Raw genomic sequence first — 72089 nt, forward strand, 5'->3', positions numbered from 1 at the left:
GCAACAAGTAAAAAATATTGTTTTTTTTTCAAAATTGTCGCTCTATTTTTGTTTATAGCGCAAAAAATAAAAACCGCAGAGGTGATCAAATACCACCAAAAGAAAGCTCTATTTGTGGGAAAAAAAGGGCGTCAATTTTGTTTGGGAGCCACGTCGCACGACCGCGCAATTGTCAGTTAAAGTGACGCAGTGCCACAAGCTGAAATTTCACCTGGTCAGGAAGGGGTATATGTGCCCAGTAAGGAAGTGGTTAAGGTATTATTTTCACTCTATATAACCAACCAGAACCCTTCTACCGCTATGCAGTAAGCAAGACATTGGGGCACATCATGGAAGCTTTCAGTCCCGCCCACTGCAGACGTTGCGTAGAACAAGCTCTTGCGGCACCGGCCTCCCCCTCCCCCACTCTGGGAGGGTTACCCATTTAGGGGTGCAAGGATTGGGTATAACCTACCCTATCGCGCTGTTCCAAAGCTCCGGGTGGCCTCTTGGTTTCATCCTTTGCAATACAAAGCTATTACCCTGCATTATAATGTATAAGACAGGGCTCGACAAAATCCGGGCGCCCAGTCGCAATTGCGACAAATTGTGACCTGCCGCCCGCCCGCCGGTAATTGAGGCCGCAGCTTTGCGGCGGCCGCAAAGCCGTGGCCTCATTTACCGGCCATGTGATCGCGGGCCTTCCGCGATCACGCGGCGGGGGGCGCACGGAGGCACAGGATCCTGTGTCTCCATGCACCCCCACCACGCGATCGCGGCGGGCCCGCAATGGCCGGAAACTGAGGCGGCGGCTTTGCGGCCTTGTGAAGGCCCAAGCTTCCTTCTGTGACCGGGCGCCATCTGGTGGTGGCCGTTGGCATTACAAGTAAAACAGCAGTTCTAATGTGTTTTTTCACTGCCATCTCCTTCCCTCTAATTAGAACCCCCAAACATTATATATATTTTTTTATTCTAACGCCCTAGAGAATAAAATGGCGGTCGTTGCAATACTTTGTCACACCGTATTTGCACAGCGGTCTTGCAAGCGCACTTATTTGGGGAAAAAATACACTTTTTTAAATTAAAAAATAAGACAACAGTAAAGTTATCCCAATTTTTTTTTTATAATGTGAAAGATAATGTTACGCCGAGCAAATTGATACCCAACATGTCACGCTTCAAAATTGCGTCCGCTCGTGGAATGGCGACAAACTTTTACCCTTTAAAAAAATTCTACAGGTTGCATGTTTTGAGTTACAGAGGAGGTCTAGGGCTAGAATTATTGCTCTCGCTCTACCAATCGCGGCGATATGTCACACACGTGTGGTTTGAATACCGTTTACATGTGCGGGCGCTACTCACGTATGCGTTCGCAAGCTTGGCGGGACGGGGCACGTTTTTTGGCTCCTAACTTGTTTAGCTGGCTCTTGGATTCCAAGCAAATTGTCAAACCCTGGTGTAAGACATTTTTTATTTTAAAAGAACAAAATAAAAATGTTAAAACATGACAATTGGCAAGTACAGTTCAACAAGATTTCATGGAAACGGCAGTAAAGGAGTAAACTTCCCAACATGTTTCGCCCATGTATCGGGCTTCCTCAGGGGGACGCTGTCCAATGCATGGGTCTTCAAACTACGGCCCTCCAATTCAGGAACTACAATTCCCATCATGCCCTAGTCATGTCTGTGAATGTCAGTGTGTTATGATGCCTCATGGGATCTGTAGTTCTACAACAGCTGGAGGGCCGTAGTTTGAGGATCCCTGAATTAGAGGTACAAGCCTTCTATCGAAGAAAAGAGAGAGAGTATCTCTAATTGGACAGCATCCCCTGAGGAAGCCTGATACATGGGTGAAACTCGTTGGGAAGTTTACTCTTTAGTGCCGTTACCATGAAATCTTGTTGAACTGTACTTGCCAATTGTTATGTTTTAACCATTTTTTATTTTGTTCTTTAACCACTTCCCTACCCATCCATATTCATATGACGTCCACAGATGGCATCAGATGTAGTGTGCTCCCTCTCCCCCCTGTAGTGCTCCCCCTCCTCCCTGTAGTCCTCCCTCTCCTCCATGTAATGCTCCCTCTCCCCCCCGTAGTCCTCCCTCTCCCCCCTCCCCCCCGTAGTCCTCCCTCTCCCCCCTCCTCCCCGTAGTCCTCCCTCTCCCCCCTCCTCCCCGTAGTCCTCCCTCTCCCCCCTCCTCCCCGTAGTCCTCCCTCTCCCCCCTCCTCCCCGTAGTCCTCCCTCTCCCCCCTCCTCCCCGTAGTCCTCCCTCTCCCCCCTCCTCTCCGTAGTCCTCCCTCTCCTCCCCGTAGTCCTCCCTCTCCCCGCTCCCTGTAGTCCTCCCTCCTACAGACCAGAGACCGGGGGATACATGGGGCGGGGGGGTGCACACCCACCATGCACTAATCTCAAGGCTCTGCTGGCTTGTGTGACACAAATTAGTAAATACATAGGAGGAGGACAGTGTCAATGCATGTACCTTGAAACGTCAGTAAACACAGTTGGCGTATTTCGGGTTTTCATTAAAGAAGAAGAGGAAATGACTCAGTCCGGTGGGGTTGAGGAACGACATTTTATTCCGTTTCACATCATTATAGTAAGAAAACATAAGAGAACAGTCTACAGAGACAGGGAACTGGAGGGACATCAGGCTACCGGAAACGTGGGGAGCTCGTTCCCTAGAATAACCTTCCGCTCCACCCCCGACTCCGTGATGGCGGCGAGACGAATAACTCCACCGCTGGACCCGTCCCGTTCCATCGCCAATGCCAAAGCTAAAAAGACAAGAGAGAGAAAGACATTCATGTCAACAGAAGACGGCGACATGTGAGGTTATACATCATAAAGCGTCTGCAGGAGGAGAACAGACACATCTCAGGGTCACATGGATCTCACCGTTGGCTGTGAATTTCAAGCACTCCTCCTTGGTCATTCCCGTCTTGTATGTAGAATCCACAAAGCCATAGATATAGGAACTCCCGGAGCCTCCTATGGAGAACGGCTGGTGGACCATCATACCTCCCATAGGCACAGTATACACCTGTGTGAGGAAAACAGAGTCTGATCACTATGGAGTACAGATCCCAGGGGGTCTATCAATTATCATAGTGTGAGAATTAAATTCCTGTGCATCAAATAAATAAAAAAAAAAAAAAAAAAAAAAAACATAAAACTTCTCCATTCAGTCCTTAGTAACTGATATCAAAGGCCGCAGAGCAATTAGTGACACACAAATCTTCCTCCACCAATAGGTAGCAAACCTCCTCTTAAAGCCTCGTACACGATTGGATTTTCTGCGGACAAAGCTTGGGACTTTTGTCCGAAGGGCGTTGGCCGCGAACTTGTATTGCATACTTAAACGGCAAAGAATTGTCAGCCAACAAACACAAATAACATGATTTTTCAGCTCTTTAGCGCCAGCCTTTGGGCAACTTCTGCTAATGTTATGGTGAGTATTGCTTCTTTTTTTTTTTAAAACCACTTCAGACTTCACCAAAAAGGAAAAACACGAGACTTGCTCACGTTTTGCTTGCTTATAGCGTCTCTACTATGGTTTTGCATCATTTGTGGTTCACTTTTCATTCCCTTTAACTTTCCTTATTTTACTCTTTTCTTTTTTCCCCTTCCATTTCTTTCCTTTTTCCCCCTTCCATTTCTTTCCTTTTTTCCCCCCATTTCCTTTTCTTTTTTTTCCCTTTTGGCTGCATTCACACCTGAGCTAGAGGGGAAAAAATACATTATTCCCTATGGAGATGGTTCACATTTCCACGCCAATACGCCTGAAGCTCAAACAAGTTCCGGACCCTTTTTTGTCGCGTATCGGGCGGTTTGGTCGTTTTTGAGCGTTTCCATTTCCCATAGAAAGTAATGGAAACGCTCGATTCAAGCGACCAGCGCGACAACGAGCGTTTCTACGGGCGTTTCGTCGCTTTAATCAATAGAACTTTTCACCCAGGCAGAAGATAAAAAAAATCTACCAACATAGCAACAAGTGATGAAAAGATGATCATTTATCCTATTGGCTAAAATAAAAAACGTCGAAGTACAAAAACGTCAGACAACGCTGTATGCAAACGCATAAATACGCGCGCCGGAAAAAATGACCGAACGACCGACGCTCAGGTGTGAATGCAGCCTTAAACTTTCTCTTCTTTTTTCTCTCTTATTTTTTATTTTCCTTGCTTCTCTCCTTCCATTCGTAGGATTTCCAATACAAGAGAAAAAAATATATCCATTTACAACCATTTAGGGAAAAAAAAAAAAAAAAAAAAACAACAACAAAAGTCTACTCTCTATTTTATCCCTCCCCCTGCTACCTCACCGTTGCATCACTTACGACCGTATTTTAATACTCCTTCCTACATTGGCCCCTATCAGATCTTCACCCGTAAGTTTTCCGCGTAGCTCCACAATTTTTTTTGTGAGTATTGCTTCTGAGCATGCGTGTTTGTACATAGGAGTTTTGTCCGACGGACACGATCGAAAAATTCGACAACACACATTTGTTCACGGAAAATTTTAAAGGGGTTGTAAAGGTAAAATTTATTTTTTCCCCCTAAATCGCTTCCTTTACCTTAGTGCAGTCCTCCTTCACTTACCTCATCCTTCCATTTTGCTTTTAAATGTCCTTATTTCTTCTGAGAAATCCTCACTTCCTGTTCTTCTGTCTGTAACTCCACACAGTAATGCAAGGCTTTCTCCCTGGTGTGGAGTGTCGTGCTCGCCCCCCTCCCTTGGACTAGAGGAGAGTCAGGACGCCCACTAACACACAGATACTTTCTCTATCTGCAACGTAGAGAGCGTCCTGACTCTCCAGTAGTCCAAGGGAGGGGGGCGAGCACGACACTCCACACCAGGGAGAAAGCCTCGCATTACTGTGTGGAGTTACAGACAGAAGAACAGGAAGTGAGGATTTCTCAGAAGAAATAAGGACATTTAAAAGCAAAATGGAAGGATGAGGTAAGTGGAGGAGGACTGCACTAAGGTAAAGGAAGCTATTTAGGAAAACAAATGTTTTACCTTTACAACCCCTTTAAGGTGAAAAAACACCTGGCACTGTTCGGCCCCCCTAAATCTATAGATCACTTGTGTCCAATAGGAAACTTCCTTCTCCGAGGGGATATTGTGCCGATGAGCAAAATTCACGAATGATTCCAGGGTGGAAGGAGGCGTTTGTGCATTTTGGTCATGAGCACTGTCACAGGGAGCCTGTTCTCCCGATTGCTTCCCTGCTTTCCACAGCACTGACCCCTGCCATATTGTCCCTACTGCCATCCTGTGCCCAGCACGCAAACCAACTAGTCTCTGTGCCAGGCTTCTTCCGGCTGAGCGCCGGGCAGTCTGCCCCCCCCCATTGTGTGGATTCCCCACATGTAGGCTACACGCCTGCCGCCATATGCTCCCCTTCTCCTAGTGGGCACGGCACAACCCGGCTGTTCCCACACAGACAAAGGCCGCGCTCCCTAGGCGGGACCCAGAGCTTATTGCTCGGGTAATCCAATGGCATTCCTTTGGTTACCTGGAGACAGGAACGCACTGGGCTCCAGCAATAAATGCCAGAGCAAGGCACTGCCAAGGGGCTCCTTCATTCTCTCCCCCTCACTGTGCTGCAGGAGGTCTTAAGCTGTGGTTAGACCCCCATGGACCCCGCTGTCTTGGATCCAGTGAAATCCTGGAGAGCCCTGCCTGACCTGCCTCCCTACTGGTCCTGGGGAGTCCTCAACTATTTCTGTGCCAGAGGTCTGCCTCCTCCCTGTGCCCTGCCTGCGAGGATGACTCGAATCCCTGCCGTACAAAGACTGCTCTATGTGCCCCCCCCCCCCATGCCCTGCCTGAGCTGAGGACTCAAATCCCTGCTCTGCCCAGGACTTTAACACTGTCCTGTGTGCCATGACTACCCCAGGGCAATCTTAATAGCATCATGGGCCCCTGGGCAAAGTAATGCTCTGGGGCCCCTACAACGATGACAGTGCAGGTAAACACATCAAGTAGGTAGGAGGCAGACTGCCTCCCCTGTGTATCCATCACTCTCAGTGCCATCATGGGGCCCCCAATTTCGGGGCAGCGTGGGCTCAAGGACCAAGGGGCCCCAGGGCAGTGCCCAGGTGTGCCCTCTCATTAAGACAGCCCTGGACTACCCACCACCCTGCCTGTGCCAAGGACTCAAATCCCTGCTGTGCCAAACCTGCTCTGCCCATATGCCCAGGACTTTAACCCCTGCTGTACAAGACACTGCTCTGCTTGTCGAGGACTATCCCCTGTGCCGAGGACTCAAATCCCTGCTGTGCCAACCCTGTTCTGCCCGTGTGTCCAGGACTTTAACCCCTGCTGCATCACACACTGCTCTGCCGATGTATCCAGGGCTTTAACCCCTGATGCATCAACCACTGCTCTGCCCGTGTGCCCAGGACTTTAACCCCTGATATGCCACACACTGCTATGCCCTGGTGCCAAGGACTTTAACCCCCCGCTATGCGACAAACTGCTCTGCCCGTGTGCCCAGGACTTTAACCCCTGCTGCACCGGAGGAGGTGGTTTCCTAAGTGATCTATAGATTTGGTGTGATGAGCCCATCTTGACCCATTGAGAGGTCTTAGGAGGTGAGCAGGTTTTTCTATTGGTGGAGACAGACATGACACAGGAGGAAGATGTATGTGTCACCAATTAGACTGCGGTGTTATATGTCAGTTACTAAGGACTGAATGGAGAATTGTGTTTTTTTTTATGATAATTGATGCACAGCAATTTAATTCTTACACCACACCGGTGGTTCTCAACCAAGTACCCCCAACAGGTCATGTTTTGGGAATTTCTCTAAAATATCTAAAGCCATTGACCGATTTAAAGTACCTGTGCAAGATAGAGGGGAAAACCTGCAAACATGGCCTGGTTGGGGGTACTTGAGAACCACTGACCTATGAGAGACACAAGATTTTTTTGGAGGCGTTGTGGCGTCACCTGCACAGTGTTTAACCAATTAAGCCCCGGACCATTTTGTAGCTAAAGGACCGGGCCACTTTTTGCGATTCGGCACTGCGTCGCTTTAACTGACAATTGCGCGGTCGTGCGACGTGGCTCCCAAACAAAATTGGCGTCCTTTTTTTCCCACAAATAGAGCTTTCTTTTGGTGGTATTTGATCACCTCGGCGGTTTTTATTTTTTGCGCTATAAACAAAAATAGAGCGACAATTTTGAAAAAACGCAATATTTTTTACTTTTTGCTAGGGTTGTCCCGATACCACTTTTTTAAGACCGAGTACCGATACTTTTTTTCAAGTACTCGCCAATACCGAACACCGATACTTTTTTTTAAATCTCATATAACAGCGGCACATGTGTCAGTAGTTTTTTTTTTAATCTTTAACAATTTGTTTTTAATTTTTAACAATATTTTTTTTTTTACAATTTATTTATTTATATTGATTTCTTTTTTTAAGGGGGGGGGGTGGACCATGTCAGTGTGTTTTTTCTTTTATTTTTTTATTATTTTCTACAATAATTTTTTTTATTATTCTTTATTTTTTTTTCAGCCCTGTTGGGGGGGCTTTGGTGAGATATCAGGGGTCTTAACAGACCTCTGAAATCTCCCCTTTGAGAAAGAGAAAGGGACTAGGGACACATGTTCCCCAGTCCCTTTCTCAGCAGCATCAGCTGCGCTGAAAATTAATGGAGTGAAGACAGCGTCTTCTCTTTATTCATAAACTGAAACATTGTAATCACAGGTTACAATGTTTCAGTTATGTGAATAGACAGAGTCAGTGATTACTGACTCTGTCCATTCGGAGCACTAAGGAGCCGGATTTACCGGCTCCTACCCCGCTCTCCATCCTGACAGTTCAAGGGGGTGGAGGAGGAGCACGGAAGGGGAGAGAAACACGGCGGGAATACACTATATAGCGGTGATTGGTGCCTGTAACTTCCCCATGCACTGATCACCCCTGACAGTACAAGTATCGGGTGAAGCATCGGGAGCATTTGCCCGAGTACAAGTACTCGGGCAAATGCTTGGTATCGGTCCCGATACTAGTATCGGTACAACCCTACTTTTTGCTATAATAAATATCCCCCAAAAATATATATAAAAAAAAAAAAAAAAAAAAAAATCAGTTAAGGCCGATACGTATTCTTCTACCTATTTTTTATTTATTTTTTCCAAAATCGCAATAAGCGTTTATCGGTTGGTTTGCGCAAAATTTATAGCATTTACAAAATAGGGGATAGTTTTATTGCATTTTTTTTTACTACTAATGGCGGCGATTTTTTTTTGTGACTGCGACATTATTGCAGACACATCGGACAATTTTGACACATTTTTGGGACCATTGTCATTTTCACAGCAAAAAAATGCATTAAAAATGGATTGTTTACTGTGAAAATGACAGTTGCAGTTTGGGAGTTAACCACAAGTGGGCGCTGAAGGGGTTAAGTGTGACCTCATCTGTGTTTCTAACTGAAGGGGGGTGTGGCTGTAGGTGTGACGTCATCGATTGTGATTCCCTATATAAGGGAACACACGATCGATCGCGGCGCCACAGTGAAGAATGGGGAAGCAGTGGTTATAGAGGTTGTGCTGATTGCATTTGGGTTTTATTTTTGGTGTCCATGCCGTGTCTTTTCTCACCTGTCCACCTTTCCTGGAATCCCATCCGGCTACGATGATCCCGGCCATCAGATCTTCCCGGTACCGGTAGCACATGTCCTTGAAGAGACTGGCGGCGGTGTGTACGAGGGGGGGGGCACCCAGCTCAATGCTATCAGGAACAGGAAAGGACACTTATCATCATCATCATCCGCACACTTCCAGAACTTTCTTCAAATTTGTCACATAAAACCCAACATGTCCCGTATATATGTTGGGTTTTATGTGAAAAAGTATTCACACCCTTTGACATTTTTTTCACATTTTGTCATATTACAACCAAAAACGTAAATGTATTTTATTGGGATTTTATGTGATAGACCAACACAAATTAGCACATAATTGTGAAGTGGAAGGAAAATGTTTTTTCACATTTTATACAAACAAATATGTGAAAAGTGTGGGGGGTACATTTGTATAGCGCCCCCCGGAGTCAATACTTTGTAGAATCGCCTTTCTCTGAAATTACAGCTGCAAGTCTTTTTGGGGATGTCTCTACCAGCTTTGCACATCTAGAGAGAGACATTTCTGCCCATTCTTCTTTGCAAAATATCTCAAGCTCTGTCAGATTGGATGGAGAGCGTCTGTGATCAGCAATTTTCAAGTCTTGCCACAGATTCTCAATGAGATTTAGGTCTGGACTGTGACTGGGCCATTCTAACACCTGAATATGCTTTGATCTAAACCAGGGATATGCAATTAGCGGACCTCCAGCTGTTGCAGAACTACAAGTCCCATGAGGCATAGCAAGACTGACAGCCACAAGCATGACACCCAGAGACAGAGGCATGCTGGCACTTGTAGTTTTGCAACAGCTGTAGGTCCGCTAATTGCATATCCCTGATCTAAACCATTCCATTGTAAAAAAATAATAATAATCATGCAATGAAAAAAAAAACATGTCACGCTTTAAAATTGCACATTCTTATGAAATGGCGCCATGGTCTAGGGCTAGAATCATTGCTCTCGCTCGAACGTTGACAGCGATACCTCATATGTGTGGTCTAAACGCCGTTTACATATGTGGGTGTGACTTGCATATGCGTTCGCTTCTGTAAGCCAGCACACAGGGACAGCAGCACCCTAAAAAAAAAAAATCCCCTTTTTATTGTTAATTTTACTTTTATTTTTCTAGTTTGACACTCTCTGTTTTTTGTAAAAGGCAGAGTCGGAGCCAGCTGCAACCGCACCCCCCCCAGCTCAACGCTCTAATAAGCTCTGGAGGAGTAAGTAGAAGAGCAGAGTCAGTCACAGTCTTCGCTCCCCACTCAGCAGACCAAGAATTGAGCGATCATTCAGCAGAGAATGTCGGCGTCAGGGGGAGGGCCACGTCGGCGTCAGGGGGGCCACGTCGGCGTCGGGGGGGCAACGTCGGCGGGCCACGTCGGCGTAGGGGGGGGCCACGTCGGCGTAGGGTGGGGGCCGCGTCAGTGGGGGGGGCCACGTCGGCGTCCTATACGGGGGGGGGAACACGTCGGCGTCCTATACGGGGGGGGCCACGTCGGCGTCCTATACGGGGGGGGGGCCACGTCGGCGTCCTATACGGGGGGGGGGGGGGGCCACGTCGGCGTCCTATCCGGGGGGGGGGGGGGGGGCCACGTCGGCGTCCTATACGGGGGGGGGGGGGGCCACGCCGGCGTCCTATACGGGGGGGGGGGGGGGGCCACGTCGGCGTCCTATACGGGGGGGGGGGGCCACGCCGGCGTCCTATACGGGGGGGGGGGGCCACGCCGGCGTCCTATACGGGGGGGGGCCACGCCGGCGTCCTATACGGGGGGGGGCCACGCCGGCGTCCTATACGGGGGGGGGGCCACGCCGGCGTCCTATACGGGGGGGGGGGTCCACGCCGGCGTCCTATACGGGGGGGGGGGGGCCACGCCGGCGTCCTATACGGGGGGGGGGGGGCCACGCCGGCGTCCTATACGGGGGGGGGGGCCACGCCGGCGTCCTATACGGGGGGGGGGCCACGCCGGCGTCCTATACAGGGGGGGGGGCCACGCCGGCGTCCTATACAGGGGGGGGCCACGCCGGCGTCCTATACAGGGGGGGGGCCACGCCGGCGTCCTATACAGGGGGGGCCACGCCGGCGTCCTACACAGGGGGGGGCCACGCCGGCGTCCTACACAGGGGGGGGCCACGTCGGCGTCCTACACAGGGGGGGGCCACGTCGGCGTCCTACACAGGGGGGGGCCACGCCGGCGTCCTACACAGGGGGGGCCACGTCGGCGTCCTACACAGGGGGGGCCACGTCGGCGTCCTACACAGGGGGGGGGCCACGTCGGCGTCCTATACAGGGGGGGGCCACGTCGGCGTCCTATACAGGGTGGGGGCCACGCCGGCGTCCTATACAGGGGGGGCCACGCCGGCGTCCTATACAGGGGGGGGCCACGCCGGCGTCCTACACAGGGGGGGGCCACGTCGGCGTCCTACACAGGGGGGGGCCACGTCGGCGTCCTATACGGGGGGGGGGGCCACGCCGGCGTCCTATAGGGGGGGGGCCACGCCGGCGTCCTATACGGGGGGGGGGGGGCACGCCGGCGTCCTATACGGGGGGGGGGGGCCACGCCGGCGTCCTATACGGGGGGGGGGGCCACGCCGGCGTCCTATACGGGGGGGGGCCACGTCGGCGTCCTACACAGGGGGGGGCCACGCCGGCGTCCTACACAGGGGGGGGCCACGTCGGCGTCCTACACAGGGGGGGGCCACGCCGGCGTCCTACACAGGGGGGGGCCACGCCGGCGTCCTACACAGGGGGGGCCACGTCGGCGTCCTACACAGGGGGGGCCACGTCGGCGTCCTACACAGGGGGGGGGCCACGTCGGCGTCCTATACAGGGGGGGGCCACGTCGGCGTCCTATACAGGGTGGGGGCCACGCCGGCGTCCTATACAGGGGGGGCCACGCCGGCGTCCTATACAGGGGGGGGGCCACGCCGGCGTCCTACACAGGGGGGGGCCACGTCGGCGTCCTACACAGGGGGGGGCCACGTCGGCGTCCTATACGGGGGGGGGGGGCCACGCCGGCGTCCTATAGGGCGGGGGGGGCCACGCCGGCGTCCTATACGGGGGGGGGGGGGCCACGCCGGCGTCCTATACGGGGGGGGGGGGCCACGCCGGCGTCCTATACGGGGGGGGGGGCCACGCCGGCGTCCTATACGGGGGGGGGGCCACGCCGGCGTCCTATACGGGGGGGGGCCACGCCGGCGTCCTATACGGGGGGGGGGGGTCCACGCCGGCGTCCTATACGGGGGGGGGGGCCACGCCGGCGTCCTATACGGGGGGGGGGGGGCACGCCGGCGTCCTATACGGGGGGGGGGGGGCCACGCCGGCGTCCTATACAGGGGGGGGGGGGGCCACGCCGGCGTCCTATACAGGGGGGGGGCCACGCCGGCGTCCTATACAGGGGGGGGGCCACGCCGGCGTCCTATACAGGGGGGGGCCACGCCGGCGTCCTACACAGGGGGGGGCCACGTCGGCGTCCTACACAGGGGGGGGCCACGTCGGCGTCCTACACAGGGGGGGGCCACGTCGGCGTCCTACACAGGGGGGGGCCACGTCGGCGTCCTACACAGGGGGGGGCCACGTCGGCGTCCTACACAGGGGGGGGCCACGTCGGCGTCCTACACAGGGGGGGGCCACGCCGGCGTCCTACACAGGGGGGGCCACGTCGGCGTCCTACACAGGGGGGGGCCACGTCGGCGTCCTATACAGGGTGGGGGCCACGCCGGCGTCCTATACAGGGTGGGGGCCACGCCGGCGTCCTACACAGGGGGGGCCACGCCGGCGTCCTACACAGGGGGGGGCCACGTCGGCGTCCTACACAGGGGGGGGCCACGTCGGCGTCCTACACAGGGGGGGGCCACGTCGGCGTCCTACACAGGGGGGGGCCACGTCGGCGTCCTACACAGGGGGGGGCCACGTCGGCGTCCTACACAGGGGGGGGCCACGTCGGCGTCCTACACAGGGGGGGGCCACGTCGGCGTCCTACACAGGGGGGGGCCACGTCGGCGTCCTACACAGGGGGGGGCCACGTCGGCGTCCTACACAGGGGGGGGCCACGTCGGCGTCCTACACAGGGGGGGGCCACGTCGGCGTCCTACACAGGGGGGGCCACGTCGGCGTCCTACACAGGGGGGGGCCACGTCGGCGTCCTATACAGGGGGGGGCCACGTCGGCGTCCTATACAGGGGGGGGGCCATGTTTTTTTTTAGATACTTGTGTGTGTTTTGGTGCCTAAAAAGTCGATTAGTCTACTTTTCCATTGTCATGTGATCATTCAGTCCTCGGGCTTAGCGCTGATGTGGGACCACAACATCACACCAATGGTGCAGCAGAGAGGCGAGTCACGGATGTTTCTTTCTCTGTGATACAATGCAGTACGTGTTGGGTTCTCACCTGTGGAAACCGAGCTGGTAGGTGACGGCGTCTGCGATGGCTTGTGTGTCGGCAGCGCTGCCCGAGCGACAACAGAAGATGCGATCGTGTACCGGAGTCAGCTTGTCTGTTACTCTGTTAGCGATGTATGAACTGCAAGAGAAGGACAAGGGCTCTGTAAGTGAAACCTCCACGAGATAAACTCCCCTCTCCGCCAAGAACAAAGTATAAACAGAAAAGTCAGTGCTACTACCCATACCACACCTAGCAGGTGCTCAATCCACAGTCACTGGCTGAATATAATCGCATAAAATCTCCAGAGCACATGGGCCCAGAGGAGCCACGTCTTCTCCTTACGCTAGGCAGAAAAAAACTGGGGCTGCATGATGCAGAGAGGGGGATTGTACCCGGGGGACCGCCCCCTAGGAGGTGCTATACTGAGATTAGTGTTTTAACACTTGAAGTACTGTTTTTTTCTAGTCATCTCCTAAAAGGAAGGATAATAACCCTAAGGTCAATTGCTGCTGTGTCCATCCATGAACGGAAGAGAAAAGGTTTTTATTTTGTGAAAAGCCACAGTGATCAAGCGCAGATGAAGTCAGTTGACGTGTTTCAGCCTATAAGGCCTTAGTCATAACTGGGTTTTTTTTTTTTTTTTAAAGTGTATTTTGTGCGTGTACTCGAGAGAGGAGCCGGACTGCAGGAGTTGGGAGTAGGCAGGCCTCCCCCAGAGGCAATCTGCCACCTTTCTCCATGCCCCGGGTGGCAATGGCGGGTGTGCGAGGGGGTCCTCCCACACAGCCCGTCCTACCTGCTCCGCTTTGAAGCCCAACGGGGCAGAGGGACTCCCTATAAGGGAGTGAGGATTTTTGCCCGCTCAACCAGCTCCGTTAGTCCTTCGCCTCTCTTTTTTAGAGACCGCGTGGTCAAAGTGCGTCAATGTTAACCCAATTTCGAGTGCGTGTAAGTGTGGTGGTTTTCGTGGGAGGGGGGTGGGCGTACTAAGCGCAGGCTTACCTCGCATAGCACACCCACCGGGAACCGGGCTGAGACCACCAAACTCAATTCACATGTAGCCGAGACCGGGATCCGAACCCCTAGCTGCAGAGGTGAATGGCTTGTCAGCGCAGTGCCAATCACGTTGAGCCACCTCAGCTCCCTCATAACTGGGGTTTTTGACTAAGACCTTATAGGCTGAAACGCGTCAAAACTGACTTCATCTGGCTTGTTCACTGTGGCTTTTCGATAAAATGAAAACATTTTAAAAGTGGAGTTCCGCCCAAAAATGGAACTTCCGCTTTAAGTGAAGGTGACCCCCTGACATGCCACATTTGGGGGAAGCGGAAAAACCCTCTTTTTAGAGGCATCCAGCTCCCACTTCCTCCCGGGGCACCGTGGCCCCGGAAGGAAGTTCACCTCTCCCTGCTTCCTCACTACACTTTTTGTAGCTGCGGACTTTTACATTGGTGGAACTTCGCTTTAAGAGCAATAACCAGAGTGAGGATCATTTCTTTCTCCACACTACCTGAACATACTAGGTGACAGAATGCAATGTAAAATATGGTGACAGGAAGTAAACCCTGATGGGTGTTACTTCCTCTTTGTTTCCCTGCAAAGGTAAAGCATAATGGGCTACTGTGCATCACATATGAGCCCATTATGTGACACTTACCTGCAGGAGAAGCCAGCGATGTCCCCGACTTTCTTGCGAGTAGCGAGCGGCCATTCTTCACCTTTCTTCCGAGGGCCACGAACTCCGGCTCTGCGAGTGTCCGGAGGCGCATGACATCACTCTTGCACATGCACGCGGGAGCCTCCACTCACGGCATGACCCGAGTTAGAGACGGCACAGCGTGCCCTTTCTAACTCTGGCGCATGCGCAGAACAAATCGCTGTACGGCGATTTGCAAATATCTCCTAGACCGTGCAGGCCTGGGAGATATTTCTTGCACCTACAGGTAAGCCTTAATCTAGGCTTACCTGTAGATTTAAAGTGGTTATAATTATAATTTACATTATTTACGTTTCCCACATATTATCCTAAGCGCGGGTATTCCATTTATTTTCTGTAAAACGGTTTACAACCACTTTAAAGGCTCATGGTTTTTAATGCAGGAAGGTAAAAAACCTTATGTGTGTGCGCAGCAGGCCCCCCCAGCCGCCCCCTCCTCCTAATTCTTACACGAGATGTGCACAAAAGCCTCGACTATCCCAGATCTCTCCCTCCTTATTGGCTGAGACAGCAGCAGGAGCCATTGGCTCCTGCTGCTGTCAATCACAGCCAGTGAGCCAATAAGAAGAGAGTGGGATCAAGCTACGGCTTGTGAATGGACACACACAGCAGCAGCTCGGGTGCCCCCATTGCAAGCAGCTTGCTATGGGAGCACTTGGCAAGGAGAGAGTGACCAGGAGCGCCGGGGGGGGGGGATCAAAAAGAGGAGAACTGGGGGCTGCTTTGTGTAAAGCCACTGCATAAAGCAGGCAAGTACAGCATGTTATATTTAACCACTTCAACGCCGGGCACTTTCCCCCCCTTCCTGCCGAGGACAATTTTCAGCTTTCAGCGCTGTCACACTTTCAATGACAATTGCGTGGTCATGCTACACTGTACCCAAAAGAAATTGTAATAATTTTCTTCCCACAAATAGAGCTTTCTTTTGGTGGTATTTAATCACCTCTGCGATTTTTTTTTTTTTTTTTTTTGCTAAAACTAAAAAAAGACCAAAATTAAAAAATAATTTTTTTTTTTCTTTGTTTCTGTTATAAAATTTTGTTTCCTCCTTCACGAATTGGCACTGATATGTAGAATTGATGGGCACTGATATGCAGCACTGACAGTCATTACTGATGGGCACCGATTGGCATCTGTGAAGGGCACTGACAGTCATTACTGATGAGGAGGCACCAATATGTAGAATTGATAGGCGGCACTGACAGTCATTACTGATGGGCACCGATTGGCATCTGTGAAGGGCACTGACAAGATTACTGATGGGAACCGATAGGCAGCACTGATGACGAGGTACTGACAGGATTACTGATGGGCACTGATGACGAGGTACTGACAGTCATTAACCTCTTCCCCACCGAGCCATAGTAAAATGACGTAGGTGGGGACCTCTCGTCCTTCAGACTGGACGTCATATGACGTCCTGGCTTTTCCGGCCGCTAGGGGGCGGGCGCGCGCCCTCCGCATTCCTCAGGACCCAGTGCGCGTGCCCGGCGGCCGCGATGTCTGCCGGGCACCCGCGATTACCCGCAATCACGGCAGGACCATGGATCTGTGTGTGTAAACACACAGATCCATGTCCTGTCAGCGGTGAGGAGACCGATGTGTGTTCCCAGTACAGAGGAACACACATCCATCTCCTCCCCTTGTGAGTCCCCCTAACAGTTAGAACACACTTTAGGGAACATATTTAACCCCTTCCCTGCCAGTCACATTTACACAGTAATCAGTACATTTTATAGCACTAATCGCTGTGTAAATGTGAATGGCCCCAAAAATGTGTCAAAAGTGTCCGATATGTCCGCCGCAATGTCACGATCGCAATAATAAAAAAAAAAAAAAAAAAAGCAGATCGCCGCCATTACTAGAAAAAAATAAAGAAAAATGCCATAATTCTATTTCCTATTTTGTAGACGCTAGAACTTTTGCGCAAACCGATCAAATACGCTTATTGCGTTTTTTTTTTACCAAAAATATGTAGAATACGGATCGGTCTAAACCGAGGGAAATTTTTTTTTTTTTTAAAAAAATTATATTTATTAAATCAAAAAATAAAAGATAGTGTTTTATTTTTTTTTTCAAAATGGTCGCTCTTCTTTTGTTTGTAGCGCAAAAGAGAAAAACCGCAGATGTGATCAAATACCACCAAAAGAAAGCTCTGTTTGTGGGAAAAAAAAGGGTGTTAATTTTGTTTGGGAGCCACGTTGCACGACCGCGCAATTGTCATTCAAAATGCGACAAAACTGAAAACTAAAAATTGGTCTGGGCAGGAAGGGGGTGAAAATGCCCTGTATGGAAGTGGTTAATGATGGGCACTGATTGGCATCTGTGAAAGGCACTGACAGGATTACTGATGGGAACCGATAGGCAGCACTGATGACGAGGTACTGACAGTCATTACCGATGAGGAGGCACTAATATGTAGAGTTGATAGGCGGCACTGACAGTCATTAATGATGGGCACTGAATGGCAGATGTGGTGGGCACCTCTAATGGGGGGGGGGGCTGAGCTGATAATCAATGTGCTGATCGTCAGTGCAGACCCCTCCTCTGACAGAAGAGCTGCCGATCGGCTCTCCTGTCAGCACGAGCCGAGGAAAGTCGTTTATCGGCACTTACTGGTTACACGCTGTGATTGGTCACAGGCTTTTTACCACAATCGAAGCTGCGGTGTGTCAGTGTGACATAGTACACCACCGATCGCTGAGCTGCAAACGATTGCGGCTTATCCTGCTGGACGTCATATGACATTCAGTCAGGATAACTTAACCACTTTGCGCACGTCATTGTGTTATATGGCAGGCAGGAAGGGGTTAAACAAAAAAAAATCAATCTGCCTTTAAATTGGAAGTCAGGTATAGACATGAACCCTGCCAATGGCTCATGTGTATACTTATGGAAGGACAGAGAAATTAAGGTGGGGGGAGGTGGCCATTGGAAATCACATGAGCCCATTGGGCAGCCAATATAAATAGACCAATCAGGCAGTGTCATTAGTACAGTGACAGTGCATATTTGTAGCACTGATCACTGTATAAGTGTCACTGATTCCTGCGAAATGTCATAAGTGTCAGTTAGGTGTCCGCCACAATATCACAGTATATACCCCATAATTTGTAGATGATATAACTTTTGCGCAAACCAATCAATACACACTTATTGTTTTTTTTACCAAAGACATAGCAGATTACATACTTTTTTTATTGGGTGTGTTTTATAGTAGAAAGTACAAAATAAATAAAAAAAAATATATATATATATATATATATATATATATATATATATATTTTTTTTTTTTTAAATTGTCAGCCTTTTTTTGTTAATAGTGCAAAACAAAAAAATCAAATATCACCAAAAGAAAACTATTTGTAGAAAAAAAAAAGAAGGATTTTATTTGGGTAGTGTCGCACGACCTCACAACTGTCAGTTAAAGTAACGCAGTGGCAGCCCCATCTGTGCCAACCCCATCAATTAAGAAAAATTACCTGCTTTCAAAATTTATAGCAAACTATGAAACAGTTTTTTTTCCCCAACATTTTCGGTCTTTTTAAAAAAAAAAAAAAAAAAAAAAACAGCAGTGACTAAATACCACCAAAAGAAAGCTCTATTTGTGTGAAAAAAATTATAAAAATGTAATTTGGGTACAGTGCTGCATGACCGCGCAATTGTCATTCAAAGTGTAAAAGCGCTGAAAACTGGGCAGGAAGGAGGTATAAGTGCCAAGTAGAGGAGGGGGGTGCCGCAGCGGAGGAGCGACAGGAGGAGGAGGGGGGAGCCGCAGCGGAGGAACGACAGGAGGAGGGGGGGGCCGCAGCGGAGGAGCGACAGGAGGAGGAGGGGGGAGCCGCAGCGGAGGAACGACAGGAGGAGGGGGGGGCCGCAGCGGAGGAACGACAGGAGGAGGGGGGAGCCGCAGCGGAGGAACGACAGGAGGAGGGGGGAGCCGCAGCGGAGGAACGACAGGAGGAGGGGGGAGCCGCAGCGGAGGAACGACAGGAGGAGGGGGGAGCCGCAGCGGAGGAACGACAGGAGGAGGGGGGAGCCGCAGCGGAGGAACGACAGGAGGAGGGGGGAGCCGCAGCGGAGGAGCGACAGGAGGAGGGGGGGAGCCGCAGCGGAGGAGCGACAGGAGGAGGGGGGGAGCCGCAGCGGAGGAACGACAGGAGGAGGGGGGGAGCCGCAGCGGAGGAACGACAGGAGGAGGGGGGGAGCCGCAGCGGAGGAACGACAGGAGGAGGGGGGGAGCCGCAGCGGAGGAACGACAGGAGGAGGGGGGAGCCGCAGCGGAGGAACGACAGGAGGAGGGGGGGAGCCGCAGCGGAGGAACGACAGGAGGAGGGGGGGAGCCGCAGCGGAGGAACGACAGGAGGAGGGGGGGAGCCGCAGCGGAGGAACGACAGGAGGAGGGGGGGAGCCGCAGCGGAGGAACGACAGGAGGAGGGGGGGAGCCGCAGCGGCGGAACGACAGGAGGAGGGGGGGAGCCGCAGCGGAGGAACGACAGGAGGAGGGGGGGAGCCGCAGCGGAGGAACGACAGGAGGAGGGGGGGAGCCGCAGCGGAGGAACGACAGGAGGAGGGGGGGAGCCGCAGCGGAGGAGCGACAGGAGGAGGGGGGAGCCGCAGCGGAGGAGGGGGAGATGCAGCGGAGGAGCGACAGGAGGAGCGGGGAGCCGCAGCGGAGGAGCGACAGAGGAGCTACTGCCAGAGCACCTCCACATCTGAGCCAATAACGATCTGCTGCAGTATATCCACCAACCTACCAATGCCATAACCTACCCGGTTGTAGTCCGTGAATCAGCACCAAGAACCACTCCGCCATCAAACTCTACCGCCATAATTGTGGTCTGTGGAGAGAAAGATAAAAAAAAAGTCACCTTATGACAAACAATGAATATCACGTGCTAGAAAATGATGCCGCTAATTTTAACTGGACCTTCGTTTGAAAAGTTTGGAGACCCCTGCACTATAGGATTGTAACAGACCTTGGGCACAAAATTTTATTTTGTACAAATTTGATTTATAATTATATTTTATAATTCGTTTTATATTACTATATAAAATTAATATTAATACGTTTTTTTTTTTATGCATAGTTTCCTATTAAAAAAAAAAAAAGTTTTTACATATATTATCATATATATTTAATTAAAATAGTATACATTTTGTATATTATCCTATATATAATATATACAATAACTGGGATATGTGCTCCTTCCTCTGGAAGGGTTCTGGCCCCCTCCTGCCGTCCCCTCAGTCAATGCACACAGGTTCCACCACCAGCGGCCTAGCTGTCAGGCTTTCCCCGGTATCGCGTAGCCCCCCCACCAAGCACCCGCCGCGGAACTTCCGGTCGGACTCACCCCGGTGGTGACCTCCCGGTTCATCCAGTCCATTTCAGCGGGCTGCCCTCCGGTCAGACCCGAGAAGCCAGGATTCAACATCTTCATAGCCGCCATGATTCTAGTGTCTGTCTCTGCAGGAGGAGGGGTCTAAGCGGCGAGGAACTCGAGAGGCGCGGGAGGAGCAAGATGGCGGGTGACTGGCGAGCTGAATCACCGTGAGGGTGTACCAAGATGGCGGAACTACTGCATAGTAGATAGTGCATAGTGATTTGAGGGAGTACTAAGATGGAGTAGATCCCAGGCTTTACGTGAGCGGATGCTACTGTAGAGGAGTACCAAGATGGCGGACATCTCTCCATGAGACAGCATTATCGCGTTCTAATTGGGTATAGCAAGATGGCCACCTCAGTAACAGGTATAGAAATATGGCGGACAGGCCTGTCTAAAAATGATATGTACATATAAAATGTATCTACTGCTGAAAACTACACCTACAGATGCCTATATTGAGGAAAATAGACCTAATATTTGTCATGAGGTGTATTGCAAAATCCTATTTATGAGTATTATCACTGGGGTAGATTCAGGTACCTTTTGCGGCGGCGTATCTCCAGATACGCCGCCGTAATTTGAATTCCGCGCCCGCCGATTCACAAAGGCAGTTACGCTGAAAAAATAGGCTTCCTCCACCGACGTAACTTGATTAGAAGTAGAATTGTGTGCAATATAACTTTGGTCGCTAGGGGTACGCTGACACCTTAAAGGGGAGTTCCAGGCTTTTTTTTATGTTTATTAAAAGTCAGCAGCTACAAAAATTGTAGCTGCTGGCTTTTAATAAACATACACTTACCTGTTCGACGTGCCTCTGGGAGCTTCGTTCCGGTCCCCCCTTCACCGCCCGCGCCTCCACTGCAACTGTGGGCACCCGGCCGTGACAGATTTCGGCTTCACGGCCGGGCACCCGCTACGCATGCGCGAACGGCGCTGTTCCATTTGATTGGACAGGCGATCGCCTGAGACCTGTCACGTGTCCCAGGCGATCGCCTACAGGGAGGGGCTGCCAAAAGACCATTAGAGCAGGGCTCGACAAATCCCGGGCGCCAGGTCGCCATGGCGACTAGAAATAGTGTCCTGGCGACTTGGCTTGGAAGGTGAGCTGGCGCCATCTGGTGGTGAGCCGTTGGTATTACAAGTTAAGCATTACAAGTTAAACAGCAATTCTAATGTCATTTTTCACTATTTTCACTGCCATCTTCTTCCCTCTAATTAGAACCCCCAAACATTATATATATTTTTTATCCTAACACCCTAGAGAATAAAATGGCGATCGTTGCAATACTTTCTGTCATGCCGTATTTGCGCAGCGGTCTTGCAAGCGCACTTTTTTGGGGAAAAAATTACACTTTTTTTAATTAAAAAATAAGACAACAGTAAAGTTATCCCCATTTTTTTTAATACTATGAAAGATAATGTTACGCCGAGTAAATTCATACCCAACATGTCACGCTTCAAAATTGCGTCCGCTCGTGGAATGCCGACACACTTTTACCCTTTAAAATCTTCATAGGCGACGTTTAAAAAAATTCTACAGGTTGCAGGTTTTGAGTTACAGAGGAGCTCTAGGGCTAGAATTATTGCTCTCGCTCTACCGATCACAGCGATACCTCACTTGTGTGGTTTGAACACTGTTTACATATGCGGGCGCTGCTCACGTATGTGTTCGCTTCTGCGCGCAAGCTCGTCGGGACGGGGTGCGTTTTCTGGCTCCTAACTTTTTTAGCTGGCTCCTAGATTCCAAGCAAATTTGTCAAACCCTGGCCCATACCATAATTCCTCCTCCACCAAATGATTTGGACCAGCGCACAAAGCAAGGTTTATAAACACTGTCCTGTACAGAGTCCTGACCTCAACCCGATAGAACGCCTTTGGAATGAATTAGAGCGGAGACTGTGAGCCAGGCCTTCTTGTCCAACATCAGTGCCTGACCTCACAAATGAGCTTCTGGAAGAATGGTCAAACATTCCAATAGACACACTCCTAAACCTTGTGGACAGCCTTCCCAGAAGAGGTGAAGCTGTTATAGCTACAAAGGGCGGGGCCAACTCAATATTGAACCCTACGGACTAAGACTGGGGTGCCATTAAAGTTCACGTGTGTGTGAAGACAGGCGTCCCAATACTTTAGGCAATATAGGGGTAGATTCACATACCTTTTGCGATACGCCGCCGTAATTTGAATTCCGCGTAGCGTTACGCCGATTCTCAAAGGCAGTTACGCTGAAAAAATAAGCTTCCTCCACCGACGTAACTTGATTGCGGCGGCGTAGAATTGTGTGCAATATAACTTTGGCCGCTAGGGGCGCTTCCGTTGTTGTCGGCGTAGAATATGCTAATTTCCTAGATACGCCGATTCACAAACGTACATGCGCCCGGCGGTAGTTTTTTACGTCGTTTGCGTAAAGGCTTTTTCTGCGTAAGGTTGCTCCTGCTATTAGGAGGCGCAGCCAATGTTAAGTATGGACGTCGTTCCCGCTTCGAAATTTGAATTATTTACGTCGTTTGCGTAAGTCGTTCGCGATTAGAACAGGACGTAATTTACGTTCACGTCGAAACCAATACGTCGTTACGCCGTACTTGGAAGCAATGCACACTGGGATATGTACACGGACGGCGCCGTTTGTAAATCACGTCAATCACGTCAGGTCATCATATATTACCAAAAAACACGCCCCCTTCCCCATTAGAATTACGCGCGCTTACACCGGCCCCATTTACGCTACGCCGCCGCGACTTACGGAGCAAGTGCTTTGTGAATACTGCACTTGCTCCTGTAAGTTGCGGAGGCGTAGCGTAAATACACTACGCTGCGCCGCCGTAAATGAAAGCGTAGCTACCTGAATCTACCCCACAGTGTATTTCTTTTTCCTATTTTTTGTCCGCTGGGTTGTCCTCAGAAACCATACTTACCCCTAGCGAGTCCAGTGTTGTCTCTGTTGCCACACGCCAGGCCCTGTGCCGCCATCTTTCCTTCTTACGTCATCAGGGGGCCCCCCCCAACGATGCGTTGGGCACATTGACGATGCGGCGGAGATCGCCCGACGGCTTCTGAAATGCGTGACGTAAGTATCCCAGAATGCCCCCCCGACACGCACTCGCACCCACATGGATGTTAAATTGGGAGTGGCTGTGTCCCAACTGACATCAAACTTTACCCATCATAACAACTTGATAAAAAGTAGGGTTGTCCCGATACCGATACTAGTATCGGTACCGATACCAAGCATTTGCCCGAGTACTTGTACTCGGGCAAATGCTCCCGATGCTTCACCCGATACTTGTACTGTCAGGGGTGATCAGTGCATGGGGAAGTTACAGGCACCAATCACCGATATATAGTGTATTCCGGCGTGTATCCCGCCGTGTATTCCCGCCGTGTTTCTCTCCCCTTCCGTGCTCCTCCGCTGTGCCCATTATGAGGGGTTCCCACCTTCCCTGTGCAGAGTTCCTGGGTCTGTACACCTGCTGTGCCCATCATAGGAGGTTCCCACCATCCCTGTGCTGAGATTCCAGGTCTGTACACCTGCTGTGCCCATTATGAAGGGTGCCCACCATACCCTGTGCTGAGATTCCAGGTCTGTGCACCTGCTGTGCCCATTATGAGGGGTGCCCACCATACCCTGTGCTGAGATTCCAGGTCTGTGCACCTGCTGTGCCCATTACGAGGGGTGCCCACCATCCCTGTGCTGAGATTCCAGGTCTGTAGACCTGCTGTGCCCATTATGAGGGGTGCCCACCATCCCTGTGCTGAGATTCCAGGTCTGTAGACCTGCTGTGCCCATTATGAGGGGTGCCCACCATCCCTGTGCTGAGATTCCAGGTCTGTACACCTGCTGTGCCCATTATGAGGGGTTCCCACCATCCCTGTTGGATTTTATATTATAGAGAATATAACAGGATGAGCTGGAAGACCCAAAACTTCCAGATGGACATAAACAGAGGCGGCAGATCTCATAGTTGGAGTATATGTGACATATAGGAAACCAGGCCCCAATTCAGCCCACCCATAACTAAAATATCACTTCGATATGGAATTACTCTAAGAAAGGGATGCATGGTAGGAGTTTCCTTCTATTGAGCGTCCCTCAAACTCCGGAGCCTACAAAGCTTGTTGAACTCAAAGCCTCACCTGATAGGACCTTGTGTTATATGAGCTCTGCACTCAGGGGCGCACTGACCATTCGGGCACTGCCCGAGGGCCCCTTCAGGGTTGCCAGTCTCGGTAAAACCAGGGACAGTATGTAAAAATCTGTGTTTTTTTTTTAAATCCCAAGATTATACTGTAGCTGCCCCGCCTCTCCAGTACCTTTTCAGTGTGTGTATGTGTATTCTGTGTGTGTATACTGTGTGTGTATATTGTGTGTGTATACTGTACGCTATAACTTTTGCGCAAAGCAATCAATAAACGCTTATTGCGATTTTTTTTTTTGTACCAATAATATGTAGAAGAATATATATAATCGGCCTAAAAAATTCGTTTTTTTATATATTTTTTGGGGATATTTATTATGGCAAAAAGTTAAAAATATTGTTTTTTTTCATAATTGTCGCTCTATTTTTGTATATAGCGCAAAAAATAAAAACTGCAGAGGCGATCAAATACCACCAAAAGAAAGCTCTATTTGTAGGGAAAAAAAAGATGCCAATTTTGTTTGGGTGCCACGTCGCACGAGCGCGCAATTGTCAGTTAAAACGAAGCAGTGCCGAATCCCAGAAAATGGCCCGGTCATTGGGCAGCCAAATCCTTCGGGGCTGAAGTGCTTAACCACTTCCCGCCCAGTCAATTGACTATTGACGTCCTGCAGGATTTCATGCCGGCGCGCGGCGATTGGTGTTGCGGGGTGTCAGTCTGACACCCTGCATCTCCGATCTCGGTAAAGAGCCTACGGCGGAGGCTCTTTACCACGTGATTAGCCGTGTCCAATCACGGCTGATCACGATGTAAACATGAAAAGCCGTTGATGGCTCTTCCTCACTCGCGTCTGATAGATACGAGTATAGGAGAGCCGATCGGCGGCTCTCCTGACAGGGGGGGTTCACGCTAATTGTTTATCAGCGCAGCCCCCCCCCCTCGGTTGCCCACACTAGACCACAGGGAAGCCGCCAGGACCACCAGGGATTGGAGGAAACATGTGGATGGCCAGGTACATCCCCCATGGCCATCCACATGTAAAAAATATGCACAATAGATGCCAATCAGTGCCCACAAATGGGCACTGACTGGCAACATGGGCATTGATATGAACATTTTTAAATAAACAAGTGCCACCCCTCAGTGTCCATCAGTGCCACCCCTCAGTGTCCATCAGTGCCACTTCTCAGTGCCCATCCATGCCCAGTGCCCACCTATATGTGCCACCCATCAGTGCCACCCATATGTACCCATCAGTGCCACCCATATGTACCTATCAGTGCCACCCATATGTGCCCATCAGTGCCGCCTATGAGTGCCCATCAGTGCCGCCTATAAGTGCCCATCAGTGCCGCATACCAGCGCCGCCTATCAGTGTCCATCAGTGCCGCCTACCAGTGTCCATCAGTGCCGCCTATCAGTGCCCATCAGTGCCACCTCATCGGTGCCCGTAATTAAAAAATAAAACATACTTATTTACAAAAAAATTAACAGAAAAAAATAAAAACTTTTTTTTTTTTTCCCAAATTTTCGGTCTTTTTTTAGTTGTTGCGCAAAAAATAAAAATCGCAGATGTGATCAAATACCACCAAAAGAAAGCTCTATTTGTGGGAACAAAATTATAAAAATGTTTGGGTACAGTGCAGCATGGCCGCGTAATTGGCATTCAAAGTGCGACAGCGCTGAAAGCTGAAAATTGGCTTGGGCAGGAAGGTGCGTAAGTGCCTGGTATGGAAGTGGTTAACCTTGTAGTGCACGGGTGGGTTGTGCAAGCTGGATTTCAAATAAAAATGTAAATATCACTCTACAGTTCTAACGTTTAATGCTGCTTTTATTCCCGGCAGGTGTCGTGTTAGAGTAAGGTGCTGCATACAAATAAATAAGTGAACATGTACATAATATATATCCTTCGTAGCTCACTGGTGCCACCCGCTGGTCACCGTTAGTACGTCAAATTTTGTACATTTTACGGGTCTTGTTGGAGACTGGTACCGGGATGGGGTTTTGGCACTTCCTTTGTTTCGGTAGCATGTAGTTCACAGTATATAAGTCTCACTAAAGTTTTTTCGATGTGTCCCGATCTCGGGTCTAAGACTAACCAATCCAAAATAAAACAGGGCCCGTACTTACAGGATATTTCACTGTGCCCACCCTTGAGAGTTAAGTTCCCAAAGGCTTTCGGATACGTCCCCCAGTTGAGGTCTCTCTGCACAGATGCTTCACCCATCACGCAGCAGTTTTTTTATGGAGGATACAGAAGGATGTGATGGCTGAAGGTGGACAGGAACACCGAGACAGGTGACGAGAAGAAGAGAAACCATGACAAGGCAATCTCGTTACACAATTTCCCAAAAAGCAGAAAATGATTTAACCATTCACTTTAAGAACAGTGCTGAGGAATCGTCACATTGTGGTGCATTCAAGTACCTGTGATAATCAATTGCTGTGTCCCTGAGGGAGCCCCCCCTGGATCCTTAGCTAAGGCTGTACATGGGACCTTGGTTTCTGCTGCGTCTAATCTCAACTGTTCTTCACACACCAAAACTTCTACTGCCCACAAGGGCAAGGGTCTTCAAAAGCAGATTTACAGGGTGGAAACCTTATGCCGCTTACACACGATCAGTCCATCCGATGAGAACGGACCGATGGACCGCTTTCATCGGTTAACCGATGAAGCTGACTGATGGTCCGTTGCGCCTACACACCATCGGTTAAAAAAACGATCGTGTCAGAACGCGGTGAGGTAAAACACAACGACGTGCTGAAAAAAAACGAAGTTCAATGCTTCCAAGCATGCGTAGACTTGATTCTGAGCATGCGTGGATTTTTAACCGATGGTCGTGCCTACTAACGATCGGTTTTGTGCTATCGGTTAGGAATCCATCGGTTAAATTTAAAACAAGTTGGCTTTTTTTTAACCGATGGTTAAATAACCGATGGCGCTCCCACACACGATCGGATTTTGACCGATGAAAACGGTCCATCAGACCATTCTCATCGGTTTAACCGATCGTGTGTACGCGGCATTAGTATCAGAAAGGGCCTAATCTTGGCATGCAGAGAAATTGAGATTCTGGGCTAGATTCAGCATTGATTTACGCCGGCGTATCTATAGATACGCCGCGTAAATTCAAAGCTGCGCGGTCGTATCTTTTTTCTGTATTCAGAAAGCAAGATACGCCGACATTAGCCTAAGATCCGACTGGCGTAAGTCTCTTACACCGTCGTATCTTAGGGTGCATATTTACGCTGGCCGCTAGGTGGCGCTTTCGTCGTTTTTGGCGTAGAATACGCAAATGACCTAGATACGCCGATTCACAAATTTACGTACACCCGGCGCTATTTTTTTACGTCGTTTACGTTAGGCTTTTTCGGCGTAAGGTTGCTCCTGCTATTATGAGGCGTACGCAATGTTAAGTATGGACGTCGTTCCCACGTCGAATTTTGAATTTTTTTCACGTCGTTTGCGCAAGTCGTTCGCGAATAGGGCTGGACGTAATTGACGAAACCAATGACGTCCTTGCAGCGTACTTTGGAGCAATGCACACTGGGAAATTCCACGGACGGCGCATGCGCCGTTCGGGAAAAACGTCAATCACGTCGGGTCACCACCCATTTACATAAAACACGCCCCCCTCATACTCATTTAAATTAGGCGTGCTTACGCCGGCCCCATTTACGCTACGCCGCCGCAACTTACGGAGCAAGTGCTTTGTGAATACTGCACTTGCCCGTGTAAGTTGCGGCGGCGTAGCGTAAATAACATACGCTATGCCCGCACAAACTTACGGCGGGCTACTTGAATCTAGCCCTCTGTGTTCAGCCTAGGCCTAGGATCCAAGTGGACTCTACATGAATGCAAGGGTCAGTTTCAAAATTAGGTTAATTGTTCAGCCTGGGTCTACAATTCAAGTTGACTCTGCAGGAACACAAGGGTCAATTTCCAGATTGGAGCCCCTGTTCAGCCTGGGTCTAGGATCCAAGTGGACTCTACAGGAACACAAGGGTAAGTTTCCAAATTTGGTTTTGTATTCAGCCTGGACCTAGGATCCAAGTGGATTCTACAGGAACACAATGATTCGTTTTCCGATTAGGTTCCATGTCCAGCTTAGACCTTGGATCCAAGTAGACTGTACAGTAACACAAAGGTCAGTTTCCAAATTTGGTTCTGTGTTTAGCCTGGGCCTAGAATTCAAGTGGACTTCATAGGAACACAAGGGTCAGTTTCCAGATTAGGGTCCATGTTCAACCTGGACATAGAATTTAAGTGGACTCTACAGGAACACAAGGGTCAGTTTCCAAATGAGGTTCCCTGTTCAGCCTGGACATAGAATTCAAGTGGACTCTACAGGAACACAAGGGTCAATTTTTAAATTTTAGTTCTGTCTTCAGCTTAGGCCTAGGATGAACGTGGATTCTACAGGCACACAAGAGTCTGTTTTGATATTAGGGTTCGTGTTTAGCCAGGACCTATAATCCAAGTGGACTCTACAAGAACACAAGGGTGAGTTTCTAAATTGTGTTTCTCTGTTCAGCTTGGTCCAAGGATCCAAGTGGACTCTACAGGAACACAATGGTCAGTTTCCAAATTTAGTTCTGTATTCAGCCTGGACCTAGGATCCAAGTGGCTGCTACAGGAACACAATGGTCAGTTTCCAAATTTGGTTCTGTATTCAGCCTGGACCTAGGATCCAAGTGGATTCTACAGGAACACAAGGATTTGGTTCCATGTCCAGCTTAGACCTTGGATCCAAGTGGACTGAACAGGAACACAAAGGTCAGTTTCCGAATTTGGGTCTATGTTTAGCCTGGGCCTAGAATTCAAGTGGACTTCATAGGAACACAAGGGTCCGTTTCCAGATTAGGGTCCATGTTCAGCCTGGACCTAGAATTTAAGTGGACTCTACAGGAACACAAGGGTCAATTTTCAAAATTGGTTCTGTGTTCAGCTTAGGCCTAGGATGCACGTGGATTCTACAGGCACGCAAGAGTCTGTTTTGATATTAGGGTTCATGTTTAGCCAGGACCTATAATCCAAGTGGACTCTACAAGAACACAAGGGTTAGTTTCTAAATTGGGTTTCTGTGTTCAGCTTTGTCCTAGTATCCAAGTGGACTCTACAAGAACACAATGATGAGTTTCTAAATTAGATTTCCATGTCCAACTCGGGCCAAGGTTCCAAGTGGACTCTACAGGAACACAAGGGTCAGTTTCCAAATTTGGTTCTGTATTCAGCCTGTACCTAGGATCCAAGTGGATTCTACAGTAACACAATGATTTGTTTCCAGATTTGGTTCCATGTCCAGCTTAGACCTTGGATCCAAGTGGACTGAACAGGAACACAAAGGTCAGTTTCCGAATTTGGCTCTATGTTTAGCCTGGGCCTAGAATTCAAGTGGACTTCATAGGAACACAAGGGTCAGTTTCCAGATTAGGGTCCATGTTCAGCCTGGACCTAGAATTTAAGTGGACTCTACAGGAACACAAGGGTCAATTTTCAAATTTGGTTCTGTGTTTAGCCTAGGCCTAGAATGCAAGTGGACTCTACAGGAACACAAGGGACAGTTTCCAAATTAGGTTCTGTGTTCAGCCTGAGCCTAGGATCCAAGTGGCCGCTACAGGAACACAAGGGTCAGCTTCCAGATTTACACAGACATTTGGAGGCACCACAAGGTAATGCACTTTAGTAGTTTTAATACATTTAAAACATTTTAGGTCATGCCAGATTTCCTTCAAACTTTGAAGATGGATGGATTTGGGATTCTGGTGGTTGGAGACTGGTTAAATTACTATAGGTTCAGGAGACTGTCACTGTAGGGGATACATTGCGTGTCCATTCATTCTGTGTTTGACTGTAGTGTTCCTAATAAACACCTCATCATGGACATTGTTGCTCAGGTATAGTCATACATTCTAGGGCTAGTAACAAAAGCCTGCGAGTATGGGCCCTTAGACAGGCAATTTGTAGATATCCTATTAGGTTAGAGGCTCCAGTGTTTGCAAAAAGTCATTAGCGGTAATATTAACGAGTAGTAGAAAGGTTAAGTACAGTTATTTCTAAATGTTGTAACTAGTCATCATTCTAAGATCTCATGAAGATGACATAGATGGACTCATATGAATTTCACGGCGCCACCTCAGCCACCTCTGCGTATACCTATGAGGTCCGACAACTTCCGACAGTTCTCCATCTTGAAAGTGTCCGCCTTTTCTCTTAGTCTCTCATCCCTATAGAGCCGAGCCAGATTGGCAAGATCGGATCTCTGTTGTTTCTCTCTCCAACATCCGGCCTGGACTTGTTCTGCGTACTCCTTCTCCACAGCCCTCTCCAGCTCTGCTAAAGCGGGACCTCGATAACGCGTGTGAAAATTTTGTCCCACGTAGTACGGGACTCCGCGGCTGCTGGTCTCCCTGGGGACTGTCAAGCCAGAAGAAGGTTTAGGATGGAGACTGTATGGTGAGTTGGTGGCTGTTAACTGAGCCACTATAGAGACCACCACGAGAACAAGCACTGGGAGGACCTGGATAAAAGCAGAGTATGCGTTTTTGGGCCGACCGTTTTCTTCTTCTTCCTCCGGTCTCCTTGGACGTCTGGGATTTTGTTTCTCCATTTCTTCACGCCACCTTGATTTTCGGTTGTCTTGGCCTTTCTTTTCCCACCACTTTGGGCTGGTCTTTGCAGCAGCCTCTTGTCTCCTTTCTTGCTGAGTTTTTGGTCTTCCTGGTTCTCGCTTGGCTTCCTTCTGCCACTTTGGCTGTCCGCCATCTTGTTTCTGATCTCTTTCCCACTGCCATTGTCTTCTCCCTTCGTTATACACCTCTTCTCTCCATTTCCATTCCTGTTCAGTGTTTTGCCTCATCTCCTCCCTTTTCCATCTTGGCATGTCTTGCCTTTCCTCTCCAGCTGCCCACCTCTGCCACCTTCCATCTTCCTCTCTGCTTGCATGGGGCCTTTGCTCTCTTGGATGACCATTAAAGTCGTAGGCCGATCGGGCTGAATAGTGACCCCTGAAGAACATATCAAAGACATCATTGGTTGACATTCCTGCTTCTGAGGATGCTTGTGTCCGGATTTGTGACTCATCATAAACTTTCCTTTTAGCTGGATCACTGAGAACGGCAAATGCTTTCCCAATTACCTAAAACACATAAAAAACATTGTTAAAATAGATGTACACCCAATCACTAAAGTCTAAAAAACTAGAAAGGACAACTTTAGTACAATGGTCCTTTAGTTAGAGTGGAGATGGGTTAGGCCCCCCTGCCAAATTGTATATTAGTCTGTCTCCCCGCTGGAGCAGTTCACCCTTCTTTTAGCGAACCTGGTGGTCCATTTATGCGTTTGGTGATCTATTGTCTCTGAGACAGAAAGTAGGGTTGTCCCGATACCACTTTTTTAGGACTGAGTACAAGTACCGATACTTTTTTTTATGTACTCGCAGATACCGAATACCGATACTTTTTTTAAATGTGTCCCCAAATGCAGCCATGTCCCCCCACATATGCAGCCATGTCCCCCCACATATGCAGCCATGTCCCCCCACATATGCAGCCATGTCCCCCACATATGCAGCCATGTCCCCAAACATATTGCAGCCATGTCCCCAAACATATTGCAGCCATGTCCCCAAACATATTGCAGCCATGTCCCCAAACATATTGCAGCCATGTCCCCAAACATATTGCAGCCATGTCCCCAAACATATTGCAGCCATGTCCCCCATATATGCAGCCAAGTCCCCCATATATGCAGCCATGTCCCCAAACATATTGCAGCCATGTCCCCCATATACGCAGCCATGTCCCCCATATACGCAGCCATGTCCCCCATATACGCAGCCACGTCCCCCACATATGCAGCCACGTCCCCCACCTATGCAGCCATGTCCCCAAACATATTGCAGCCATGTCCCCAAACATATTGCAGCCATGTCCCCAAACATATTGCAGCCATGTCCCCCATATATGCAGCCATGTCCCCCATATATGCAGCCAAGTCCCCCATATATGCAGCCAAGTCCCAAAAACATATTGCAGCCATGTCCCCCATATATGCAGCCACGTCCCTCACCTATGCAGCCATGTCCCCAAACATATGCAGCCATGTCCCCAAACATATTGCAGCCATGTCCCCAAACATATGCAGCCATGTCCCCAAACATATTGCAGCCATGTCCCCAAACATATGCAGCCATGTCCCCAAACATATTGCAGCCATGTCCCCAAACATGTTGCAGCCATGTCACCAAACATATGCAGCCATGTCACCAAACATATGCAGCCATGTCACCAAACATATGCAGCCATGTCCCCCATATACGCAGCCATGTCCCCAAACATATTGCAGCCATGTCCCCCCACATGCAGCCATGTCCCCCGTACCTAAATGATGCCGCCGCCGCGTTAATCACCGCGCAGGGAACATTACAGTCAGCTTTCGTTTGAATAAGCTGTTTTCCCTGCCGTGCTGTGTATCCGTCCAATCCCGAGCAAGGGGGAGTGTCTATGCGCGGCGGGGAAAACCGCTATTCAAACGAAAGCTGACTCTAATGTTCCCCGCGCAGTGATTAACGCGGCAGCGGCGGCGGCTTTGCGATATACGACCGAGGAGGGGCAAGTATTCTATTTAGGCATCGGGGGTATTTGCGGGAGTACAAGTACTCCCGCAAATACTCGGTATCGATACCGATACTGGTATCGGTATCGGGACAACCCTAACAGAAAGTAATATGAAATCCTATATTTTAGAGTTGTCATAACGTCAAAAGGTGAGGGGAAACCTTCCAATGGGGGAAAAGTTCCCCTTGCTTTGGGGGATATTTCTGTTCCACTCCGTTTCATCTCCAAGACAGGAAGTGAAGGGAAATCTCCCCCAACTGGACACAAACAACAAATGTAACCTGATATTGGGTTCAACACTTCTCTGATCAAAGCTTAAAGTAATGGCAACACTTTCACTTTAACCACTTCAATACCGGGCACTTCCCCCCTTTCCTGCCCAAGCCAATTTTCAGCGATGTCGCACTTTGAATGAGAATTGCTCGGTCATGCAACACTGTACGCAAACCACTTGTTTTATCATTTTGTTCCCACAAATAGAGCTTTCTTTTGGTGGTATTTGATCACCTTTGCAGTTTTTATTTTTTGCCGAAAAGTCTTTCTTTGTTTCTGTTATAAAATGTTGTAAAAAATGTATGTTTTCTCCTTCACTGACGGGCACTGATAATGCGGCACTAATGGGCACTGATGAGGTGGCACCAATAAGGTGGCACTGATGGGGACTAATATGCAGCACTGATAGGTGGCACTGGTGGGCACTCATAGGTGGCACTAATGGGCACCCATAGGCGACACTGGGTACTGAAAGGCGGCACTGATAGATGGCACTTATAGGCATCACTGATAAGGAGGCACTGGCAGGCATCATATATGGGCACTGATTGGCATCCCTAGTTGTCACAGGGAGCATACCTGGTGGTCCGCAGTGGTGAGCATCCCTGGTGGTCTTGGGTGGGCATCCTGGGGGGGTCTGCGCTGATAATCAATCAGCGCAGACCCCCCCCTCGGATCTCCTCTGCTCACTTCTGTCAGACGCGAGTGAGGAAAAGCCGATACACGTCTCTTCCTGTTTACACCATGATCAGCTGTGATTGGACGCAGCTGATCATGTGGCAAAGAGCCCCCGTCAGACTCTTAAACGAGATCGGTGATGTGGTGTGTCAGACTGATATCTGATAATCGCTCACCGGCTCTGTTATCCTGAAAGATGTCATATGACATCCAGTGAGGATTACGGAACCATCGCCCGGCTGTCAGTTTGCTATAGTCCGGGCAGGAAGTGGTTAAAGGAACACTAAAGGTTCGTTTTTTATTAGATCAATTGATTGCTGTAAGCTAGAGCATTTAAATATCACTTAACTCGTTTTTCCTTTTGACCTCCAAAATACAGTAATCCAGGTTTGAAAATGCCATTTCCTGTCACTCCTCTTCTTGCTTTCCACCAGCATCTGAGCTGTTTTGCATGGTGGAAAGCAGAATGTGCTCACCCCCTCCCTATGACTACAGCCCTGCGTGAAGATGCTCTCTTATCCCTCACAGGCATGGAGGCTAAGCCTAATGGGAACTGTAGTTCCCATTGGGCCATGATGTAGCAAGAATGAATGCGCACTGCAAACCAGGAAGTCAGTGAGAATAATGATTCAGGAGTGACGGAGGTGAATGAATGAATGAATGAAAAACTTATAAAGCGCAGCGCATGCGAACTGAATCGCTTCTGGGCGCTAGTTGTTCGTGTCTCATGACATCAAAAGAGCAGAGTTTTGATCTGTCTTCTGAAAGTCAGGTGGTTTTCCTCCAACCGAATGCTGGTTGGTAAAGCGTTCCATAGTCTAGGACCCTGAAAAGCAAACCTTCTTTCTCCTTTGGACTTATATTTGGTTTTTGGTACCCTGACCAGATTTTGGTCGGTGGATCGCAGAACGCGATTCGAATTGTGAGGTTCTATCTTGTCGCAAAGATATTGCGGAGCCTTCCCATGGATGCACTTATGTGTCAGGCAGAGTGCTTTAAATGCAATTCTGTCTTTTACTGGCAGCCAGTGAAGGGTTCTCAGCGAAGGTGAGATTGATTCCCATTTTTTTTCCCCAGTCATCAGTCTGGCGGCCGTATTCTGTACGACTTGCAGACGGGAGATTTGGTACTTTGGGAGTCCGAGGTACAGGGCGTTAGCATAGTCCAGTCTGGAATTCACGATTGTTCCCACCACGACTGCTACGTCTTCTTTATGGATAAATGGAATAAGTCTGCGTAGTAGGCGCAACAGATGGTGCGCTCCGCTGACTACTGACCCTATTTGTGCGTCCATTGTCATGAAGGTGTCGAAGATGACCCCGAGACTTTTGACTTTGGAGCTAGGGGTGATGATTTGGCCCAGAATGGGCGGGGGTGTCCAGGTTGTTGCCAGTTGACTCTTTCGGCTGGCGTGAAACATAAGGAGTTCTGTTTTTGAACTGTTGAGTTTAAGATAACTCTTTGTCATCCAGTTTTCTATCAAAGAGAGACATTTCTCTAAACTGAGATGATGATCCTTTTTGTTGCAGATGCGAAAATACAGTTGCGTATCGTCTGCATAAGAGTGATAGAGTAGTTCTTGGCTACTGATAATATCAAAGAGAGGGCGAAGATAGATGTTGAAAAGCACCGGTGACAGGGGGGATCCTTGGGGGACTCCACATGACACCGTGCGCTTTTCCGACGTGAAACAACCCAATTTAACTGTTTGTGATCGGTTTTCAAGAAAGGAAGAAAACCATGGTAAATCACCTTCTGCGACTTCTGCTACCTTGGCTAGTCGCATCAGTAACAGTTTGTGGTCTACCGTGTCAAAGGCTGCGCTTAGGTCCAGCAGAACCAGGAGACAAGATTCTCCTTCGTCTGCTGCCTCGAGGGCATCGTCCCATATTTTGAGTAAGGCCGTTTCTGTCCCGTGTCCGGGACGGAAGCCTGATTGTAATGGATCCAGTAGATTGTGGGTATCTAGATGCTGTTGCAGCTGTTGTACCACTACTTTCTCCATTATCTTGGAGAGAACATTTAGGCCTGTTATGGGACGGCGGTGAGTTGGGTCCTTGGGATCCAGGTTAGGTTTTTTCAAGATGGGCTGGATTGTGCCCTCTTTCAACAGGGATGGCACTGTGCCTTCCTTAAATGACTGGTTTATAAGCTGTGTGATGGGTGGTGCCAGGATGTCGGCACATTCCTTCAGCAGTTTGGTGGGGATGATATCATTGGGCGATGTGCTGTTCCGCAAAGCACCAATGATATTTTTTGTGGTATCGATGGAGATCGGTTCCAGAGTGAACTTTGTTGATTGTAGAGCGTTTCTGTGGGTGTTTTGTGGTTGATTGACGGTGGGGTTGAGAGGGGTATTGTTTTGCATGATGCTTTCCTGGATTCTTTCAATTTTGTTGATGAAGAAATCCGATAGTTCATTGCAGAACTCTTGGGTGTCTGAGTTGGGGACTTCAAGACATCCTGGATTCATGGTCTGGGTGACCATCTTGAAGAGTTCGCGGGGGCGGTTTAGGGCGCTGTTAATCGCCATAGAAAAATTATGTTTCTTGGCTTTGAAGATTTCTTTATGATATCGTGTTGTTATTGCCTTGTAGATGATGAGGTTATCCTCTGCAGGACTTCTTTTCCAGGCGGCTTCCGCCCTTCTGCGCTCTTGCTTCAGAAGCGACAGCTGGTTGTTGAACCAGCCGGACTTTCTTTTTCGGATGCAGGCTTTGCGTTTCGGTGCTACTAAATCGGCTGACTGTAGCAGAGCTGCATTTATGGCATCCAGTGTATCTGAGGCTGTTAACTGAGGATGAATAGTTTCGATTCGGTTTCCCAAGGTAGATTTGAAGAGTTCCGAATGGAGCTTCTTCTGAGATCTAGCCCAGTGTATTGTCACCGGCTTGGGTGCTTTTATCACTGGGGGAATTTTGGAGATTATGAAATTAATTGCATGGTGGTCTGTCCATGGCAATGGTTCATTTTCTAAAATGCTTATTTTCAGATTTTGTCTGAAAATTAGGTCGAGTGTGTGACCTGAAGCATGTGTTGGCCCGCATATAAGTTGCTGTAGCCCTAATCCCTCCAGGTGATCAATGCAGGCATCCGCAATGGGATCCTGTGCGGAGTTGGCCCACAGATTAAAGTCCCCGAGCAGCAAAAGGTGTTTGCTGTTAAGGGTATAAGTGGATATAAACTCCGTTAAAGATGGCAAAAACTGCGATTTTGGCCCAGGTGGCCTATAGCAGAGGAGAATGTGAACAGTCTCCTGGGGGGAAGTTTGAAGTTGAAGAGTAAGGGTTTCCATGAATGGAAGAGGATTTTGAAGGGCTGGCTTAGTGATTGTAATGCGATTCTTGTGGATCACCGCCAGGCCTCCTCCTCTTTGCCCTATTCTGTTTTCCGTTATAATGCGATAGTTTTCTGGCACCAATTCTCCGAGAATGGTGTTGCAGTCGTCTGAGAGCCAGCTTTCTGTAATAAAGAGGCAGTCTAGATCGTTTTGTAGTAAGAAATCGTGGATTTCTAATCGGTGTTTTACTGCCGATCTTGTGTTGATCAAAGCACATGATATGTGCTCGAGCTGGGTTAAATAGTTAAAATTTTTGATGGTCGATCGAATCTCAAAAGTTGCTCTATTTTTAAGGCCTTTTTGGTGACGGCTGGTAATGCTGTTGCGAATTGTCTCAGACCCCGAATAGAGTCCGCAGAGTATCGCAGATTAGCCATTGTCGCCAGTCACATTGTCGTCAGTCTTTCCTAATTGCGGCGGCCGCGAATGAGGCCTGGTCTGGCGCGGATGCGGGAAGAGCCGCGAGACGCCGGACGTGATGGGTGGAAGACTGTCCAAGTGAGCCGTCACTCGTTGAGTCTTCTCTCCCCGATTGGTCCAGAGGAAGGCGAAAAACCCCAGGCGTGCTGTGCCAATCTGCAGCGATCGGGGGAAAAAATTCCTTCCTGACCCATTAACGGCGATCGGTGCAACCCTGGATCAATTGGCTAGGGGGGTGTGGTGGACCCTGCCTGGCTGCACTATCCCTGGGGAGAGCCGACTCGTTTGAGAGCGTCCTGCTCTCACTATCCCTGGGGTGAGCAGACTAAGATGAGAGCGTCTGCTGCACCGCTGGATCTATATAGCAAGAGTTCCAACTTTATTAGCTGCAAGCTTGTTCTGGATCAGTGATTGAAAAAAATAATGAAGACTCCTGTCTTACCTCCTGTTTCAAACTCCTGGTTTTTAACTTGCACTTTTGATCAAAGAATGCACTTCTGATCAGAGAGTCCACATGTGAAGCCACCATCAACTGGGAGCTTGTACAGCCACTTTATACTCACCTGTGAAGACCTGTGAACAAACACACACCTGTGAACAATTAAACCCTCCCCTTAATTAGCAGAAAAGAAAATAAAGCTGTTTAAAAAGTGTCAGAGAAAAAGAGGGGAAAAAAAATCTGCAAGCAGAAGCAAATGATAGCCAAATCCTGGTTTTTAACTCGCACTTTTGATCAAAGAATGCACTTCTGATCAGAGAGTCCACATGTGAAGCCACCATCAACAGTTGAATAAAACGGCTCGATTTCAACAGGTATCAAACTAGTTATAATGCAAAACATGACTTTTTACTTTATCAGCTACTGTCGGACTTTAATTTAAGAGGAAAATATTTTTGTCTTTACAACCCCTTTAATTCCCCCAACTCTCCTGGGCTTAACCTGCCTAATGAAATACATATCTACCCCTCTTTCCAGTAATATCCACTGCCGGGACCTGCCCAGCATTACACAACCTTTGCTCGGAAAATGCCCCGACTGGGTGCTCTTCTTACTGCGCATACGTGCTGTGGCCCCATTTCAGACTTCTCAAGTCTCCTGCATGGTGTGGGAGACTCCTGCATTTCTGCGGCGGCTCCCGCACAACCGCAAGTGCCCACGGCTGTCAGCTAAAAAGCTATACAGGGAGGTCGATGTTTACTGCTGCCACACCAATCATTCCCTGCTGTTCTGTGTGCTCCTCCCCCGGCCCCCTCTGTGTCCTTCTCCACCCCCCTTATGTCCTTCTCTGCCCCCCCCAGTTCTCCGGCCCCCTCCGTGTCCTTCTCCACCCCCCTTGTTCTCCTCCGGCCCCTCCATGTCCTTCTCTGCCCCCTCTGTGTCCTTCTTCACCCCCCTTGTTCTCCTCCGGCCCCTCCATGTCCTTCTCTGCCCCCTCCGTGTCCTTCTCCGCCCCCCCCCCCAGTTCTCCGCCCCCTTCGTGTCCTTCCCCGGCCCCCTCCTTGTCCTTCTCAACCCCCCTTGTTCTCCTCCGGCCCCTCCATGTTCTTCTCCGCCCCCCAGTTCTCCGGCCCCCTCCGTGTCCTTCTCCGACCCCCCCCCCAGTTCTCTGACCCCCTTCGTGTCCTTCGCCCCCCCCAGTTCTCCGGCCCCCTCCGTGTCCTTCTCCGCCCCCTCCCCCTTGTTCTCCTCCGGCCCCCTCCATGTTCTTCTCCGCCCCCCAGTTCTCCAGCCCCCTTCGTGTCCTTCTCCGCCCCCCAGTTCTCTGGCCCCCTCCGTGTCCTTCTCCGCCCCCTCCCCCTTGTTCTCCTCCTGCCCCCTCCATGTCCTTCTCCGACCCCCCAGTTCTCCGGCCCCCTTCGTGTCCTTCTCCGCCCCCCAGTTCTCTGGCCCCCTCCGTGTCCTTCTCTGCCCCCTCCCTCTTGTTCTCCTCCGGCCCCCTCCATGTCCTTCTCCGACCCCCCAGTTCTCCGACCCCCTCCGTGTCCTTCTCCGCCCCCAGTTCTCCGGCTCCCTCCGTGACCTTCTCTGCCCCCCCCCCCAGTTCTCCGGCCCCCTTCGTGTCCTTCTCCGCCCCCCAGTTCTCCGGCCCCCTCCGTGTCCTTCTCCGCCCCCTCCCCCTTGTTCTCCTCCGGCCCCCTCCATGTCCTTCTCCGACCCCCTAGTTCTCCGGCCCCCTCCGTGTCCTTCTCTGCCCCCCCAGTTCTCCAGCCCCCTCAGTGTCTTTCTCCGCCCCCCAAGGGTTTCTGTCTTCTGTTCATTCATCTTTAGTGCTGAGAAAGGGACTAGGGAATGTGTCCTCAGTCCCTTTATCTCAAAGGGGACCCCTGACATCTCACCAAAGACCCCCAAAAAAGATAACAATTATTAAGTGTAATAACATAAACTATTGACACCACTCTCCCCTGCCCTATTGACACTGTCCACTGCCCCAACCCCCAAGCGAAGCGCCACCTCCCTGGAATGAGTTTTTGCAGGTTGGTATTTCTTCCATTTATACCTATAGGTGAGCCATACTCCACCGGAGGGCTCGGGGGCCCGATGAGTACAGCCAATCCAAAGGAAATAATAGGACCACAGTGCCCATGCTCAGTAAGGAGGGGGCTGGCGAGGAACATTTTCCAAGCAGAGGCTATGCGGCTCCTCCCCTGACGGAGGTTCTCTTACGCTTTCCCTACTCCAGACAGGAAATCCGGAGGGTTCTGTCTGACTTGCTGCAGCTTCTAATGCACATTGTGCAAAGCTCACGGTGTGCGGCGAAATCAAAGTAAATCTTTTCAGGAGAGGAGCCTGTACAACTGTGCAAGACCGAAGGGGAGGCCGGAGATTAGGATTAAAAAGGATATCTATAGCCCAAACTGTTTTTTTAGTTTTGAATGGTGTCGGGAAGGGTTAAACTGTTTTTTCTTTCCCTTTGTGACCCACAGGGGGAACCTCACTTCCTGTTTCGGGATATACAACAGGAAGTGAGGGAAATTCCCCTCTTATACACCTTGCGAAACGCGTTGGTCTGTGTCTTTTCTCATACTTTGGTCCTGAGTGTTTATCATGGTTCATAATCATACATATATGTGACTATTGAGGAAAGTGTTCACCTTGTTGTAGGGGCTGTTTACGGGGGCATACAGAGTTTGCTGTTTCATATTTTTATTACATATGTCTTAAAGGGGTTGTAAAGCCTCATGCCACCTTTCTGACAGTGACCGACCCACTAAAACTTACCTGAGCCCGTTTGTTTGCACGCTGGAGACACGCTCTACCTCTCTGTCCGTTGTCTCGGCTCTTGATTGGATAGAGTGATAGCAGCGCAGCCATTGGCTCCTGCTGCTGTCAATCAAATCCAATGACGCATGCTCAGGCGGGGCGGGGCCAAGTCCGTCATTCTGTGTCTATGGACGCAAAAGCCGGACTCAGGGGCGTGCCTGCAAGGTAACCCCCAGGGAGAGCGCTTCTCCTAGGGGGTTTACCGATGCGAGGAGGAGCCGATAGTGCCGCCGGGGGACCCCAGAACAGGTAGATCGGGGCCACTCTGTGCTAAACCAACTGCACAGTGGAAGTATGACATGTTTGTTATTTAAAAAAACAAACAAACAAGAGTTTACAACCCCTTTAACCACTTAAGGACCGCCTAACGCCGATATACGTCGGGCAGAATGGCACGGCTGGGCACAGACACGTACAGGTATGTTGCCCTTTAAGTGTTCAGCCGTGGGTCGCGCTCGTGACCCGGTCCGAAGCTCCCGCTGTCCCGCGATCGGTCACAGGAGCTGAAGAACGGGGAGAGGTGAGTGTAAACAAAGCTTCCCCGTTCTTCTCTGTGGCTTGTCAGTGATCATCTGTTCCCTGATATAGGGAATGACGATCAGTGATGTCACACGTCCAGCCCCGCCCCCCCTACAGTAAGATTCACTCCCTTAGGGCACACTTAACCCCTTAGCACCCCCTAGTGGTTAACCCCTTCACTGCCATTGTCATTTTCACAGTAATCAGTGCATTTTTATAGCACTTTTCGCTGTGAAAATGACAATGGTCCCAAAAATGTGTCAAAAGTGTCCGATGTGTCCGCCATAATTTCGCAGTCACGAAAAAAATCGCTGATAGCCGCCATTACTAGCAAAAAAAAAAAAATATTAATAAAAATGTCATAAAACTATCCCCTATTTTGTAAACGCTATAACTTTTGCGCAAACCAATCGTTAAACGCTTATTGCGATTTTTTTTACCAAAAATAGGTAGAAGAAAACGTATCGGCCTAAACAGGGGAAAATATTTTATTTTTTATTTTTTTGGGGGGGATATTTATTATTTATTAAAAAGTTAAAAATATTGATTTTTTTCCCAAAATTGTCGCTCTATTTTTGTTTATAGCGCAAAAACTAAAAACTGCAGAGGTGATCAAATACCACCAAAAGAAAGCTCTATTTGTGGGGAAAAAAAGGACGCCAATTTTGTTTGGGAGCCACGTCGCACGACCGCGCAATTGTCAGCGACGCAGTGCCGAATCGCAAAAAGTGCTCTGGTCTTTGACCAGCAATATGGTCAAACGGACCCCGTTTTACTTACCTGAGCCCCGAATTACTGTGGGCGCAATCCTGCGTCGTTCCTCCCACGGCTTCTCGGCTCTTCATTGGATAGATTGATAGCAGCGCAGCCATTGGCTCCCCCTGCTGTCAATCAAATCCAATGACGCGGCCACCGGTGGGTGGGGCCGAGTCATACACTCAGCGTCTATGGACGCCAAGTGTATGACACGGGAGCGCGCCCGCAAGGTAACCCCCTCAGGAGAGAGCTTCCAAGATGGGGTTATCTATTGCAGGGAGGAGCCGCGAGAGCTGCCGTGGGACCCTAGAAGAAGAGGATCGGGGCCAAACGAACTGCACAGTGGAGGTAAGTGTGAGATGTTTTTTTTTTGTATCCTTTAGTATTACTTTAAAGAAAAGGTGGCAGCCCTACCTATGTGTTCCATGCACACTGCAGCGCAGGCGTGCTGCATTTTATTGCAGAGCACCGGGCCAGAATCGCACTGCAATGTCAGGCATCACGCCGCCCGACATTGCAGTGAATGAAGTGTAGGTTTTGTACACTTCAAATAAAGCTGGTGCAAAAAAAAAAAAAGGAGCAATGCAGAGCGGCTGGAGTGCTGAATCAGCCTTTGCACTGCATTTTGCTGTTTTTTTTTTTTTTTTTTAAATCAATCGAATTTCAATTAAGACCTTTTCGCCTTAAAAAAAATTCTAACTAAAATTTTAATTTTTATTTAAAATGATCACATTTTTAAGATTGCAGTTCTAAAAAAATATTTGGGATTGGCTCAAAGAACAAAATTGCAAAATGACTTTCTTAAAAGAAGTGACTGAATGTTAGAAATCCCATTGGAATACAACCTATAGAGACCACACAGAGGTGAACAGAGACCCGGGGGCAGATCCACAAAGATCTGCCCCGGCGCATCGTATCTGAGATACGCTACGCCGCCGTACCCTACCTGGCTTTGTTTCGAATCCATAAAGATTTCGCGCCGTAAGTTACGGTGGCGTAGTGTATCTCAAGCGGCGTAACGGCGCGGAATTCAAATGCGGCGAGTAGGGGGCGTGTTTCATTTAAATGAAGCGCGTCCCCGCGCCGAACGAACTGCGCATGCTCCGTTACTAAATTTCCAGCCGTGCATTGCGCTAAATGACGTCGCAAGGACGTCATTGTTTTGACGTGGACGTAAATTACGTCCATTCCCGATTCACGGATGACTTACGCAAACGAAAAAAAAATTCAAATTAAACGCGGGAACGACGGCCATACTTAACACAGCAGGTTTAATTATACGCCATTAAATACCAGCTTTAACTATACGCCGAAAAAAGCCGACTAGAGACGCCGTAAAAAAATGCGACGGCCGCTCGTACGTTCGTGGATTGTCGTAAATAGCTAATTTGCATACTCGACGCGGAAAACGACGTGAACGCCACCCAGCGGACGCTGAAGAATTGCATCTTAGATCCGAAGGCGTACGAAGACGTACGCCTGTCGGATCTAACCTAGAAGCGGTCATATCTTGTTTTGAGGATTCAAAACAAAGATACGACGCAGGAAATTTGAAAGTACGCCGGCGTATCAGTAGATACGCCGGCGTACTCGCTTTGTGAATCTGCCCCCCGGAGTTGTTTTTTATAACTCTTAAAGTGGACCTGTTATCAGATATACCCGGATCAGCCATTACTTTGTGACCACTGACAGGTTAAGTGAATAACATTGAAGATCTTGTTACAATGGCATCTGAGAATGGGGGGGGGGGGTGTCTTAGGTAGCAAGTAAACATGTTGTTCCTGAGGTGGATGTGTTTTAAAAGCAGGAAAAAAAAAATGTCCGTCACAGTTTGCGTAGCTGCAGGCCCGTCAGGGTGGCCATGCTGACTCGTGGGTACAGTCAAAAGCTCCTACAATGGGCATGTGAGCGCGAGAACTGGGCCCCTTTACATAACACAGCACCCTGCACCTCTGGACCCCTTTACATTACACAGCACCCTGCACCTCTGGGCCCCTTTACATTACACAGCACCCTGCACCCCTTTACATTATACAGCACCCTGCACCTCTGGACCCCTTTACATTACATAGCACCGCACCTCTGGACCCTTTTACATTACACAGCACCCTGCACCTCTGGACCCTTTTACATTACACAGCACCCTGCACCTCTGGACCCCTTTACATTACACAGCACCTTGCACCACTGGACCCCTTTACATTACACAGCACCCTGCACCTCTGGACCCTTTTACATTACACAGCACCATGCACCTCTGGGCCCCTTTACATTACACAGCACCCTGCACCTCTGGACCCTTTTACATTACACAGCACCATGCACCTCTGGACCCCTTTACATTACACAGCACCCTGCACCTCTGGACCCCTTTACATTACACAGCACCCTGCACCTCTGGGCCCTTTTACATTACACAGCACCCTGCATCACTGGACCCCTTTGCATTACACAGCACCCTGCACCTCTGGGCCCCTTTACATTACACAGCACCCTGCACCCCTTTACATTACACAGCACCCTGCACCTCTGGACCCCTTTACATTACATAGCACCGCACCTCTGGACCCTTTTACATTACACAGCACCCTGCACCTCTGGACCCTTTTACATTACACAGCACCCTGCACCTCTGGACCCCTTTACATTACACAGCACCCTGCACCTCTGGACCCTTTTACATTACACAGCACCATGCACCTCTGGGCCCCTTTACATTACACAGCACCCTGCACCTCTGGACCCTTTTACATTACACAGCACCCTGCACCTCTGGACCCCTTTACATTACACAGCACCCTGCACCTCTGGACCCCTTTACATTACACAGCACCTTGCACCACTGGACCCCTTTACATTACACAGCACCCTGCACCTCTGGACCCCTTTACATTACATAGCACCGCACCTCTGGACCCCTTTACATTACGCAGCCCCCCACAGTTTGTTACACAGACACCCCCCTAACAGATCTGGACCCCCTGCATGTTACACTGAGGGGAGACGTGACATGCGGCCCACCGGGCATATGCCCTATGGCCAGTCCGGGCCTGATTGTTGGTGACCAAGTACACCCCCTTCATGGAAGCAGTATTCCCTGATGGCAGTGGCGTCTTTAACCCTGCACCCTGCCACACTGCAAAAACGGTTCATGAATGGTTTGAGGGACGCAACCAACGAGTTTGAGGTGTTGACTTGGCATCCAAATTCACCAGATCTCAATCCAATTGAGCATCTGTGGGATGTGCTGGAAAATTCTGATCCACGTAGGTCCCACCTTGCAACTTACGGACCAGCCGCCGTCGTTATACCTTTGGTACTTCGCCGCCAAATACCATTGTTGTGGCAGCAGATAGACCCCGTATTATTGAAATTCTTTCAGATAAAAGTGGTCTCTGCGGCGGATTCGCCGCAAGCTCACTTTTTATCGGCGGAGGGAGAGGTACCCCCCTCCCGCTGTGCTGCGGTCGTCTCCGCCGCTTACAGGAGCCGTCGGCTGAGACGATCGGGCCGTGTTTCCCCTCTGTGGCTGGAAGTCAAGTGAGGGAAAGATGGCCCCCGCTCGGCTCCATCTCCATACTATTGGATCACTTGCGCCCAATGGTCTTAAAGGGGAAAAATTATTGAAAAAAAATACTTTTTTTTTTATTGTATCTTTTTGACCCCAGATCTCACATTAACCGATTGCCCGACTGCCCACCGTAGTTTTATGGTGGCAGGTCGGCTCAATATATTACGTGATTTTGCATTTTAGCCACCAGGGGCGCACGCAACCCGTGCTCGCCCCTGGTGCCGACGCGCGTGCCCGGCGGGGGCGATAACCGACGGGCACCCACGATCGCTCGTTACAAAATTATGGTGGGCAGTCGGGCAATCGGGCAATATTATTATAACAAAAAGTTAAAAATATTCATTTTTTTTTCAAAATTGTCGCTCTATTTTTGTTTATAGCGCAAAAAATAAAAACCGCAGAGGCGATCAAATACCACCAAAAGAAAGCTCTATTTGTGGGAAAAAAAGGATGTCAATTTTGTTTGGGAGCCACGTCGCACAACCGCGCAATTGTCAGTTTAAACAGCACAGTGCCGAATCACAAAAAGTGGCCCGGTCATTGACCAGCAAAATGGTTCGGGGGTTAAGTGGTTAAAGTGGTCCTGTCATGCTTTTTTTTTAATTACAAGGAATAATAGGAATAAAGGTGACCCAATTTTTTTTTTTTAAATGGACAGTATAAAAATAAAAAAGAAGAAAGAAAAAAATGTAAATAAATGAAAGTGCCCCATCCCGCCGAGCTTGCGCGCAGAAGCAAACACATACTTACTTCCGTATGTGTTTGCTTCTGCGCGCAAGCTCGGCGGGATGGGGCGCTTTCATTTATCTACATTTTTTTTTCTTATTTATTTAATTTTTTTTTTTTTATACTCTCCATTAAAAAAAAAAAAAACACACATGTGAGGTATCGCCGCAATCGCTAAAGCGAGAGCAATAATTCTAGACCTCCTCTGTAACTCAAAACTGGTAACCTGTAGACATTTTTAAACGTTATCAATGGAGATTATTAATTTAAAAAAATAGGGCTAACTTTACTGGTGTCTTATTTTTTAATAAAAAAAAGTGAATTTGTTGCAAAAAAAATTGTGCTTGTAAGACCGCTGCGCAAATACGGTTTGACAAAAAAGTATTGCAATGACCGCCATTTTGATCTCTAGGGGGTCTGAGAAATATATACCGTATTTTTTCGGCGTATACCGCGCACTATTTTGCCCTGAAAATCAGGACAAAATCGTGGGTGCGCGGTATACGCCAATACCTGCTTTTCCACCACGAGTTTGAATACTGTGCCGGCATATACCGAGCGGAGTACACTCGTGTATCTTCGGGCAGTCTCGGCGCCTCTCGCGCTGACGTCCTGTTCGTACAGGACGTCAGCGCGAGAGTTGCCGAGCCTGCCCGACGATACACGAGTGTACTCCGCTCGGTATATGTCGGCGCAGTATTCAAACTCGGCACGGGAAACGAGCGGGGAGGACACGAGGACGCCGGACCCGACGAAGAGGACCCCCGGGAAGCCGCAGATGGACCCGTACCCGACGAAGAGGACACCCGAAGCCGCAGACGGACGCCGGACCCGACGAGGCCACCGATGGACGCCGCGCAAGACACCAAAACTGTAAGTACAAAAAAAAACTTTTTTTCCCCAGGATTCGGGGCAACTTTAGGGGTGCGCGGTATAGGCGGGAGCGCGTTATACCGCGATAAATACGGTATATAATGTTTGGGGGTTCTAAGTAATTTTCTAGCAAAAAAAAAAAAGATTTTAACTTGTAAACACCTAGGGGCAGATCCACAGAGAGAGTACGCCGGCGTAGCTACTGATACGCCGGCGTACTTTCAAATTTCCCGCGTTGTATATTTGTTTTGAATCCTCAAACCAAGATACGACGGCATCTGGGTTAGATCCGGCAGGTGTACGTCTTCGTAGGCCTTCGGATCTAAGATGCAATACTATTTCCGACGATCCACGAACGTACGAGCGGCCGTCGCATTTTTTTTTACGTCGTCTCTAGTCGGCTTTTTTCGGCGTATAGTTAAAGCTGGTATTTCGTCGCGTATAGTTATGCCCCGTACACACCATCACTTTATGTGATGAAAAAAAATGACGTTTTTAAAAACGTCACTTTAATTGACAGTGTGTGGGGGAAAACGTTGCTTTATGTCTTGTAAAAACCGACCAGAAAAAATTGAAGCATGCTTCAATTTTATGTGTCGTTTTTCAAAACGTCGTTTTTTACTTCACAGAAATTGACCGTGTGTAGCAAAAAACGTCGTTTAAAAAGACGTTTTTAAACCCGCGCATGCCCAGAAGCGAGCTTTAATGGAAAAAGTGGTGAGAACGTAACCTCGCTTTGCTAGAACATTGTGAGAAAAACGATGGTGTGTAGGCAACTTCGTCTTTGAAAATTGAAGTTTCAAAAACGTCATTTTTTACTTCACAGAAAATGTCGTTTTTTTTCATCACATAAAGTGATGGTGTGTACGGGGCATTAGACTTGCCATGTTAAGTATGGCCATCGTTCCCGCCTTTAATTAGAATTTTTTTTTTTCCGTTTGCGTAAGTCGTCCGTGAATCGGGATGGATGTAATTCACGTCTATGTTAAAAAAAATTACGTCGTTGCGACGTCATTTAGCGCAATGCACGGCGGGAAATTTCAAAACGGAGCATGCGCAGTTCGTTCGTCGCGGGGACGCGCTTCATTTAAATGAAACACGTCCCCCTAATCGCCAATTTGAATTACGCGCCGTTACGCCGCCAGAGATAGACTACAATGCTGTAACATACGGCGCAAAATCTTTATGGATTCGAACCAAAGCCGGGAAAGTTACGGCGGCGTAGCGTATCTCACATACGCTGCGCGGGTGCAGATCTCTGTGGATCTGCCCCCAAGTGTAAAGAATGGGCCTGGTCCTTATCTGCTACTGATGGCTTGGTGCCAGAAACCATAACATACCTTTGAGTTCTAGTGGAGGCCATACTTCTGTGGGTTGTTTTGGTGGCATAAGGAGGGCCTACTCATTATTAGGTGGGTAGTCAAAAAGTTATGGCTGATCTGTGTATTTTTTTATGCTAATTACAGTAGATGCATAATAAGGATGTAAAGTTATAAAAAAATTATTAAAGTGAATGCAAACCCAATTTTTTTTTTTGATGTCACAATGTAAAGTATAAGATTTCCTATCATATGTGTCCAGTCTTGCCACACAGAGTTAATCCAGCTCTGAGCAATCCTCTTTTATTGTTCAGTGAAAATTAACAGACTTCCAGATAAAACCTGTCTAAATAAAAAGTCCTTTCCTCTCTCCTTGCTTTGAGTGACAGGTTATTTACATATCTAGCTTGGACATGTTTATCATATGTTATGTTTATCATAATATGAGGTGATCCACAGTTCATTGTATATTACCAGGATATGTTATGTGGGGGAGGGGTGGATTTCTCACTTTTTATACTGTGGATCACCTCATATTATGATGAACATCGATTATGCCCTGCGCCCCCGCAAATATTTTGCGCTGCCCTCAATTCACGGAGCAGTAGCTCCGTAAATTGCGAGGGCGCGCCGGCAAAATTGCCCGGCGTAAGCGCGTGCAATGTAAATGATCCCGCCGGGGGCGGGAATCATTTAAATTGGGCGCGCTCCCGCGCTGAGCGTAGATCGCATGCTCCGTCGGGAAACTTTCCCGACGTGCATTGCGGCAAATGACATTGCAAGGACGTCATTTGCTTCAAAGTGAACGTGAATGGCGTCCAGCGCCATTCACGAATCACTTACGCAAACGACGTAGATTTCAAATTTCGCGACGCGGGAACGACGGGTATCCTTAGCATTGGCTGCGCCTGCTATTAGCAGGAGCAGCCTTACGCTAAGCACGCCGTACGGAAACGACGTAACTTGCGTACGCAGGGCCCGCGCAACAATTGTGAATCGGTGTTAGTATGCAATTTGCATACTATACGCTGATCACAATGGGAGCGCCCCCTAGCGGTCAACGCAAGAATGCAGCCTAAAATCTGCGTGGCATAAGAGCCTTATGCCACGCAGATTTTAGGCTGCAGTCGGCGTTACGATGTTCCTGAATCAGGATGATTCGTAACACCGGAGCAAGTAAGCAATTGCGCTGCGTAACCTATGGTTACACAGGCGCAATTGCTTCTTGAATCTGGGCATTTGTATTTAGACACGTTTTTATCTGGAAGTCTGTTAATCATACAGAATAAAGTGAATCAAAACAATACCACATTATGGTCATTGGATAGAGCTGATGATCATAGTCATATACCGTATATACTCGAGTATAAGCAGACCCCCAAAAAAATGGGAAAACTTATTGACTCAAATATAAGCCTAGGGTGTCCATCTGCATGCCTCACTGTGTCCATGTGCATGCCTCACTGTGTCCATGTGCATGCCTCACTGTGCTCATGCCTCACTGTGCTCATGCCTCACTGTGTCCATGCCTCACTGTGTCCATGACTAGACTGACGTTTAACATGGGAGTCTATACATGTGTGCCAAGTTCCGGGTCCAGGGGACCTACGACCAACCGGTACCGGGTCCCCAAAATCACCGGAGAAATGACCGTTTAACATGGGAGTCTATGGAAGGGGTGCCCGGCTTTAAAAAAAAAAAAGAAAAAAAAAACGGTGCTCCCCGGCCGTAGGTCCTCCGGACAACAAACTTTGCACACTTGTAGAGTGGGGTTATATGTGTGCCAAGTTTGGGGTCCTGGGGACCTACGGCCGGTACCGGGTCCCCAAAGTCCGGGAAATCAGGCGCAAAAAGGTGACTCGAGTATAAGCCGAGGGGGGCATTTTCAGCACAAAAAAAATGTGCTGAAAAACTCGGCTTATACTCGAGTATATACGGTAGGTATCAGCTCCATCTAGTGACCACAAGACATCATAATGACCTAAAACAGTGGTTCTCAACCTCAGTCCTCAAGTAACCCCCAAGGGCCATGTTTTGGGAACTTCCCTAAAGTAGCTCTTACCAATACCATGTCTGTGCAAAGTAAAGGAAAACATGGCCCGATGAGGGGTACTTGAAGACTGAGGTTGAGAACCACTGACCTAAAAGACCCATTACCAGGTACTCAAACATCTTTTGTACCCCCCCCCCCATTTACCTTGAAGGCCTCTGTGGCTCCTGGAGAGCTGTTTTTGTCGGGGTGGTACCGTAACGCCAACTTCCGATAGGACTTCCTCAGCACATCTTCGCTGACATCTTTTCTAACTCCGAGCACACTGTAGTAGTTGTCGGTTTCGGCAAACCCATGGGTAACCCTTTCTTCCTGCTCTTCATCGTCCTCCTCCTCCTCATCATCATCATCTTCCTCCTCATCGTCATCTTCTTCTTCTTCATCATGCTGGTGGAACGTGGGGCTGCCACAACTGCCGCAACCCTCGCAATGGTTGGCGTTTTGCCAGGAGCCGCCATAATGGCTGTGGGGCGGCTCAGAGAAGGCCCGCTCTGCTTCAAACCAACCACCTCGTATGGCTTGTATGAGCCCGGCCGCCGTACGAGTCGGGTAGAGGACCTGGGCCTGGTAGAGGTAATTCAGCGCATCTTCCGTCCTTCCACACTGGAGGCGCACTCGGGCGATCTTGATCAGCATCTCGGCCCGTTGGCGTTCCATCTTCGCTTCGCCGATCTTCCACCAACAAATGGCTGAAAACTTTTCGAGCCGGACCAAAAAAAATTTGCCAAAATTTTGGAAGATCTACGTCTTCGGAAGCGCGAGGCCCATGGGGTTTGCAACCGTCCGTGAATATTCCTTGGCCCTGCAAGAGTAGCTAGAGTCCATTTACGAACATCCGACGAGGGGGAATACGAAATAGGACTTCTACGTAGTAGGATAACCTTTTGTCTTGCATGCAATGCAAATTTTCGAAGCAGTTTTTGCCGACCGGCCAAGCCACATGTCGTATTTGGTGGAGCCTTAATTTCCAAATCCGTTAGGTGTTACAACCACGATATTAATTCACGGCTCACATCCAGAGTACGGACACCTGCCCGGTGGGGTAGAAAAGGATGCCACCGGCGGTTTACGGTTATAGGAAATTTTCAAGGGGGGGTTGCTTGATCGAAGCTGCAACCTGCAGATTTTCTCTTTTGTTAACGGAAGGAAAGAGAAGGAGGATTCAGGATTCGAGGGAATGGTGGATCCAGAAGATTCAAATCGAGCAGTTGGGTGACGAGCTCCGGATGATGCCGGCGTGTTTTCATTCCCGTAGCCACCTGCACTAATCCTTGTAGTCTTCCCTTTTTATAGATTAATTAGCCACGGCGACAGAAGCCAGGCATCATATATCACTGGCAAGCTTCCACCTCCCCTTCCCCCCCCCCAAAAGCCGGCCCTATAAAAAGCCAAGGCTGCTGGATGCAGCTGCCTTGTAGACGACACACAAGCACTACAGACAGCAGCAGCTGACGCTAAACCCACAGCTCTTCCTTCCTGCCCCGGGGCATGCTGGGAAATTGAGTTTTTTTCCCAAGCAGCAGATAGGCAGATGTCCTCCCCAGCATCCACACCATTGTATAACGTGCAGATCACGTATGTCCGTTCTTGTATCAGGGATGGCATTTTATTAACATTAATTGCATCTATTATTATTATTATTATTATTATTATTATATTACAGGATGTATATAGCACCAACAGTTTGTGCAGTGCTTTACAAAATGATTAAAAAATATTGCATTAAAATGGTTTACAGAGTTTTAAAATTAAAAATAAATAGATGAAAAGGTAAAAACTAAAATAAAATAAAATAAAAGAGGATATTATTATTATTATTATTATTATTATTATTATTATTATTATACATGATTTATATAGCACCAACGGTTTGCACAGTGCTTTACAATAGGATTAAAAAATATTGCATTAAAATGGTTTACAGAGTTTTTTAAAATAAAAAATAGATGATTATTATTATTATTATTATAATATTACAGGATAAAAAATAGATTTAAAGGTAAAAAAATGTAATATGAGGCTATTATTATTATTATTATACATGATTCATATAGCGCCAACAGTTTGCACAGTGCTTTACAAAATGATTAAAAAATATTGCATTAAAATGGTTTACAGAGTTTTAAAATAAAAAATAAATAGATGAAAAGGTAAAAGAAATATATAAAATAAAAAATAAAAGAGGATATTATTATTATTATTATTATTATTATTATTATTATTATTATACATGATTTATATAGCACCAATGGTTTGCACAGTGCTTTACAATGTGATTAAAAAATATTGCATGAAAATGGTTTACAGAGTTTAAAATAAAAAAATAAAATAGATGATAAGGTAAAAAAACAAAGAAAAAAAAAACAAATAAAAGAGGATATTATTATTAGTAGTAGTATTATTATACACGCTTTATATAGTGCTTTGCTTCTTTAAAAAAAAAAAAAAGATGAAAAGGTAAAAAAAATAAAATAAAAGAGGATATTATTATTATTATTATTATTATTATCATTATTATTATTTTTATACATGATTTATATAGCACCAACAGTTTGCACAGTGCTTTACAATATGATTAAAAAATATTGCATTAAAATGGTTTACCGAGTCTTAAAATAAAAATTTGATGAAAAGGTAAAAAATAAATAAATAAAATAAAATAGGATATTATTATTATTATTATTATTATTATTATACATGATTTATATAGAACCAACGGTGTGCACAGTGCTTTACAATGGGATTAAAAAATATTGCATGAAAATGGTTTACAGAGGGTTTTTTTTAAAAAAAAGTAGATGGTAAGGTAAAAAAAAAAAGAAAAAAAATCAAATAAAAGAGGATATTATTATTATTATTATTATTATTATTATTAGTATTAGTATTATTATACACGATTTATATAGTGCTTTGCTTCTATAAAAAAATAAAAGATGAAAAGGTAAAAAGAAAATAAATAAATAAATAAGAGGATATTATTATTATTATACACAATTTATATAGCGCCAACAGTTTACGCAGTGCTTTACAAAATGATTAAAAAACATTGCATTAAAATGGTTTACAGAGTTTTAAAATAAAAATTAGATGAAAAGGTAAAGAAAAAAAAAATTAAATAAAAGAGGCTATTATTATTATTATTATTATTATACACGATTTATATAGCGCCAACAGTTTGCACAGTGCTTTACAATAGGATTAAAAAATATTGCATAACATGGTTTACAGAGTTTTAAAATAAAAAAATGATGATAAGGTAAAAAAAAGAAAAAAAATCAAATAAAAGGAGGATATTATTATTATTATCATTATTAGTAGTAGTAGTATTATTATACACGATTTATATAGTGCTTTGCAAAATGATTAACAAATATTGCATAAAAATGGTTTACTGAGTTTAAATTTTTTTATGAAAGGGTAAAAAAAATATAAAAAAAAATAAAAGAAGATATTATTATTAGTATTATTATTGTTATACACAATTTATATAGCGCCAACAGTTTGCGCTGTGCTTTACAAAATGATTAAAAAATATTGCATAAAAATGGTTTACAGAGTTAAAAAAAAAAAAAATAGATGACAAGGTAAAATAAATAAAAATAAATAAGGGGATATTATTATTATTATTATTAATATAGCACCAACAGTTCACGCAGTGCTTTACAAAATGATTAAAAAATATTGCATAAAAGTGGTTTACAGAGTTAAAAAAAAAAAAAATAGATGAAAAGGTAAAAAATAAAAAAATTAAATAAGAGGATATAAAGTATACAGTATATAGAAGTAAGAGGTGTTATAAGGAACAATATTGATTCAAGGCATGGACTGGCTCAGTGTTCTCTGTGCAGCACTGCGGTATATGCCAGAGCTATATAATAATGTATAATCCTAATAATAGTGTGTAATGGAGGGGGAGGGGGTATTAGAGTGTAAGCTCCTCTGGTACAGAGACGGATGTTACTAGCTCAGTGTTCCTTGTACATCACTGCAGTATATGCCAGAGCTATATAATAATGTATAATAATAATAATAATTAATAGTATGTGACTGCGATGGTACATTAGAGTGTAAGCTCTTCTGGTACAGACACTGATGTGACTGATTCAATGTTCTCTGTACAGCACTGCAGTATATGTCAGAGCTATATAAATGTATCTTAATGTTAATAGTGTGTGACTGTGGGGGGACACTAGACACATCTCCCAACTTTCTGAGATGGGAATGAGGAACACCTATCAGCAAAAGTATGCAGGCATAGCACACACCCCTTGCCACACCCCCTTAAAGGAGAATTGTACAAAAAAACAAGATTGGGTAAACCCACAAGGGTTTTTTTTTTTTTTACCATTACTATTCCTTTATATTGGCTTCTAGAATTTACAAATGCAGCAATTTAGAAATCAGATGAAAGGTTTTACCACCGGGAAACACTTTCATAAATAAAAAGTGCATTTTATATACTATCTATATAGATCAGATCAAAATGAGGGACATTGCCCCAAATCAGGGACAGTTGTGAGCTATGCAATATGCCGCGTACACACGGCATGAAAAAAACTTCGGGCCAGATTCAGGTACAATAGCGTAACTTTCGGCGGGCATAGCGTATCTCAGATACACTACGCCGCCGTAACTTACAGCGGCAGGTCCCGTATTCAGAAAGAACTTGCGCTGTAAGTTACGGCGGCGTAGCGTAAGCCCGCCTAATTCAAATGTGGAAGAGGTGGGCGTGTTTTATGCTAATTACTCGTGACCCCACGTAAATGCCGCTTTTTACGAACGGCGCATGCGCCGTCCGTGAACGTATCCCAGTGCGCATGCTCCAAATTACGCCGCAAATAGTCAATGCTTTCGACGTGAACTTAACTTACGCACAGCCCTATTCGCGAACGACTTACGCAAACGACGTAAAGCGTAAAAAATTTGACGCTGGCCCGCCGACGTCCATACTTAACATTGGCTACGCCTCATAGAGCAGGGATAACTATACGCCGGAAAAAGCCTTACTTAAAGCGGTGGTTCACCCTCAGTGACACGATTTTACCATCGAGACAGGCATTGTAGCGCGTGTACTCGTACATTATAGATTTCGGCTCCCGCGGGGAATGGGCGTGCCTATGGAGAGGGAGGATGATTGACGGCCGGCCCTGGCACGTCACTCTCCCCGAAGACAGCCGGAGTAGGTCTTGGCTCTTCACGGCGCCTGCGCACAGGCTATGCGCAGGCGCCGTGAAGAGCCAAGCCTATTTCGGCTATTTCCGGAGAAGCGTGACGCGCCAGAGCCGGCCGTCAATCATCCTCCGTCTCCATAGGCACGCCCATTCCCCGAGGGGAGTCGGTATCTTCGATGTACGAGTACACGGTGAGTACGGGGATAAAAAAATCGGGACAGGCATACTGTAGCTCGCGCTACAATGCCTGATTTTATGGTAGAAGAAATGTTTTTTTTTTTTTGGGGTTTATAGGGTGAACCCCCGCTTTAAACGACGTAAAAAATGCCCCGGGCGGACGTACGTTTCTGAATCGGCGTATCTACCTAATTTGCATATTCGACGCGGAAATATACGGAAGCGCCACCTTGCGGCCAGCGTAAATATGCAACTAAGATACGACGGTCGGATCTTATGGAAATCTATGCGTAACTGATTCTATGAATCAGACGCATAGATACGACGCCGCACACTCAGAGTTACAAAAGCGTATCTGGAGATACGCCGTCGTAACTCGTACCTGAATCTGGCCCTTTGTTTTTAAAAAATGTCATTTAAAATGATGGTGTGTGGGCTTCACATAATTTTTCAGGTTCTGAAAAACGACAACAAAAAAATCGAACATGCTGCATTTTTTAACGTCGTTTTAACCGCTTCCCGACCGCCGCATGTAAATGTACGTCCACAGAATGGCACGTACAGGCAAATGGGCGTACATGTACGTCCTTGCCTTTCCGCGGGTGGGGGGTCCGATCGGGACTCCCCCCGGTACATGCGGAGGTCGGGTTCCCTCGGGGAGCGATCCGGGACGACGGCGCGGCTATTCGTTTATAGCCGCTCCGTCGCGTTCGCTCCCCGAGGCTGAAGCACGGGGAGAGCCGTATGTAAACACGGCTTCCCCGTGCTTCACTGTGGCGGCGTATCGATCGAGTGATCCCTTTTATAGGGAGACTCGATCGATGATGTCAGTCCTACAGCCACACCCCCCTACAGTTGTAAACACACACTAGGTGAAGCCTAACTCCTACAGCGCCCCCTGTGGTTAACTCCCAAACTGCATCTGTCATTTTCACAATAAACAATGCAATTTAAATGCATTTTTTGCTGTGAAAATGACAATGGTCCCAAAAATGTGTCAAAATTGTCCGAAGTGTCCGCCATAATGTCGCAGTCACGAAAAAAAATCGCTGATCGCCGCCATTAGTAGTAAAAAAAATAAAAAAAATAAAAATGCAATAAAACTATCCCCTATTTTGTAAACGCTATAAATTTTGCGCAAACCAACCGATAAACGATTATTGCGATTTTTTTTACCAAAAATAGGTAGAAGAATACGTATCGGCCTAAACTGAGGAAAAAAAATGTTATATATGTTTTTTGGGGAATATTTATTACAGCAAAAAGTAAAAAATATAGAATTTTTTTCAAAATTGTCGCTCTATTTTTGTTTATAGCGCAAAAAATAAAAACCGCAGAGGTGATCAAATACTACCAAAAGAAAGCTCTATTTGTGGGGAAAAAAAGGACGCCAATTTTGTTTGGGAGCCATGTCGCACGACCGCGCAATTGTCTGTTAAAGCAACGCAGCTCCGAACTGTAAAAACCCCTTGGGTCTTTAGGCAGCATTTTGGTCCGGGGCTTAAGTGGTTAAACGATGTCGTTTTTCGGGTTGTAAAAAATGGTCGTGTGTGGGCAAAAACGACGTGAAAAACCTGCGCATGCTCAGAAGCAAGTTATGAGATGGGAGCGCTCGTTCTGGTAAAACTACCGTTCATATTGGAGTAAGCACATTAATCACGCTGTAACAGACAGAAAAGCGCGAATCGTCTTTTACTAACACGAAATCAGCTAAAGCAGCCCCAAGGGTGGCGCCATCCGCATGGAACTTCCCCTTTATAGTGCCGTCGTACGTGTTGTACGTCACCGCGCTTTGCTCGAGCATTTTTAAAAACGATGGTGTGTGGGCAACGACGTTTTAATGATGAAGTTGGAAAAACGTTGTTTTTTCTACATGCCGAAAAACTTTTTTTTTCATGCCGAAAAATGATCGTGTGTACGCGGCATCAGAGTGTAAGCTCCTCCGGTACAGACACTGATGCATACCTCCCAACTTTTTGAGATAGGAATGAGGGACACCTATCAGCAAAAATATGCAGGCATAGGACACACCCCTTGCCACGCCCCCTTAAAGGAGAATTGTACAAAAATGGGAGGTATGTAAATGTATCCTAATATTAATAGTGTGTGACTGTGGGTGGACATTAGAGTGTAAGCTCCTCTGGTACAGAGACTGATGTGACTGGCTCCGTATTCTCTGTACAACACTGTGGTATATGCCAGAGATATATTAATGTATAATAATAATAATAGTATGTAACCCAGGGTTTGACAAAATCCGGGCGCCCGGCCGCAATTGCGAATAAAATTAGCGACCTGGCGCCCAGGGAAAGCTTAGGCCTGCAGAAGGCTGCAAAGCCGCGGCCTAAATTACTGGCCGGCGCGGTCAGACGCGATCGTGCGGCGGGGGCTCACGGAGACACAGGATACACCATCCTGTGTCTCCGTGCGCCCCCACCTCCCCCGCCGCGCCGGCCGGTAATTGAGGCCACGGCTTTGCGGCCTTCTGCAGGACTAAGCTTCCTTCTGTGATATAGCGCCATCTTGTGGTGGCCTTTGGCATGACAAATAAACCAGCAATTCTAATGGAGCTTTCACAGTGTTTTCACTGTCATCTCCTTCCCTCTAATTAGAGCCCCCAAACATTATATATATTTTTTATTCTAACGCCCTAGAGAATAAAATGGCCGTCGTTGCAATACTTTCTGTCACACCGTATTTGCACAGCGGTCTTAAAGCGCACTTTTTTTGGGAAAAAATACACTTTTTTTAATTAAAAAATAAGACAACAGTAAAGTTAGTAAATTGATACCCAACATGTCACTCTTCAAAATTGCGTCAGCTCGTGGAATGGCGACAAACTTTTACCCTTTAAAATCTTCATAGGCGACGTTTAAAAAATTCTACATGTTGCATGTTTTGAGTTACAGAGGAGGTCTAGGGCTAGAATTATTGCTCTCGCTCTACCAATCACGGCTATACCTCACATGTGTGGTTTAAATACCGTTTACATATGCGGGCGCTACTCACGTACGCGTTCGCTTCTACACACGAGCATGGCGGGACGGGGTGCGTTTTCTGGCTCCTAACTTTTTTAGCTGGCCCCTAGATTCCAAGCAAATTTGTCAAACCCTGATGTAATTGTGGGGGTAGGGGGACATTAGAGTGTAAGCTTCTCTGGTGCAGAGACTGGTGTGACTGGCTCAGTGTTCTCTGTACAGCACTGCGGTATATGTCAGAGCTATATAAATGTATCATAATGTTAATAGTGTATGACTGTGGGGGGACATTAGAGTGTAAGCTTCTCTGGTGCAGAGACTGGTGTGACTGGCTCCGTGTTCTCTGTACAACACTGCGGTATATGTCAGAGCTATATAAATGTATCATAATGTTAATAGTGTATGACTGTGGGGGGACATTAGAGTGTAAGCTTCTCTGGTGCAGAGACTGGTGTGACTGGCTCCGTGTTCTCTGTACAACACTGTGGTATATGCTAGAGATATATCAATGTATAATAATAATAATAATAATAATATGTGACTATGGGGGAGACATTAGAGTGTAAGCTCCTCTGGTATAAAGACTGATGATACTGGTGCAGTGTTCTCTGTACAGCACTGTGGTATATGTCAGAGCTTTATAAGTGTATAATAATAATAATAATAATAATTATTATTTGGCTGGAGGTGCCTGCTTATATGCTTCAAACTCAGACTTTTGGGGGAGGCAAAAAGACAATTGCGGAATCAGAGGATTGTTGTTGCTATTGTAGGGATGTAGTCGTTTTCAAAATTTCCTATAGCTCTAGACTCATAGGAGCCACCGGTTACAAATTATTTTCGTTTCCATTGACTTCTATGGGGAATCTCGCTTTGATATGCGAGTGCTTTGGATTACGAGCATTCTGCTGGAACGGATTATCCTCGTAATCCAAGTAAACTGAAAGTAATAATTAGTACCCAGTAGTAGTACTATGGTTGTCCCGATACTAGTATCGTTATCGGGACCGATACCAAGCATTTGCCCAAGTACTTGTCCTTGGGCAAATGCTCCCGATGCTTCACCCGACAGTCAGCGGTGATCAGTGTGTGGGGGAGTTACAAGCACCGATCACCGCTGTATAGATTTAAAAGTAATTTCTCTGCTTCTCTCTTCACCCCCCCCCCCTGTGGCTTTCAGCTGCTTTAAAATCAGCGGTGATCGGTGCTTGTAACTCCCCCACACACGATCACCGCTGACTGTCCTGTGTCCTCCTCCAGCCCCCCTCTGTTTTGCTGCAGTCTCTCTCCCTCTGTGTCCCCCTCTGTGTTTCCTTCTCCCTCCGTGTCCCCCTCTGTGTTTCCTTCTCCCTCCGTGTCCCCCTCTGTGTTTCCTTCTTCCTCCGTGTCCCCCTCTGTGTTTCCTTCTCCCTCTGTGTCCCCCTCAGTGTTTACTTCTCCCTCCGTGTCCCCCTCTGCGTTTCCTTCTCCCTCCGTGTCCCCCTCTGTGTTTCCTTCTTCCTCCGTGTCCCCCTCTGTGTTTCCTTCTTCTCCGTGTCCCCCTCTGTGTTTCCTTCTCCCTCCGTGTCCCCCTCTGTGTTTCCTTCTCCCTCCGTGTCCCCCTCTGTGTTTCCTTCTCCCTCCGTGTCCCCCTCTGTGTTTCCTTCTCCCTCCGTGTCCCCCTCTGTGTTTCCTTCTCCCTCCGTGTCCCCCTCTGTGTTTCCTTCTCCCTCCGTGTCCCCCTCTGTGTTTCCTTCTTCCTCCGTGTCCCCCTCTGTGTTTCCTTCTCCCTCTGTGTCCCCCTCAGTGTTTACTTCTCCCTCCGTGTCCCCCTCTGCGTTTCCTTCTCCCTCCGTGTCCCCCTCTGTGTTTCCTTCTTCCTCCGTGTCCCCCTCTGTGTTTCCTTCTCCCTCTGTGTCCCCCTCAGTGTTTACTTCTCCCTCTGTGTCCCCCTCTGTGTTTCCTTCTTCTCCGTGTCCCCCTCGGTGTTTTTCTCCCTCCGTGTCCCCCTCTGTGTTTCCTTCTTCTCCGTGTCCCCCTCTGTGTTTCCTTCTCCCTCTGTGTCCCCCTCTGTGTTTCCTTCTCCCTCCGTGTCCCCCTCTGTGTTTCCTTCTTCCTCCGTGTCCCCCTCTGTGTTTCCTTCTCCCTCTGTGTCCCCCTCAGTGTTTACTTCTCCCTCCGTGTCCCCCTCTGTGTTTCCTTCTTCTCCGTGTCCCCCTCTGTGTTTCCTTCTCCCTCTGTGTCCCCCTCTGTGTTTCCTTCTTCTCCGTGTCCCCCTCTGTGTTTCCTTCTCCCTCCGTGTCCCCCTCTGTGTTTCCTTCTCCCTCCGTGTCCCCCTCTGTGTTTCCTTCTCCCTCCGTGTCCCCCTCTGTGTTTCCTTCTTCTCCGTGTCCCCCTCTGTGTTTCCTTCTCCCTCTGTGTCCCCCTCTGTGTTTCCTTCTTCTCCGTGTCCCCCTCGGTGTTTTTCTCCCTCCGTGTCCCCCTCTGTGTTTCCTTCTCCCTCCGTGCCCCCCTCAGTGTTTCCTTCTCCCTCCGTGTCCCCCTCAGTGTTTCCTTCTCCCTCCGTGTCCCCCTCTGTGTTTCCTTCTCCTCCGTGTCCCCCTCTGTGTTTCCTTCTCCTCCGTGTCCCCCTCTGTGTTTCCTTCTCCTCCGTGTCCCCCTCTGTGTTTCCTTTTCCCTCCGTGTCCCCCTCTGTGTTTCCTTCTTCCTCCGTGTCCCCCTCTGTGTTTCCTTCTCCCTCCGTGTCCCCCTCAGTGTTTACTTCTCCCTCCGTGTCCCCCTCAGTGTTTACTTCTCCCTCCGTGTCCCCCTCTGTGTTTCCTTCTCCCTCCGTGTCCCCCTCTGTGTTTCCTTCTCCCTCTGTGTCCCCCTCAGTGTTTACTTCTCCCTCTGTGTCCCCCTCTGTGTTTACTTCTCCCTCTGTGTCCCCCTCTGTGTTTCCTTCTTCTCCGTGTCCCCCTCTGTGTTTCCTTCTCCCTCTGTGTCCCCCTCTGTGTTTCCTTCTTCTCCGTGTCCCCCTCGGTGTTTCCTTCTCCCTCCATGTCCCCCTCTGTGTTTCCTTCTCCCTCCGTGTCCCCCTCTGTGTTTCCTTCTCCCTCCGTGTCCCCCTCTGTGTTTCCTTCTCCTCCGTGTCCCCCTCTGTGTTTCCTTCTCCTCCGTGTCCCCCTCTGTGTTTCCTTCTCCCTCCGTGTCCCCCTCTGTGTTTCCTTCTCCCTCCGTGTCCCCCTCTGTGTTTCCTTCTCCTCCGTGTCCCCCTCTGTGTTTCCTTCTTCTCCGTGTCCCCCTCTGTGTTTCCTTCTCCCTCTGTGTCCCCCTCTGTGTTTCCTTCTCCTCCGTGTCCCCCTCTGTGTTTCCTTCTCCTCCGTGTCCCCCTCTGTGTTTCCTTCTCCCTCTGTGTCCCCCTCTGTGTTTCCTTCTCCTCCGTGTCCCCCTCTGTGTTTCCTTTTCCCTTTGTGTCCCCCTCTTTGTTTCCTTTTCCTCCGTGTCCCCCTCTGTGTTTCCTTCTCCCTCTGTGTTTCCTTCTCCTCCGTGTCCCCCTCTGTGTTTCCTTCTCCTCTGTGTCCCCCTCGGTGTTTCCTTCTCCCCGTGTCCCCCTCCATGTTTCTCTCTCCCTCCGTACTCCTCCTCCACCCCCTGGAACTGTCAGGATGGAGAGCGGAGGTAGGAGCACTTGGTGTGTAGAAAAAAAAAACAGCAAACAAAATGTCACAGCCGCACTAAAAAAAAAACAAAAAAAAAAACCTAATACTAAGTGTATGACAAACTGCTGATCAATAAATTGTTGCGCTGTGTATCCAAATTGGTACAAAATAAATAAATCAAAGTGTAAGAAATCATAAATTAACATTTAATGTGCAACAATAACAACCAAGTAATTAAATACATAAAAGGTGACACACTTAATCTCAAGTGATAAATGATCCTGCAATGGATCAATATAATTCACAAAAAAAGTCTACTAACAAAATGTTGAGATAATGAAATGTAAGGGAGGGTTCTACCACCATTCATCCGCATGGAATGTGTCCTCCTGCAAGTATAAATACACCACCACGTGAAATCACCACCACCGATGGCAATGGTCTTTTACCAGATAATGAGACCCCACATTATAGGTGACCTTAAATCAGCATATACTGTATATCTCAGTGGCGGCTGGTGCTCAAAAATTTTGGGGGGCGCAAACAAACTGAAAAAAAAACAAACATCAATTGCAGCCACTGTGCCCATCAAACGCATACTGTGCCCATCAATTGCCGCCACTGTGCCATCACGCGCATCCACTGTGCCCATCAAATGCATCCACTGTGCCCATGAAGCACATCCACTGTGCCCATTAAGTGCTTCCACTGTGCCCATCAAACGCATCCACTGTGCCCATCCATGGCAGCCACTGTGCTCATCAAATGCAGCCACTGTGCTCATCCATGGCAGCCACTGTGCTCATCAAATGCAGCCACTGTGTTCATCAAAAGCAGCGACTGTGCCATCAAATTTTTTGGGGGGCAAAACAAACTGAAAAAAAAAATGCAGTTACTATGCTATCAAACGCAGCTACTGTACCCATCAATTGCTGCCACTGTGCCCATCAATTGCTGCCACTGTGCCCATCAATTGCTGCCACTGTGCTCATCAAATGCAGCCCCTGTGCCCATCAAGTGCAGCCCCTGTGCCCATCAAGCGCAGCCCCTGTGCCTATCAAGCGCAGCCCCTGTGCCTATCAAGCGCAGCCACTGTGCCCATGAATTTCTGCCACTGTGCTCATCAATTGCTGCCACTGTGCCATCAAATGCAGCCCCTGTGCCCATCAAGCGCAGCCCCTGTGCCCATCAAGCGCAGCCACTGTACCCATCAAGCGCAGCCATTGTGCCCATCAATTGCTGCCATTGTGCCCATCAATTGCTGCCACTGTGCCCATCAATTGCTGCCATTGTGCCCATCAATTGCTGCCACTGTGCCCATCAATTGCTGCTAGTGTGTATCCCCCCACCGTGGGACTTACCTGTCTTGGTGGGTAGTGGGTCACGGCGGTCTCCTCCACGCCCTGAGTCCTCAATGTCTTCTCCCGTCCTCTGCTATGATTGGACGCATGATAGGCGTCCAATCACAGCTCCCGTCGTTTCAGCCAATCAGGTGACAGATAGCAGACCTGAGCACCTGATTGGCTGAGAGGCGGTTCAGTGTTAGGAAAGCAAATATTCCACTTTCCTAACTCAACGCTGAGTGAACAGCCAGCGCCCAGCATGGCGCCCGCTGTTTACCTTTTTGGACACCTATCAGAGCCTACGGCTCTAATCAGGTGCTTCCAAAAAAATACCCAGCCGCTGTTATTCAGGTGCCCGGCGCCCGACAAGGCGTTCTTGGCGTTCAGAATTTCCGACAACATTTGTGCGACTGTGTGCATGCAAGACAAGTTTGAGCCAACATACGTCGGAAAAAAATCCACGGTTTTGTTATTGGAATTTCCGATCGTCTGCACACGGCATATGGGAACACACTTAACCCCATGATCGCCCCCTAGTGTTAACCCTGCCAGTGACATTTATACAGTAATCAGTAGCTATTTATAGCACTAATCGCTGTATAAATGTCAATGGTTCCAAAAAAGTGTCAAAAGTGTCCGATTTGTCTAAATCACAGATCGCCACCATTACTAGTAAAAAAAGATTATAATAATAAAAATTTTGTAAATCTATCCCCTATTTTGTATTTTGCGTATTATACGCTTATTGGCCCGGATTCACGTAGCACTACGCCGACGTATCTCTAGATACGCCGCGTAAGTGCACAGATGCGCCGTCGTATCTATGCGCCGGATTCTTAATGCAAGATACGCCTGAAATTTGGCTTCCTCCGACCGACCTAAGTGTCCTACTCCGTCGTAGCCTGGGCGCATATTTACGCTGGCCGCAAGGGGCGCTCCCATTGATTTACGCGTAGAATATGCAAATGACTGAGATACGCCGATTCACAAACGTACTTGCGCCCGTCGCAGTAATATACTCCGTTTACGTAAGGCGTACGTCCGGCGTAAAGTTATTCCACCTATAGGAGGCGCATTCCCATGCAAAGGTATGGACGATAGAACAGCCGTCGTATTTTATGTCGTTTACGTAGTACTACGTGAATAGGGCTGGGCGTAGGTTACGTTCAGTGATTCGACGTATCTTGGGCTTTCGTTCCGACGTGATTCTGAGCATGCGCACTGAGAGCATCCACGGGACGGCACATGCGCCGTTCGTTCGGCCATTCATTTGCATGGGGTCACGCTTCATTTACATGTATCACGCCCACCTTCCACCTACTTTGAATTAGGCGGGCTTACGCCGACGAATTTACATTACGCCGGCGCAATGTAGGGAGCGAGTGCTTTGTGAATACTGTTCTTGCCTCTCTGTGTTACGTCGGCGTAGCGCATATGAGATGGGCTACGCCGGCAGAAAGTTGCGCCGATCTACCTGAATCCGGGCCATTGTCTTTTTTTTCCCAAAAATATATAGAAGAATACGTATCGACCTAAACTGATAAAGACATTTTTTTTGGATACTTATTATAGCAAAAAGTACAAAATAGTGTTTTTTTTTTTAAATTGTTGTTATTTTTTTGTTTATAGGGCAAAAAATTTAAACCGCAGGGGTGATCAAATACCACCAAAAGAAAGCTCTATTTGTGGAGAGAAAAGGACATAAATTTTGTTTGGTTACAAAGTTGCACGACCGCACAATTGTCAGTTAAAGCGAATCAGTGCCGTATCACAAAAAATGGCCTGGTCAGGAAGGGGCAAATCCTTCCGGGGCTGAAGTGGTTAAGAAATACTGGTGCACTTAAAGTGCTTGTTAACCTAAAAAAAAAAAAAAAAATGACCCTGTTCCCTTAAAAGCATGTTATACAGCACAGTGCTTGTTCTGCATAATTTGGTCCCTTCTATCACCTAACAAACCTGGGCGATCCTGCCTGACTATACTGTAACCCCTGTAAACTGACCACAGTATATCATGATTGCTGAGCCCTGACACCGTGATCAGTTTACGTGCCTCCGTCAACCGCAGCCCTGCTCCGTCATCCTCTGTCCTCTTCTCTATTGCACCTGTACCACACCTATACTGCATTCTGGTTTACTGAAACTGTCGTTAAAATGGTTGTTAACCACTTCCAGACCTGCGCACGACGATGTACGTCCTATTTTTAAAGATTGATATCTCTGTAACGGCAGCAGCTGCTGTCACAACCGAGGTATCAATCTTTAGTGTGCGTGGTCTGGAATCCGATAATGGCGGTCTCCGTGGCGGATTCACCGAGAGATCGCCGTTATCGGTGGCGGGAGAGGGCCCCCCCCCCCTCCCGACGCTCTCCCGCGCCCTCTGCCGCTTACCGGAGCCGTCGGCAGCGGCGGAGGCGATCGGATGCTGTCGGCTGGTGAGCAGGGACGAGACTGAAGGAAAAATCTCCTTCGCCCGTCCCCATAGCTCGGCTGGGCGGAAGTGACGTCAAAACGTCAGTCCCGCCCAGCCTCTTAAAGAGACAAATTTTTTTTTTGGTCATTTGAAAAAATGACATTTTTTTATTTTTTTTGATTTTTTGCATTTAAGCCCAAATATGAGATCTGAGGTCTTTTTGACCCCAGATCTCATATTTAAGAGGACCTGTCATGCTTTTTTCTATTACAAGGGATGTTTACATTCCTTGTAATAGGAATAAAAGTGATCAAATTATTATTATTTTTTTTTTTTCAGTGTAAAAAATAATAAAATAAATAAAAATAAATAAGAAAACAAAAACAATTTTTTTTTAAAGCGCCCCGTCCCGACGAGCTCGCGCGCAGAAGAGAACGCATACGCGAGTAGCGCCCGCATATGAAAACGGTGTTCAAATCACACAAGTGAGGTATCGCCGCGATCGTTAGAGCGAGAGCAATAATTATAGCCCTAGAGCTACTCTGTAGCTCAAAAAATGCAATCTCTAGAATTTTTTAAACATCGCCTATCGAGATTTTTAAGGGTAAAAGTTTGACGCCATGCCACGAGCGGGCGCAATTTTTAAGCGTGACATGTTGGGCATCATTTTACTCGGCGTAACATTATCTTTCAAAATATATAAAAAAATTGGGCCAAATTTATTGTTGTCTTATTTTTTAACTACTTGCCGTCGCCGCACCGTCATAATACGTCCACAAGGTGGCTCTCCTAGGCGAGATCACGTATTATGACGTCCTACCCTTTAGCCGCCACTAGGGGCGCACGCGCGCCGCCGGAGGCGCGCGCACGCGCCCCCCGCTCGCCCCCGACTCCCGTGCGTGTGCCCGGCGGGCGCGATCGCCGCCGGGCACACGCGATCGCTCGGTACAGAGCGGGGAACGGGAGCTGTGTGTGTAAACACACAGCTCTCGTTCCTGTCAGCAGGGGAAATGCTTTTCTTCGGTTCATACACTGTATGAACCGAGGATCAGTGTTTCCCCTAGTGAGGCCACCCCCCCCCACAGTAAGAACACACCCAGGCATACTTAACCCCTTCCCCGCCCCCTAGTGTTAACCCCTTCACTGCCAGTGGCATTTTTATAGTAATCTAATGCATTTTTATAGCACTGATCGCTATAAAAATGCCAATGGTCCCAAAAATGTGTCAAAAATGTCCGAAGTGTCCGCCATAATGTCGCAATACCAAAAAAAAATCGCTGATCGCCGCCATTACTAGTAAAAAAAATATTAATAAAAATGCCATAAAAATACCCCCTATTTTGTAAACGCTATAACTTTTGCGCAAACCAATCAATAAACGCTTATTGCGATTTTTTTTTACGAAAAATATGTAGAAGAATACGTATCGGCCTAAACTGAGGAAAAAAAATGTTTTTTTATATATTTTTGGGGGATATTTATTACAGCAAAAAGTAAAAAATATTCATTTTTTTCAAAATTGTCGTTCTATTTTTGTTTATAGCGCAAAAAATAAAAACCGCAGAGGTGATCAAATACCACCAAAAGAAAGCTCTATTTGTGGGAAAAAAAGGACGCCAATTTTGTTTGGGAGCCACGTCGCACGACCGCGCAATTGTCTGTTAAAGCGACGCAGTCCCGAATCGCAAAAAGTACTCTGGTCTTTGGGCAGCAATATGGTCCGGGGGGTAAGTGGTTAATTTAAAAAAGTTAATTTTTTCCAAAAAAAGTGCGCTTGTAAGACCGCTGCGCAAATACGGTGTGACAAAAAGTATTGGAATGACCACTATTTTATTCTCTAGGGTGTTAGAAAAAAAAATATATAATGTTTGGGGGTTTTAAGTAATTTTCTAGCAGAAAAAACTGTTTTAGTCTTGCAAACACCGAATCTGAAAAACACCTAAGGTCTGGAAGTGGTTAAGCCACTACTATAAAAACCTTCCATCCCCTCTGTAACATAACAATATGTGTCCCTGTGCCTATGTTATATAAAAAAATATGCAGATCTGTCCCTATATCAGAGTGTCTGCCGGCGCTCACGTGACATCAGCGGCAGTGCTCAGCCCCGCCTGCTGGAGCTGTCAGCTGGGCAGAGGAGAGATCCGAGGAGTCACGTGAGCGCCGGGAGACACTCTGATATAGGGACAGATCTGCATATTTTTTATATAACACAGGCACAGGGACACATATTGTTATGTTACAGAGGGGGATGGAAGGTTTTTATAGTAGTGGCTTAACACAGGGCCATAGATAAAAAAAAATCCTAGGGGGGGGGTTCAGGTCTTTCAAACTCAAAGGCATTTTATGTTGGGGATGTATGGTAAAAACATGTGACAGCAGAGTGGGGCCATGAGGCTTTGCAATGAGACCTTGCAGTAAATTAATTTCATGCTTTTCAGGATGACCCCTTATTAAACTGAGGGGATTGGGCACAATAGAAGGGGGGCTGGCTCATGCACTCCAAAACTCTGATTGCTTGTACGCTGAGGCTAAACAGCAGGGACACTGTCTGGGCATTTTACTGGGATGCTCTGGGGGGGGGGGTGTTAAACACCCCTGGCTCCCCTTATCTATGCCCCTGGCTTAACAACCACTTTAAATGACTGGGGCAAGGAGGAAGAATGGAACTGCTTTTCTGAGACTGTTTAACTTGGTTCTTCTTCTTGGGAAAAGATGAGTGCACATCTGCTGCATACTGACCAGACTGCTGAGAGACCAGACCAGCGGAGACATCCAAAACAGTGAAGCACAGACCGTAGCGACTGCATCTACACTCTTGCCATAGGGATCATCCTCTCACCCTCTGCTTCCCACCGCTGAATCTCTGGAGGCATTCTGTGGGGAGACTAAGGAGGACCCCCTTCCTACAGCAAGAGTTCATCGCTGCACCACAGGGACTGCTGAGAGGACACTGCCCATTACTCACACGGCTAGTAGAGGCTGAGTTACTGGAGGCAGGATGTAGCGGCCCCATTGGCTTGGAGTAAATAACGAGAGGAGAGCTTCTGATGGGTACAGTACTTGTATTCTTTTGCCTCAAAGATGTGCAGTAGGGTTGAACACCACAGAGTTTAATCTTTTCAAAGACAGGCAGGGATGGACTGGCCATAGGGACTACAGGGAGTTTCCCGGTGAGCCGATGGCTCAGTGGGCCGTTTTTTTTAAACAGAGATGCTGCTTGGAGGACTTTTTGTAACGCCCTGGCAGCGCCCCAGTGTGAAAGCCCAAAAGCGCCTAAAAAAATGCCTCAGTGTAAAAAGGGGTCCTACACTTACCCCCTCTCTTTTACACTCACTCTATTTTTCTTACACTCACCCCCCCTCTCTCTCTCTCTCTCTCTCTCTCTCTCTCTCACCCTCTCATGATATACAATAATGGATGGGGGCCATGATTTTTCGGGGGGGGGGGGGGGTGGCTGCAGCATTTTATTGAATTAAAGTGGGCCGGTCTGGATGAAGTCCAGGGCCAAATTTTTGTCCCAGTCCAGCCCTGAAGACAGGTATCCTTCCCCACTTCCGGGAGTCCGGCCACGGCCGTGACATCACCGCGGGGCTCCATCCTCCTCCTTAGGGTGACCACATTTCCAAACTACCATTCAGGGACACCCTCCCTTCCCAAAAATTAGCTTGTACTGTAACAAATTACAGCACAGTGATTGGACACAAGAGGCGGGATTTATGATTTCTCCAATCACAAGCAGTGGGCGGGGATTGTGCTCCTCCAGGCTTTCCTGGCCAGGACAAGTACTGTCAGTGAGTAAAGCGGTGATGTAGCGGCCTTTTTGGGGGGCATCAGATTGGCCTGGGGGGGGGGGGGGGTGGCTGTGTCAGTTTCATTCCGGGACACTGTATTGTCCTGGAATGAATGTGCCCGGGACATACCTGCAAAATGCGGGACTGGGTCGGGCAATCCGGGACACGTGGTCACCCTACGCCAAACATGTTTGTGTATCTTCGTCCTTATTACAGAGGACAATTGGTAGTTTACAGAATATAGCTAGGAAGAAAAAGACTGAATAGTCCAATAAGTCTTCCCATTTTTTTTGTTTTGTTTTTTTGTGAACTTTTTTTTATTTGAGTATAGATTTATTTTGTCCCAAGCATGTTTGAAGCCATTTACTGTTGACTGTCTCACTACCTCTGCTGGTAATTTATTCCAAGCGTCAACTGTCAACTACCCTTTCAGTAAAATAATACTTTCTAAAATACATTTTTAACTTTCCTCCAGTTAGTTTGAGGTCATGTCCCTGTGTTCTTGATTTTGGTTTCATATTGGAAAAAACTGCCTTCCTGAACCTTATTCACCCCCTTGATGTATTTAAAGGTTTCAGTCATGTCTCCCCTTTCCCTTCTTTCCTCCAGACTGTACATATTAGGTTCCTGAAGTCGCTCTCAATATGTTTTATCCCCCAAACCTTTCACCATTTTTGTGAACCCGTCTCTGGACTCGTTCTATCTTATCAATATCTTTCCTTAACCGCTTGCCGACAGCCCACCGTAGTTTTACGGCGGCAGGTCGGCTCGGCTGCGCAAAATCACGTAATATAACGTGATTTTGCATTGCGCCACTAGGGTCGCACGGGCGTCCCCTGCTCGCCCCTGATGCTGATGCGAGTGCCCAGCGGGCGCGATCACCGTCAGGCACCCGCGATCGCTCGTTACAGAGCGAGAACCGGGAGCTGTGTGTGTAAACACACAGCTCCCAGTTCTTTTAGGGGGAGAAATGCCTGATCGTTTGTTCATACAATGTATGAACAGCGATCAGTCATTTCCCCCAGTCAGTCCCACCCCCCCTTCAGTTAGAACACAATGAGGGAACATAATTAACCCCTTCCTCGCCCCCTAGTGTTAACCCCTTCCCTGCCAGTGACATTTTTACAGTAATCAATGGATTTTTATAGCACTGATCGCTATATAAATGACAATGGTCCCAAAAATGTGTCAAAAGTGTCCGATGTGTCCGCCATAAGGTCGCAGTACTGACAAAAATTGCAGATCACCACCATTACTAGTAAAAAAAAAAATATTAATAAAAATGCCATAAAACTATCCCCTATTTTGTAGACGCTATAACTTTTGTGCAAACCAATCAATAAACGCTTATTATTTGAGAATTTTTTATTTTTTTTTATATATTATTGGGGGATATTTTTACAGCAAAAAGTAAAAAATATTCAAAATTGTCGCTCTATTTTTGTTAATAGCGCAAAAAATAAAAACTACGGAGGTGATCAAATACCACCAAAAAAAAGCTCTATTTTTGGGAAAAAAAGGACGTCAATTATGTTAGGGAGCCACGTTGCACGACCGCGCAATTGTCAGTTAAAGCAACGCAGTCCCGAATCGCAAAAAGTGGCCTGGTCATTGACCAGCAAAATGGTCCAGGGCTGAAGTGGTTAAGTGAGGTCTCAAGAACTGAACACAGTATTCTAAATGAGGTCTTACTAAAGATCTACCGTATATACTCGAGTTTTGCGCCTGATCTCCCAGACTTTGGGGTACCTGGTACTGGCAACACATGTAGCCCCACTCTTTCTCTACAAGTGTGCAAAGTTTGTTGTCCAGGGAAACTACGGCCAGGGAGCACCGATTTTTCAAAACCAGGCACCCCTTCCATAGACTCCCATGTTAAACGGTAATTTCTCTAGTGACTTTGGGGACCCGATACCGGTTGGTCGTAGGTCCCCTGGACCCAG

General features: G+C 47.9%; 2 protein-coding genes across 2 annotated transcripts; both read right to left on the reverse strand.

Annotated features, from left to right (window-relative positions):
* Positions 1 to 2534: 2534 nt before the first annotated feature.
* On the reverse strand, positions 2535 to 20227 carry PSMB6 (proteasome 20S subunit beta 6). The gene is made up of 6 exons (XM_040346904.1): positions 20081 to 20227; positions 19497 to 19564; positions 13013 to 13144; positions 8602 to 8731; positions 2877 to 3021; positions 2535 to 2755 (listed from the first exon to the last, which is right to left on the reverse strand). Exons 1-6 carry the CDS (start codon positions 20174 to 20176, stop codon positions 2628 to 2630), a joined length of 699 nt encoding a protein of 232 aa, XP_040202838.1. The 5' UTR covers positions 20177 to 20227; the 3' UTR covers positions 2535 to 2627.
* A 9557-nt stretch (positions 20228 to 29784) lies between these two features.
* On the reverse strand, positions 29785 to 52112 carry LOC120933610 (dnaJ homolog subfamily C member 18-like). The gene is made up of 2 exons (XM_040346906.1): positions 50804 to 52112; positions 29785 to 31389 (listed from the first exon to the last, which is right to left on the reverse strand). Exons 1-2 carry the CDS (start codon positions 51311 to 51313, stop codon positions 30388 to 30390), a joined length of 1512 nt encoding a protein of 503 aa, XP_040202840.1. The 5' UTR covers positions 51314 to 52112; the 3' UTR covers positions 29785 to 30387.
* Between the last annotated feature and the right edge of the window lie 19977 nt (positions 52113 to 72089).

Source organism: Rana temporaria, chromosome 3 (genome assembly GCF_905171775.1).
Source record: "Rana temporaria chromosome 3, aRanTem1.1, whole genome shotgun sequence".
Lineage (NCBI taxonomy): Eukaryota > Metazoa > Chordata > Amphibia > Anura > Ranidae > Rana > Rana temporaria.

Bases quoted from the DNA above. Each gene is read 5' to 3' on its own strand.
- PSMB6 (XM_040346904.1), bottom strand. From the start codon at position 20,176: ATGGCGGCTATGAAGATGTTGAATCCTGGCTTCTCGGGTCTGACCGGA. The intron at 13,145-19,496 runs GTAGGTTATGGC...CTTCTCTTGCAG, and splicing joins GATTCACGGACTACAACCGG to TTCATACATCGCTAACAGAG. The intron at 2,756-2,876 runs GTGAGATCCATG...TTGTCTTTTTAG, and splicing joins CTTGAAATTCACAGCCAACG to CTTTGGCATTGGCGATGGAA.
- LOC120933610 (XM_040346906.1), bottom strand. From the start codon at position 51,313: ATGGAACGCCAACGGGCCGAGATGCTGATCAAGATCGCCCGAGTGCGC. The intron at 31,390-50,803 runs GTAAATGGGGGG...TATGTGTTTTAG, and splicing joins GAGCCACAGAGGCCTTCAAG to GTAATTGGGAAAGCATTTGC.